This window comes from Paramormyrops kingsleyae, chromosome 20 (genome assembly GCF_048594095.1).
Source record: "Paramormyrops kingsleyae isolate MSU_618 chromosome 20, PKINGS_0.4, whole genome shotgun sequence".
Taxonomy (NCBI): Eukaryota; Metazoa; Chordata; class Actinopteri; order Osteoglossiformes; family Mormyridae; genus Paramormyrops; species Paramormyrops kingsleyae.
The window spans coordinates 19,158,457-19,228,814 of record NC_132816.1 but is presented as its reverse complement, the minus strand read 5'-3'; the positions used below and the strand labels follow the sequence as shown (position 1 = coordinate 19,228,814).

Genomic DNA, 70,358 nt, shown 5'->3' with positions numbered 1-70,358 from the left:
GCTGATGCCATTATCGGAAACGAGGGGAAATTGATTCCTTTCAATTAAGTTCAGTGACAGGTCCCGGTATACAGAATGCTGTAGCATATACTTGGATTTATTGTAATTCACAATCACACATAATGTCAGAAGTTAAAAGATGCTACTCGTGAATCAGGAGCTAGTTTGCACTGATCAAACCCTCAGTGTAAAAATAACCGTGTCGAATATCGACCAATGGTTCTGATGCCCGTTTACTCTCGATTCGGCCTGATCTGTTAGGTCAGATTCATCATGCCTTGCGATTGCCACAGAAACAAATTGTATTTCTAGATGAAATCAAAATGTCGCTTTTAACCACTGAGCCGCACTTTCAGAGCCGCGATTATGCGGAAATGCCGGTGCACGGGGCGGCACGAGGATCCGAGTTAAATGGAGCGCAGCATCGTTACTGCCGGACCCCGATGGCCATCGCCTTTGAAAATAACCACAATAAAAAGCAGCGTATCAGCACGCACGGAAAGGCCAGCTGGGAGGAGACGGACACCACATCCGCCAGTCCTCCCAGCCCAGCGCCATGCCAGCGTAGGCTTACGCTGCCCGTTTAAAGGTTTACAGGTTGTACAAATGCTTGCTTTTCTCTCCTAAGGTACCTATTATAGATATTATAGATTAGAAAATCTGTGATTAAAATACATATGCAAACGCCCGCTCCTGTTCTCATTCAGTATCACCTTGTTCGTGTTTTTAAGACTGTCCATTACACCGACTTCCGATTGCTTATCCTGAGGTAGGGGGTGGTTGGACCCTGTCCCAGGCAGCATAGGGCAGAAGGCTGGGGTACATCCTGGACGGGATGCCAGTCCATCACAGGGCACATACACAAACACTATGGGAAATTTTAGAGATGCCAATTAGCCTTACTGCAGGTCTGCTGGAGGAGACCCACACGTACCACGTAAAAGCCACACACAGAGCAGAGACGGGATCTGAGCCCCACCAACGCTGGAGGTATGAGGGAATAGTGCTTCACGCTAAGCCAGCAAACATCATGTAGTGCACATATGTGGAAGCAACATACGGACCAAGTGAATGCTTCAAGTCCGACGCTAAGCTACTGACCATCGATCCCGTGTCAGTTTAGAAGGAAACAATGGAAACGACCAAAACTGTTTTCAGGCGGGCACTGAAATGGCTGAATGTGCCCGATTAGGACAAAATCTAATTTGCCAGATAGGGATCAAATTAAGAAAGATTTTGTAGAGAAGGGATGGTGATGGTATCATTGCCTCAGATATTACATGCCAAATAATCGCCGTGGCCCAATTTCACTGGCTGCTGAGTGTTGTACAGCGACATATGAAGGCAATATACAGTATGTAAGGTTTCAAATACGAACACACAGTGATGTTTATACAAAAATATAAAATAAGTGTTGACTTGTATGAAAAATATATTTTTTACAGATTAGATTTATAATCAGCATAATCTCATCATCATCTTTTATTCTTTTATAATAGGCTATATGAATTTTATATGATACATTATTGATGTAACATACTGCTTGATTTTATTACATATATCCCTGTATATCTGCCTTATGATGTACTGGCAGTCCATTCCAAACAGGATGGTCCCTCTCACTGTAACCCTGAACTGGATAAGAAGTTGAAAGGTAGATGGATGGATGGATGGATGGATGGATGGATGGATGGATATCTTCTCATGGACATTTGTCTTGACAACCATCTTCTGCTTAGTAGTTAAACTTAGATGAGAAGGCAGTACCGCAAATCTAATGTCAGGGGAAATTCAGCCCTCAGTTTCATTTCATAACGCGCTGCCAGTTTTTACTATATGTTTACGAGAAAAATGTAACGCAAAAGGACCATTTCCACCGGAATTGTTAATGTGTTTTTAGCCTTGATTTACATTCAGCTCAGATCCCTAACGATGTAAAACGACGGTTAGGCCCTTTTAATAATTTAAAAGGAATGAAATCTCGTCAGATCTGCCCATAATGCTTTGTTATTGCATAGCCTCCTCAGAGTCAGAATGGAGAAATATAATTTCACACACAATAAATGTTTAACGAGGTTGAAGGCAGAGGTAATTCCATTTGCCCTAACCTTTCCTGAAGTCTTTTAAAGCCATTATGTTTGTGCTCCTTTGAAATAACTAAATGCAGTAACCTCCGCAGCAACGATTTATTTGATACATTACTGCGGTAAAATGCTATTTGTTTCTGCCGTTTGTATTTGCTGGTAGCCGGTAACCGGCTCGTATCAGAAAGCGTCCCATTCCCAGAAGGTTACTTAACCTTAGCCAGTGAAATGTGAACCTGCATTATCTATAAAGCTGTAAGCTGAGCCGATTGATTCTCGCCAATATATTAAAATAAATACACGTTATGAATAAATAATATATGTCGCTCTTGGTAGGAGTGTCCAATACGTATAAAACATAGAAACCAGTCAGTTCTCCTGCTTTGGCTTTCAACAGTAAATCGTTTTCAGACACGAAAGTAATGAGTTGTTTAGATTAGTTTTTTGGCAAACAGTAGCAGCAGGCTGGCGTCCGGCGGGAGGCCGTGCGATCGTCATATTAGGTAGGCTACATATTTCGCAAAAATAGCGACGATAGTATATTTTAGGTAGTGAATTTGAAAATGTACGGATGAAGGAGGACTATGAAGGACCCTCTGACAGACTTGTCTGTTTGAAAAAAGAAACCCAGGTTAATAAATCAAAATAAATATATAGGCCTATATTTTATAGGCATAATTACAGTTTTATTCAACACATAGGCTAATGAGCACCACTTCTTATACAATCATTTTGGTGACGCTGAAAGCCCCCCGGATACACATCCTTCTCATTAACATTACCATTTTCTCGAGAGTTAATTAAAATGCAAATGAATCCTACGATAACTAGTGGTTTGATGGGATTTATACACGTAATCTTTAATGCTGATGGGATCTGATGCATTACAGCTCAATTGAGATGCGAGTTGATGTTATCGCTCGCCCTGATGGGCAGACGTCCTGTTTATTGCTAAATGCCACAGCAAATAGCTCCTAATAATCTTCTCAGATTGCATGACGCGTCCTGGCGTATTATGTCTTTTCTATATCCATCGCTTATTTATTCCATGTCATTGTTTGATTGATTTAAATGCTTCTGTTATGACCTGATGTTTTGAGGTGGCCGGTTGGGCTGTGAAGAATAATATTTATGATGCAGTTAAGTAACCAGTGCCGCTTGGATTCCTGCACAATATCGAAGGAATTCAGAGAGGGTTATACCACTAGAGGGCGCTGTACTTATTTGTTATACCACTAGAGGGCGCTGTACTTCCAGCAGAGTAGTTGTGGTAGATTTCCGGTGTTTAATGTTATTTCTGCCGAAAACGCCTGGGAATAAATGCAGAAACACCGCACATCATTAAAAATTTTTAACTCGTGATAAGCAAATTTATATATGTGACACTAAAACAATGTTGCTATCAGTTTCTCTTAACAGAAAACGGACTTAATGTAATTAATAATATTAAAAATCGACGTGGCGCTGCTCCTGATAAGCGAGTCATTTTCAAAACCGATTGCATGACTAACGGGAGGTCACAGTGAAACGCATTCTGGGATAGCGAAAAGGTTCTCACGTAACGGCTGATGTGTGAGTAGTAATTAATCAACATGTTTCCGCCTTGAAATTCGTTTCAGTGGTTCTTCTTTTGTAATTAGGCAGCAACTTCTAATGCTTGTTTAGTGTGCATTTTTTATGATCAAGATCTGAATATAAAGGTAACCAGTGAAAGCTGACAGTCCTACCCACCGTATCAGGTCTGTGCCGGAGAAGAACAAAGATTTAAGGGATTTGTTTGTGACATGCGAAGTATACGGTGCAATTGTGAACTGCAGTGAAATGCAAGGCCGCCAACCCTGCCACGAGAATATTGAAAGTAATAAGACAAATTTATAGTATAATAAATTCATCATAAATAAGGAGGAGTGAAGTAATGCTGGTAATAAGAAAAAGACCAGCAAGTATGTGCAACACGGCTTCAATAAAGCACCTTGTGGGATTCAAACCTACAACCTTCTGGTCATCCCACTTGCTTCTTAAGTGCCTCACTTCACTTGCATCATGCATTGCTGACTATGTTCTGCTGTGTGCACCAACATTTTGCTTCACTGTAGAAAAACAAGATTTCTCAGGAAACGCAAGTGCTCTGACCTATTAAAACGAACAGTGCACCTGCTGTGTTTTGCTGGGGGGGGCAGGTGCAGCTTTCATATTTGATAGCAAAAAGGGAGATGAAAAGCAGACAGATTTATCAGAGGAGGAAGTTCAGAAATGTGTTTCACTTTTACTCACATCGTGCTGTAAGTTAACTCTGATGCATCACGTATTGAACTATTAAGACGGATGCCCTATTTTAGAAGCAACAACATCCCATCTAAACTGAAAAAAAGTTCTTCATTGAAAACTAACTTTTTAAAGATGAATTCTAAAGCACTCAAAAGCTTGTGCGAAATTTTTTATTAAAAGCTTGTGTAAGGCTGGTAAGCAGTGGTGGCTTAATGGTCAGGGAAGTACACCTCGTAATTGAATGATTGCAGTTTTGAATCCCTGACCAGCAAGGTACCACTGAGGTACCCTGAGCAAGGTACTGCTCACTGGGTGCTGAATTAGCTGCCCCCTGCTATGTCACATATGGGTTAAATGCAGAGAACACATTTCGCTGTGGTGTGTGAACAATGGCAATTAAATTCTAAATATTTTAATTTATTGGACCCTTCCTACAAGTTTTCACTTGGCAAAGGGATGTTTGTCTTAGGTCGAACAGGGTTCACATTCTTTCTGTTATAAATCACAAGCCAAAAGTCTTCGGTCCTTTCTTCATTCGTATAATGACTCCTGGATAGTTTATTTTTCCAAAAAGTGGCAAAGCCGCTGACTTTGTTGCACACATACAGCACTGGGGGTTTGAATCCTACCCCATGCTGTGTGCTTGGTCATGTATATATTATTACTTTGTGGGGACCATTGTTTCGACTCCCACAAGGGAAAACTCGATTGTATAAAAATCTGTGCCTGCAGTCAAAAGACTAAAAATGCCAAAAGTAATTTTTGTTTGGTTACTTGTGGTTAAGGTTAGGGCTGGGTTTAGGCCGTCATTGTTGGGATTAGGGTTTTTCCCATAGAAATGATTGGAGAGTCCCCATAAAGATAGGAATACATGGGGGGGTGTATGTATGTATATTTGTATAGTTTGCAAGATCTAACTGTCGTGTGGGCTTCCCCCTGCAGTGCAAAGACGGGCAGTGAGGCTAAGTGGCATCTCTGAAGTGCATGTATGTACCGTGCGATGGCCTGGCAGTACATCCAGTGTGTATCGCAGCTTTGTGCAGTTTGCTGCCTGGAACTGGCTCCTCATGATACTGACTGGGATAACTGGTTGGAAAATACACAAAGAACTGAGATAACAGTATGTAGTATAGCAGCTGTTATCCAGTGACACGTATAATAATCTGTTCACTGCGATAGATTCCACCCCATCCTGGGTTATTTCCTGCCTTACGGCCATAGCTTCCAGGACAGGCTCCAGACCCCCCCGTGGCCCTGAATAGGACAAGCAGTATAGAAGATGGATGGATGGATGGATGGACATATGACATTCTGTTTGCAGATTGATTCTTTAATTATAGTCACAGAGCAACACATTTATGACCTACAGAAATGATACAGTCGATTATTTTAGACACAACCTTTTTGACGTCCATGACAAAAGTAAAATTACAGTAAATATTTACATCACGAAGGCAGTATGGTGAAGACTGTAACCTTATGAATATTCCTGATTTCCACATTCTTGAGACTTTATAGAGCAGCAGCTTCTGCATCAGTGGTCAGTTTCTACAGCAACTGCAGTAAAGTTCGATCTCGGTGCTGGAATTCGGCGAGCGTGACTCTGACTCCACTCACTCCGTGTCTCCCGTTACATCGCAGGTTAAAAATTTACACGCGCGTGTCAGGCTGACGGCGGTCATTGCCGCAGCGCCTGGACTTCCTTCGCCACAGAGTTCGGCGTGAGTAGCCAAACAGAACTGCTGTGGGCGTGGCCGACACCCGACCGGAGCTGGTCTAGTCTCCCGAGCTTCTCTCGGCATTTCTGCGTGCAGGTCTCGCACAGGCCGTCCCCGTCCACCAGGTAGAAACACTCCACCCGTCGGATGGGGTCCCGGCCGCTGTCGTCGTCCGGGCTGCGGATGGGGTTGCGGCAGACGTTGAGCTTGCGCAGGTGCGGCAGCCGGCGCAGGCAGTCGGGCACCTGAGTCAGCTGGTTGTCGAAGAGACCCAGCTCGCGCAGTTCCCTGAGAGTCGCCATGGAGTATGGCAGACTTTCCAGCCGGTTCATGCCCAGGTTGAGGCTGCGCAGGCGGTCCAGCTGGCCCAGCTCCTCAGGCAGCCCGCGGCTGCACAGCTGATTGTTGCACAGATTGAGGTAGAGGAGGCCCTGCAGCTGCCCGATGCTCGCCGGGATCTCCGCCAGCCGGTTACTGTGCAGGTCCAGCCAGCGCAGGTTGTGGAACCGCTCAATGTATTCGGGCAGCTTCTGCAGCCGGTTCCTGCTCAGGTCCAGCTCCTCCACGTCCGCCAACCTCAGCAGGCACCGGGGGAACTCGGCCATCTGCATGTTGCTCAGGTCCAGGCGGCGTCGGCCGTCCACAGTCACCCGCAGCGCGTTCCTGGCCATCTTCAGTGTGATCTTCTTCCCCTGAGACTCACCCCTCATCCTGCCTGTGTTCATCTCCCTGTCCGGAGGAAAGTCACCGATTTTCTCGCCAAAATCATGAGCTGTCTGATACATCAGAATCTGTTACATGTGCGTTCAATAAGTTTAAAAATGTATTTTACCGTTTTTGACATGCATTAATAATACCTTGTAGACACAGTCTGTTAATTGCACAGTGACCTGTTCTGATTCATTTTTAATTACACTGTTTCCTGGCCTATTGCCCGACTGAATCTGAGCATCAAACCAATAAAGGAAACTGTAGCCAGCTGTGTAGGGATACTGACATCAGGGCTCGGAATTATCTGACGGAATTTTTGATATTTCAGCTCAAACGTACATCTTTCCCTTAATTATATATACCACAGATCGCTCTGACAATAAGATGAAAATATCTGCTGGTGGCGGGGTTAATAGATGAGAAGATGAATTTCATTGTGAGACCTCCCACCATTTAGCTAACATCCCTGTCGTGATCTTTGTGCTTGGAAGTTAAGGTCAGCCACGTGATGTCTGACCGTCCTGTGTGTGTAACAGTGAAAGGCACTGATGGGAGTTTTGAAAAGCTACTCGTGAAGAGGTTTTGAAATGTTGCCTTTTAGTTCATAAAAACGTTCAGCCTATGATTTATGTCATTAATTTAAAAATGACATTAGATCCGACATTATAGACTTGAAAATGACATTGAAGTGCATCAGATTTTTCATCTCCTGGTCTAAATATATATATATATAATGTATAAAAAACGAAGTATCTGTTTCTTTTATCACGACTAACATAATCAATATTTCAGTTTCCAGTGGCTCTCTTATATAAATGAATAATTTCGTTCTTACCAGTTACGGTGTTAGACCGGCGGCTTCAGTCTGCGGAACTCGGCAAACTTCAAACACTGATACTGTGCGCACGGACTGGATGCGACCGTCAGTGTTGCTGTGAATTATAAATACATGATCTTGTGACGCCTGTAAATGAATCTCATCGTCGGGCCCGGAACGGAAAGCGTCTTAATGAAGCGCTGTAGACATTGTAAATGAAACCGCGTCTTGTTTAAGTTTGTTACCAAGTAACAGAAAAGTAGTGCCGGGGGCTACTGAGATATCTGCCAAGTCTGAAATACCGCTGCTGTAATCGGTTTTGGTTTATTTCGCGACAGATTACTCATTTGCCTCAAAGGAAATTAACTATATTAAAATAAATTAATCTACCCTGTGAACATCTATTATGTTCAGTCATGTCTGCAGCGCTCTATACGGCATGATGTCGCGGGGAAGCTGCGTTCTCCTCTTCCTCGGAACGTGCTTTTTGAAATCATGTATGAAATTAAGCTTTAATGTCATGTCTTGTTAGACCCTATGACATTTTATAGACCGGATTATGAGGGATGGTTTGCATCAGATTCATAAATGTATTCTATAAAGACCAAAACAGCATAATGAAGTACAATCGTTTTATCACACCAATGAAACACTGCAGCTTTAAAAAATCCTTAATATTTTCGAATTTTTCTTATTTTATATAGTAACGTAAACACTGTAAAAAAAAATCTAAAATACACTATAAATATAGTATATTTATATAATCAAGTGACAACTACTTAATACCGTTTATAACCAGCAGATGGCACCATATGGCACGAAATAGGCATAAAACATTCGGTTAAATATAAGGTAACACAAGGTAATATACATTTATTTAACCCGTGATTAAAAATTCAAGTCTTTATCATTCCCTTTAACACTGTGACATCATGCGCTTGAAATGTCCCAAACTGTTAATTATTGTTTGTAAGCAACTAAGTATGACACAATTGCAATTGTCCTAAAACCCCAAATTTAATTTTTTTAGTTTCATAATTCACACAAAATATTTCTGTTGTCTTTAAATGTAAGGGCATCTTGTCATAACTTCCAAAACCATTATATATAAATCACATTGGTAGCACTTACAGCTGTCATCTATATATATGATGCATTGTAGATACCTTCATAAAGCATTACAGCATGTTCTCATGACATTCATAAGGCATTATAGTTTTGATTATAATACTTCAAAAGCTTCAATATAGTTCTCATCTATGGTGCACTGTGGATACCTTCATAATGCATATAATGGTAGGTAAGAGAGTTAGAGATGTTTTGTACGGCATTATGAAGGTATCTGCATTGTAGATGAGGGCTTCATAAAGCATTCTTGATACATAATAAACAAGGCTTTAATGTTATGCTTTTAAAAATATATATTTATAGCTATGCTTATAATGCCTTATGAATGCATTATAATGTGTTATGAATGTGTTCATGGGCGACACTGTGGTGCAGTGTTTAGCACTGTTGCCTCACACTAGTGAAGGACAAAATGATGCCTCGTGACCCATTTGCTATATCTTTTGACCCCACTAGATGGTGCTCTTGGTTTGTTTTGGGGGCATGCTTTGTACCCTTTTTGAACAGAGCACCATCCACTGGGGTCAAAAAATACAAAAAAATGGTTCACGAAGCGCCATTTTGTCCATCACTACCTTGCACCTTGTGGACCGGAGTATGAGTCTCCACCGTGATTCCACGTGTGGAGTTTTCATGTTCTCCCCGTGTCATTGTGAGGTTCCCTCTGGGTATTTCGGTTCCCACCCCCCAGTCCAAAAACATGGTGAGGTGAATTGGAGTTACCAAGATGTGATTGAATGGTGTGTGAGTAAATGGTGTGTGAGTGAATGGTGTGTGAGTGTGCCCTGTGATGGGTTGGCGCCCCATCTTGGGTTGTTCCCTGCCTTGTATCCATAACCTCCAGGATAGGCTCCGGACCCTCCTTACCCTACCTTGTCTTCTGCACTGTCTGGCAACCACTATAGCGTACTTATCCGACAGATAGGCTACTTATCCAGTTGCCTTCACTCTCTTCTTCAATTTCCATTTAGTTTGTGCAGCCAGGCCGACAAATCAAGATCGTGTTAAGCGGGATTGTATATCAAAGCAAAGTGCGATGGAATTAACGAGGCAAAAACGAGGGGCATTTGCCAGTTCGTTTACAAATCATTACCCGACCTTAGCGATACTATATATAGCAGACTAAATTAGGACTTACGATGATGCCTGTGGGATCCTCTCTATCAGACTCTGAAATAGGACTTATGTATACACATATAGGTCATTTCTTGATTAATGCACCTCATTCTTCTTCTAGAGCAGATAAAGTTTGGACTAACTTCTGCCGACAGTTGGTGTTGACAAATAACCATATAGCAAGCAACCAAATACCATGAATAGACTCTATCTTCGGATGTACTGCATCATTAACGGGCAGCAATGAATTGTTCATTGAGTTCACAGAGGCTCGTTTGCCCATACGTTGAATACTTCATTGGAACAGTCTTTAATTACCCAGCGTATCTAACTCTGTCTTGGGAAGATAAATTTATTCTGCTGTGCAGTGTCGATGTCTATATTTAAAGAATGCTTAGACATGGTTGATTTATAGAGCCGGAATGGAGATTTTATAAGATAGAAGAATTTTATTGTAAAAATCTTCTAAAGTGGGACGTGTTTTTGTGTCAGACTGTTCTGGGAGTTAGTACAGAGTCAGGGACTTCTGGCTGTGACGGCCCGTCCCGGAATGCCCCGGGGGCTCGCGTGGTTGTGCGCGGACCCGGTCCTCGTCAGCTTGCGGCGTTCTTTCCAAGGCAAGGCAGCCGCTTTTCACTTAACATTCACCCCATTTTATCCCGTCAGCAAAATTCAACCGAGGGTCGGTTTGTTTTCGTTCCATTTTCATGTCCCCAAGCAAAACCAATAGGGGGAAAAAACGAGGACACCGATTTAACCTTAACTGTTTGCACTTTCATTCTCAGCACAGAAGACGCGCAAAAGTTTTCATCTTTACCATTTATATATCGATGCCATTACGGAGCCTGTGGGGGGCGCTGTTTTTACGTCATTGAAACGGCATATTTGGCAGAAATACAATGCAGTACGAGTAAGGACTGCAATGTCACTCAGAATGCCTCTTTAGATTAATTTAATCCAGTAATCAGGCTACGGTTGATCGTAGGAATAGTCAATTAATCTATGACGAATATGACCTCGTGTTGAATATGACCTCAGAGGCTGAACTGAGGCGTTACTGTACCTCCCTTAAAATGAAGGCTCGTGTTTTCTGTGTGCTGTATTTCAACATTCTGAGGCATCCAGACCATCTGTTGGAGATATGACACTAATAATTTTGTCTGAGTGTACAAGCCTCCCCCATGAACCCACGAAGGCAACCTCACTCCTCCCAATGAGAGGGCGGCTCTGTCTGTTGTGATGGTCTCAGGCGACCTGTCTGCTTCCTGGCCACATCAAAGCCCCCCTCAGTGAGGCCTCTCTCCCTCCAGCTGTAAACGCACCAAGCACTCTGCTCTCTAACAAGCCTCTCATGCCACTTCCTTTCTGTTGTTTTTAACTGGTTTCGCTGGAGGGCAATTACCACAATAACCATTTTTGGAGTACAATAGCGAGCAAGGGCTAATTAGTGAAAACCCACGTTAGGAACTTGGTCTGGCAAACAGGGGAATGGGTTGTTCTTCTGCGTTGCATTGAGTCTATAGCAAAGATGAGATTTAAAAGCCAGAGGGTGCGTGGGAATGGAAACCTTAGAAAATGCTTTCAAAAAATGACGAAGGCACTTCTGTGGATGAAGATGTGCTCCCAGGGGCATAGAAATGGGGTCATCATAACATTTTAATGTGTCCCACCCAATACTTAATTTGGCTTTATTCATCGCCCCAATAAATAGACCTTCGTATTTAAATAATTAAGTTGTGTCCCACCCCAATATGTCTCCGATGCCCAAGCATGTAGCAGGTGAAAAAAACACCCTCAAAATCTACTGAGGGGGACCTATCAATACAATTTATTTCTGCTTCTTCTGGCCACAGGCCTCCCTACGCTGCTGTGCGCCCCCACTTTTGATTTGCATTGTTTACAGTGTTCGCAGCCACATACATCAACAGAATTGTGGTCTCTGCTGGAATTATTTCCATCTTCAAAGTTCCTTCTTTTGAAAAACCAGAGATGTTGCAACATCTGTAAATGGGTATCACTCAGAAAGATGTTTTTTTTTTTAAAGGGAGTCATAGTCCACCTAATGCTGGCTGTTTTTTTGACTGAATACACTTGATTGAGCTGTGAGTTAAACAAACCAGAAAATTCAAATTGTGTTAAAAAAAAAGAAAGATGTTTATTGTGTTAATTGTCTCTGTTTTGACCCATTTTTCTTTTAAAGAACAAATTCAAATCCTGATTCAGGATTTCAGCTACTGATTTGTTATCAAAGCATCTTCAAATAATTACTTATTGTTTCTTTTTATTTTGTGATTAAGACTGTTTAATGGCCTAAAGTCAGTATCATGATCACATATACAGAGAAACATCAAGACCAGCGTCCGAATGGCTCAGCATTTGAAAAAAAGCATCCGTGAGTAACGTGTTTTATTTCTCCAAAACGAGACACGGGAAATCATGAAGTGCTGAAAAGACAGATTTTAGCATTTTCAGCTTTTTTATCTGCACAATGGCCTGAAAATGCTTTGTCAGGATGGAAAAAAAGTGAGTCTCCGGTTGAAGGAGGTATATTTCAAAATATTTGGGTCAAATTCCCAGCTCCCAGAAATTTTAATTATGGTCTTATTATTAACAAGTACTTCAGGAAGTCATGCAGGTTTGTTTTTTAGATTTGAAAGATTTTTTTCGATTTAATAGATTCGTGGCCAAGCCGCTCTTTCTTAAGCTGCATCATGTGACATCATTCCATGGAAACCGTCCCCTCAGATCCCAGCATGCCGCACGTGTTGCCCGGATTGAGTACAGACCACAGAACATCAGAATAGGCAGAATTTCCTGTTTACTGCAAAACGCCTTTTTTATCTGGAGTTCGTGACAAACGCACCGGAGGGTCGGCATGTCGCTCGCTCTCTCTGTCGCAGCGGTATCTGCTTGCGGTGCTGCTCGGTCTGGGTCTGACAATGATACGTTCTCTAGATCTCTGGTATGTGCCCCAGACTCGGCGTCACCAAAAAGCCCCTTTCTGTGCCCCCTTACATTTAGGAGTTGCTGTTTTGGCAGTCAAGTATAATTGTTTATTGGAACATGGCATGGATTACTCTAGAAAACTTTTATTGGTATTTTGTTTTCTTCCTAACTCATCTTTAACGTGTTTACGTTGATGTTTCTTATGATATTATTGTTTGTAGAAAAGCGATCCCTCCTTGTCTTGACAGAGTTCTCAGTTTACGAAAGATTTATATTTACCACAAAAATTGTGGCGCTGTTGGTCTCCTCTAGGATTCCATGTGAGAAATGGAAAATGCTGGCAGGACATAATATTATTTACAGACATGAAGACATCTAATCATATGTCTGTGGCTAGTTCATACTCGGAGGATACAGGATCCTATCCAGTGATAGAGTCTTGGTACTCATGTAACACATTTTCTGTTTAATGCCTTTTTTTCTCCCATTTATTTGTTTTTGTTTCAGAGTTTGGCAGAATGTGACCAAAATCAAAGCAGAGCCTGTTTCATTATTCTCACTCGATTAATTTAGTTAGGATTAATACACAGTGACACCAGTATCAACCAGCTCTTAACGCTTCCATTTATCCATTCATCCCTGTCTCCTTCCAGTGAGACTGGAGTCGATTCCCATGCATTGGACATCCTGGATGGGATCCCAGTCCATCACAGGACACACACACCCACATAATCACACACTCTGGACAATTTAGAGACCCTGATTCATCTCTCTGTATGTGTTTGGTGCGTGGGATCCGCTCTCATTCAGCTTAAAGCATCTCACCGCAAGCTGTGATCTTTCATTCATTTTCATTATTCATTACCTCACAATGGCTATCTGACATATCTCGTTATTTGCATTAATATGCAAAGAGTCATTACACCACAGAGCTAGATGCATGCAAGGAAGCTGACAAATTCATCAATTAATCAAATCAGTATTCAATCATTAATTAAAACAGTAAAAATATGATCATCTGCAGTGACCTGCAATGCATACATGCAAACAATTAAATGCAAACCAAATTCTGGCCTGATTACAAATTAAAAAAATACATTTAAGTACGGTGTAACAAATTGCCTTTGTACAAAATGTCATAAGGATGTATTCACTGAATTCACATTCACATTCGTCCAAAAAGTCAGCTAGAAGCATGAAAATACCACATAGAATGAGACAAATATACATTTATAAATAGTGATTTGCAAACAGGAAGAGGGCGGTTCTACATCGGTCTCTCGTCAAACACTATCTGAGCGTAGACCGTGCCTGAGCACGCCGATTTGCTCTCAGGCAGCGGCTTCACCAGCTCCAGCTCAGCATACATCAGGCTCTCCTCCACGATCTTGGGCTGGGTGACATAACAGAAACGAGCCAGCAGATGGTGCTGTAGTTAAGGTAATCAAGTCATGACCCAAAAAAATTTAAGTGCCATGCTGGTGTGTCCATTACCTGAACTCTTTCAGTCAGGAATTTGGATATATAACTATTTCCATTTAAAAATCATGAAGCATTTTGGACAAAGTAACAAATTGTTGTGTTTATTTTGTCTGGCCTCTGCCTTAGACTTAAAATACTTCTGTCCAATACAATTTTCCTTAATCCCACTGTAAATTGTGCCTTTCTCCTAATGTAAAATACAGTAAGACATACTACAGATTGTTTTGTAGCTTCTGTGTGCAGCGCCATTAATATGAAACAAAATAGACATCACATTCCAACTGCTGATTGGTCAGTGGCGCTCAGATCAGTCACATGGTAAAAATGAATGGCACTGTGTACTGTGGAACTTACCAGAGCCACTTTTCTTGGCTGGGGCTTCAGAAGTTTGGAGCCCCGTGTTTTGTCTGTAAGGAGAAGCTGGAAAATTAGGGACAGTGGAACAGGCGGCGGAATGTCCCGTCACCTGACCTCGAGACCTGAGAAAGTGTTCTGTTTGATAATGACAGATACATTTCTGAGTCCCCACGAGAACGGGCCCTCCTCTGCACCTTTGGCTGGTATGGCCGGTGGAATCTCTGCGGCTTCTACACCCTTCTTGTCCAAGTGCTTTTTCTCCTTCTTGGGCATGGGAGGGGACAGGCTGATGACACTGGTGACCGTCTCCCCAGAGCTGGAAGTCGGTATGGCGCAGGGGCAAGAGGTGCAGGAGAATTTTTATAAATTTTGCAAATTTCACCAAGAGAACCATTTTTATGACAGAAAATAAGTGTCAAGTCATTGATCCTCACCTTCGGATTATCAAAACTGTTATCAAAGCATTTTGGGTTGGCTGTGTTTGGAGGGGCACCATATAGAATATATGGAACCCAAATGATCATCACTGTGATTAAACTACTGTGAGATTCTATTCCTTTCTGTGAAGAATAATAATAAAAAATGCAGTGCCAAGCACTGTGGGAGGAGCCCTACCTGTTCTGAGGACACTTCACCAGATAATAACTTGCTGTAAGAGAACAAGAGAAGCAACTCAAATCTCCGCTTCTTAGAATGTCCACAAGTACAATTCACCTCACTGTAAACTTACCTGAACATACAGGCTGTATTCAACATCACTCTATTATTCCTATAGTGCACTATGCAGGGCATCCACCATTTTATAGCGTTCACTGTCCTCATTGGCAAATCTGACTTACTGTATAATGCACTTTACAGTGTCCAAATTGCAGTGCAAATCCTAGAGTACAGATGATGCACATTAGCATGCTTCCAGTATACCATAATGCAATGTGAATGTCGTGCATTTTGTCAACTGACCAAAGAAGATTGCACAGGGGGGCAGCATTTTACACACAGGTACGTATATTTCTTTTATATTTTAAATAGAAAAATGATCTTGATTCACTGAATAAGTCTATATCGTGAACTGCATAAGTTTCCCTACATAGCGAACTGTGAATGAATGACCCATAATTTAGAAAGCAAGAAGGGGAGGGGCCATGCGTGACATTATAAATTATTAATGAGTTCACCTCTGGAGCTCCGCCTCCTCTGCAGGTACTGGCAGGTGATGACCACAGTAAACAGGCACATGCAGACGAGTCCAACGGAGCAGATGAGCACCACACACAGGTACACGTCTGCAAGGCAGGGTGTGCACACACCAGCTGGTCATAAACCCACTCACCATTATGAGCCCCCCCCCCCCTCACACACACACACGAATAGCTCACAAACATCTCTGGCTTTTTCGCAAGGTGTTGCCCTGATTGCACTTTATTTGCCACCACCCCCAAGACGAAGCGGAAATCTCTAGAAAAGAGATTAGAGTTTTTTCTGGGGCCCTGAGCTGCCTGTGCCCGTCAGCCATGGGCGTCTCACCAGCCTGTTAGCGCCGACGTTAGTCAGGACGAAGGCATGTGCCGTCAACCTGGAAGGACGTGCAGAGGAGGGGAGGGGAGAGCGGCCCTGTGTCGGGCACGTGGCGGGCACCTCAGAGGCAGCTATTGGGCCGAAATGTCGGAGGGCTGTAGGGCGGGATCTGCTCTTCGCAATAAGGTTCTCACAGCTCAGATTGGTAAATATTTTGCTTTGTAGCTGGGTAAAAAAATGGGTAAAAAATCTGGTAAAAGCTAAAAAAAGAACCCAGCAGGGATATATATATATATATATATATATATATATATATATATATATATATGTATATATATGTATATATATATATATATATATATATATATATATATATATATATATATATATATATATATGATCATATATATATAAAAAACATAAAAACAAATAAACGTGCAAAAATTGAGGATAACCACTAAGTACCAAGTGACGCCGAGTGGGTGTTTCATCTTGCGCTACGTGCCAACGCTAATGCTAGCATTGCCTCTCGGTCACCCCCTCCCAGGCCAGCCAGCAATGCAGGCCTGCTCACGCTCCACCATGTGTCACGCTCGGGATCCGCCCAGTCACACCCCTCCACCCCCATCCCTGTCGAAAGAGCCGTGACTGCTGGGGTTGGGCAGGCCGCTCATCCACGAGCAGGGGGCGGAGCTACCGAGGTCATGTGACTTACTGAGCAAAATCAGCTAATCGAAAGCTGTTCCTGACAAATTGTATGTAGCCGACCTTAAATCCACTTAACTTTACATACTGAAACAGTTCAAGACTACCTATCCACCTGTACAGTCTCAGCACAACGCTTTATAGATTAACCCTATAAATAAAAAACCCATGTCCTTCTCCATTTAGCCACTAGCTGGCGTCAGAGGTGCATGGATACCCTAGCAGGGTCAGGGGCCCCAGCACTTCATAGGGGCCCCTAAATATGAAAAATAATCCTTTATACGCTGAGGTGTGCTGCGATTTTACGGTGGGGGAACACATCCCCCCCCCCGCCTCCAGGCTTGGCAAATTCTGTCTACCATTGGGAACCTGTATTTCTTCAGATTGAAATGGCAACTCTAGCGGGGGAGGGGGGTCCAGGATTTCTTGACTGTACCCCTGCCTCGCATCACCTGACAAGAACAGTACATCTCCCCATTCCCATTGGCCCACAGTTATTCCCGGTTTTACCTTCAGTAGCGAATCAGGACCCACCTTCAAACAGTTGCCATATGGCCTCCCGATTCTGGGTGGTGGCCAGGACGCGCACTGTGGGGGGGGAGAAACAGGGGGGGTTATCCCTGAGCAGCAGCTGTAACAGAGTCGGAAAGGCACTATATTGTAGGGTGCAGTTTCTAGGATGAGAGATGTGAGGTCAGGCTTAAAAACAGGCCTCTTCCCTGCTCACACCCAGAGGTCCCTCCCGAAATACCAGAAACCGCCGAAAGCCGTGAGCTCTGCAGGGAGGCACCCCTCAGAGCCCCCCTCCCACAAAGGAGACCCGTGATCCCTGTAGGTCGGGGGATACTCCACGGATATTTCTGTACGCTGATGTAGGGCCCGGATAGCTCTTCCTGCTTTGTGGTTTTCCTTTCACCCAGAATAACACATTTAAGGAACCTATTGTTGTTTCATTATTATTATTATTCTCTTTTTTTAGCACTAATTCCACCCACACAGCACCGGCTCATTGACTCTGATAGAGAAATTTAAGCAAATATTATTTTAGTCACTGCTTACTCAAGGTTTGATATATATTTGACCGAGTGCGTAGGCTGGAAAAAATGAATAGCACTGCAGTTAAACCAGCGAGATAATTTTAGCACATTTTCTGCCAGGCCGTCTCTTTCTTTCCATCTCTCTCCTTCTTTCTTTCCATCCACATAAATATCAGTCATACTTTCGTGGACGTGATTTCCCACTGAAATTTCTCTTTTTAGACGTGAGGGTAGAACAGAGAGTAAATGGCTGTTTCTGTTAGCTTGGTTATAGCTTTATGCCACCTGGGGGCGCCACAACTTGCATAGATGTGTTTGTGACTGGGTCCCTTCTGATTGCTTGGCATTCTGTCCAGAGAGTCACCTGCATCTGAAATCATAGGTTCACCTCAATTTGCGTTGGATAACAGGTTAGAGGAGATCCACTGTGATTCCACTTATTTCTTGAATTTCATGCCCTTCTTAGCATAAAAGTGTTCGAGGAGTTTTACTGTAACAATAAATGTTTGATCGCCTGCCGATTTCACGCTCCAGTCCAGTAAGGATTAGCTATCACACGATCACACATCCAACAGATGTGTCTGACGGTTCCTCTAGGTTCCGTTCCTAGTTGGATGAGCCCCACGTATTTGAGGACTTGTGCACCAATCGCTATTGTCTCGAGGCCCCGCAGCACATGCAGCTCACCATGGCTGGCCTGACTTCCAAGCCTGAAGTCCAAGGCAGTGGGTCAGTCCAAAAACCCAACGCTGTCCAAGCAGACGGCGACGCCAAAACCAACACATGCGTGATGCCGTGTCTCGGCCTCCCGGAGCTCCGCGTGTCTGCATTCCTGCCCGTTTGCCTTGGCAGGAAACGGTACGGCTGTGTAACTCAAACACGAGATCGACACCACGGGGAGAGAAAAAAAATTACCCTCCAGGAAACAGCGTGCTTGGATTTCATAACAATCTGTGTCGCTGATGGAACACGCGGCCCTGGCTCATTCCGACGCTGCACCGAACCTCCTTCAGCGATTTGTGGTTCCCCCTTGCACAAACTCCTCTGCACACCGAGGCAATCCTTACATCCTGATGCACTGAATCAGCCTTCGACATGCAGGAGGTGCTCGAAATCATCTGGGCAGGGTTCAGCCTGATAAACACACTTTAAGAGCCACCAGGAGCAGTCTGGTAGGCCATTGCAGAAGTGCACTTTGTAATTTTTGAGAACTTGAGGTTGGCTTCTCCACCCGTGACACCTTCCAAGCTAACATCAACAGCCATTTGCTGGGTCCTCTGCCTTCTCCCGGGTCGAACATCAATGAGGTTCATCTGTTGTCCGTCACCACGGTTACCTTTCAGTTCTGCAGTTGCCGTGCCATTGGACGCTGCCCTCCAGCGGTTCTGGTGCAGCCGGATCTCCTGGACCCTGCAGACATAGTGGCCCCGGTCCTCCTTGGAGACGTTGAGGATGAGCAGGCCATAGGCCTGTTCCCGCCTCTCCTCCAAGAGGCGCATCTTGGGCCGGGCAAAGCGCTTGGTGTAGTTGCCGTAGTACTTGGCCCTCCGCATGTTCAGCTTGACGATGAGCTGCTCCTCATCGGCTGGAAAGGCGGCAAACAGCCAGCGCACCACCAGGACGCTATCGGGTCTCCTCCGCTGAGCCACCTGACAGGACAGGGTGACATTGTCGCCCTCCAGGACCCTGGCCACCGGCCCTGGGGTGACGGTGACATTGAGAGCCTCACACACGTCCGGGTGTGAAGAGCACAGTGTTCGTCGGGATTTATCCAGTCCTGCACAACCAACTAGACAAAGGCAGAGAGAGTGTCGAGTGAAAATTTGCATGAATTCTGCAGATTCACGGTGTATTTCAACTGTCAGTGTATATAAGGGCTGCCGTTGTACCGACTTCAAAAGAAGTCAAACGCTAAATGTGATTTACCATCTCCTCCAGCAAAGAGACCATCTCAACTCGTTGTTTTCAATGGTTGAGATAGACAAACAGCATGTCACGGTGCACTACTGATAGCTAAAGGTGGACCTTCAGGTCGTTTGTCTAACAGAAATTGTATCAGGGAAACACCATTTCGCTTGGGTACGATTAGAGATTACAGTTTAGCACGGAGAGGGAAGGCGTTCCGTTATCCAATCTCAGAAAATTACAAGAAAAAATGCTGCTTGAGTATTTTATCCGTCTCGTTAGCATCGCGTATTTTTCCTCAAGCCCTATAAAACGTGTTTGCCCTTTGAAAATGTATTTTCCATGCTATAACCGTATCACGGAGACAGTTTCTGGATCACTGAGTGCAAAATAAAATGCAGAGCAATATGTATGTATAGAATTACGCGTATGAGCTATCATTTCGTTCCACTCTTTGACTTTTTACAAAACCTAAGGTTTTAAAAGCAGTTATAAAAACTACAGCCGCTGCCAATCTGCTTTTAGGACTTAAAATATGATGTTTCGATAATTAATAAACATTTAATAGTGTGAATACAAAGTTACGTTGTATCTTTATGGCTTCACTCTAGGAAGGAGAACGATACACTTAATGTATATAATAACACAACAAAATCTATTTATAAAAAAATTTATTTATAAGTTGTGTAGATATTTCCACAATTCACAAGCATTGACTATAGCAATAATAGCTGTGTAATCACCCTTTTTTCTAGTACATAAGTCACTAATAACGCCTTAAATTGCATAATCCGACAGATATCGATAGTTACATTTTCAGAGATCTCAGTCAGCCTGAGTTAGTGCACTAGTAATTTTTTTTTGTCTTTCTTTCCAGCCACGGGAGTCTGGCTGAGAATGACAGATATCGGAAGTCTTTAAGAGTTTGTTTTTTTTTAAAAAGTCCCCACTTACCTCCAGCAAAACTTTTAATCAGGAGAATTGCTACCACTGACGAGATTTTCATTTTTCAGACAAACAGACTCCATAAAATCCAGTTAACAGTGAAGAAAGACGTCCCAGAATTTTCCTTTTTTTTCTTTTCCACTGTTTCTGTGAAATATGAAACGGGACCAGTCCTACTCACAGTTAGAAACACCCTCTCCCAGCCGAAACACCCCTCGCTCTGCATTGCGAGATGTGGGCAATGTCATTTCCTGCGCTCGGCTGGCATCTAGACGAGAAGCCTCCGCTTGTCGGTCTTGCACCGACCCCGTTCGCTCAAAGCCACACCAGCCCATCCCTTCCGCTGCCCTGTGCGTCGGGTTTTGGACAGGACCCACTTTGGTGCCCCGTGAGACAGAGGGGGTGCGATTTCTCTCACCCTGCTTCATACTGGCCTGTTTCTGCGTCAGGAGTGCAGTTGCAACAGTCCATAAGAACCAACTGAGTGCTGCACCTTGGGCTGGACTGGGATTAAAACTCGGCCCTAGACTTCGGGGTCCCATAAGATAAACTTTGCCGGCCGAAATATCCATTGGTTCACCCGAAAAATGTTATACCAGATGGTCACCCTGACTTAGCGCTGTTCATCATCGGTCACCCTGAAAGTAAACACTACAATTAGCAGATTAGGGTATAAAGTGCATTTCCATACAATGGAAATCATATAAACTGTATAACGGGCCGACTGGTGGTACATGTTTTGTGACTTGGTTATTGCATACTTAGTTTTGCACTGATCGAGTTATTACAGACCAAAGACACTGAACAACGCACACGGACAACACGCAACCGACCGCATCGTGACTGCATCAGCTTAAATGCGAACCACATGTACTTCAGAAACGGAGAGGAACGATGATTGCTGCAGCCAAATATCGTAGGAAAATCCCTCATTTTACTATATCCTGACAAACGCAAATCATACTGCCTGCAAAATCAAATTTGATCCACTAGGAATCAAACATAATATTCTTGCGCTTACAGTTGATATTTATGATTGACCGTGAATTTGATGAGTAATTTTCATTGGCAAATATCGAGATAAGACAACTTATTGAAAGAAAAAAACAGCACTTTGGTAAACAGACATAATGCTGAGTTTCTTCTTTACAACCTGGAACTGGAGTCGCAAAGACTGGGGGATTCTGAACAACGAGTGCGACACTGCCACCATGTGGACATACTTGGGATTAATTTATTTGCATTAGGCAGGCTTTCTTGGAACAAATTGGCGTAAATGAAAGTAAAAACAAGCTTTTAGACAGTTATTCTTAACATGCGAGGACATCAGACTGTCGAAGTTTTCACTCGATGTTGAACCCTTGAAGAAAATGTTCCGGCTCCTAATAACCTGCAAATCTTCTGTGTGACAAATCACCTCTGTATTCGTGCGTCACACGTCGGTGCTTTTAAGATATAGCGTTTCTGAAGACCTAATGACAAGTACTTAATATTTCCCATGAAATATTCCTGACAAAGTATACTGGGCTCCCCATAAACTGCACTTCTGATTCCAGGACCTTAAACGAAGATTCTGACAGCAGGGTGCGGAAAAAGGTATTCCCTTTAATTTTCTGTAGCTCCCTTCATCAAGTGTTTTTTGTAGTTTGTATTTGAGAGTGTCGTAACTAACCTGTGCAAGTCTCACAGGTGTAGCTACAGTACCCTACCGCCGCGGCAGTGGTGACCTAACAGGGAATTCTTATAATCTAAGAACTGCTGGTTTAAATCCCTGACCGGCAAAGTACCACTTGGTACCCTTACAGGGGACCGCCCCCAAGCACTGCTTGCTGGGCGCTGTTTTAGCTGCCCGCTATTATGTCACGTGGGTAAAATGTAAAGGACTCATCTCATTGTTGGTTTGTCACCAATGACAACTAATCACTTTAAAGATTAAACTGGGGATGCATTTTCTGGCAACGGGATGCTGAAAAAGACATATGTGAGGGTGTCATGACCGTGCTGCCAGATTAAACAGGGCATGCGCTTCCTGGCAAATACATGAGAAATATATCCTCACACCCCATTCCTCATTACATTTGCACTGACCCCAGAATCAAGCACGTTTTTTAATACAATATGGAGACATAGCCTAAGTAGTAGGTAACAAACTGGTTTCATAAACGCGACTTATTTTATTTCTTTGTATGTTGTATATCCCTATTTAACTAAATACAATGTCGTATTCTATGTTACATACGTTTTATAAGTTTACATAAACAGAAACGATCGTTTGCACACGTTACCAAAAACATCCTTCCTTTGGCTGTTTTCAGTGGTGCGCGCTCCCGAGACAGACTTTCATTCTACGGCGACCCGCGACCCAAAGCCCTGTTTCTTAACCACTGAACCACCCACTGTCTTGCACCAAATCAATTAGCTCTGTCACTGTGCGATTGTCCCATTTGAAATAGTTTAACGGTTTTAATGTTTACCAACAAATTATCTCCTACACATCTGCTTCACATTAGGGGAATTTAGTCCAATTAAATCTTGATTTTAAAAATGCCGGTTTCGGTTTACTTTTGCGTTTCAACGTTTTTTGGTTGTGTGTGGTCAGACGATAAATATTTTATTTCCCTAGAAACCGTAATCATGCTATTACAATGATGAGAGGTCGTTTAAATCTTCTGTTTAACAGTGGGAGAAATTGAAATCACGTGATAAAATTACGCTATAGGCTGTATTTACTCTATGAAAATGAACACATAAAGTTTTTTTAACCTACCAGTGCATATGTATATAGTTACTCTGCATGTTCTGTGCTCAAGTAAAAGAAAAAAAAAACAACGAAATCGCCCTAGATCTCGTTGCTATATGAGACTTGTAAATAGACCTACTGATAACAGCATCATGCAAGTTTGTGGCGGAATTTTTTGATCTGACCTACAGATTGTAACTTACCTTCATGTGAAGGCATTCTTAGGCTTTGTCCCATGTGGGTTTTTTTACCTCTTGGTATAAGTCATCCGCAATACCCTCATTTATCAAAGGAAGAAAATACTTAGCGCGATACTATCAGGAATATCATCTGCAAATTTATTTCTTAATAGAATAGAGTGTCCTTACGTTCAATCCGCTTTTCTCCCAATGTACTTCAGATAGCTGACCATATTGTTCACGAAGTTGGCAACCGTGTGGAATTTGATTTATATATATATATATATACACACACACACACATATACATATATACATTTCCCCCGAGTATTATGACTGTGGCAGCTCTAGCTGCAGACAGTGCTCTGATTTGTATAACATGGTGATTCATGCAATACCAGCAAACTATAGCTTCAGTTAATAATTCAGTGGCCAGTACTACGAAGCGGGGTTACTGGCTTATCGGGGTAACTTGTCGGATTTAAGGTACCACAGTTTAAATGGACTTCATATTCGCTCACTTACATTCTGCCCAGACTACCTTAAATCTACCTTAAATCTAACAAGTTACCCCGATAAGCCAGTAACCCCGCTTCGTAGTACAGGCCACAGGAGATATTAAAGAAATAGACATTATTATCAAAAATTATTCAACTGATTAAAAAAAAAAAAAAAAAAACTTGAGTCACCTACATAAAATGTATCCCAAAACTTTATTCAATCATATTTTAAAAAACATACAAATACTACTGACTCAATATTTCATAAGCAGATAATGACAAACACAATAAGGTGGATGAATTATCAACGACTTCTGTTACTGATAATAAACACTGACAGTTGTGAATCTTGACGATGATAAGCCACGCATTGAGTGACCAGATAATCCATGTCAGAGGGGACACTATGAGCTATGACAGGGTTTGTAAACTACCATGTCAATTAAAAGGACCTGGATTTCATTTTAACACTGAGTTCTTGCTGTGTGCTGATTGGCCAGTCTGCTATAATCATGCTTGTGTCACTAATGTTAATGTGAAACAGCTGGACAAGTCTTTCAATCAAGGAAACACACGAAACCACAAGAAGAATGGAAGTAATTAGCCAAGCAGAGGAGCCTTTCAGTTTTAAGGTAGTCTGTAAAACCTGAAGTAGCCCCCCCCCCCACAAGGATTATCTGATCAGCCTGACCAGACATTACAGCCAGATAATTAGCTTTCAGTCCCAGTTCTCATGTTTCCTCATATTTCTCTAATGTCCACAGACCTTCTTCTGTTGTTGCTGGCTAGTAAAATGAACAAAGTGGCTTCTCTGGAACTTCATGTCACACTTTACATTCATTCAACAACATTTGAATGTTTCTTTGACTCCATTGCATAGCTTCCGCATCTAAATAATGATAATAATAATAATTTTAGCCCAGAGAATTGTCAAAATGCAAACTGAGTTTACTGTTGTACCCCTACAAAATGAATGTTTATTAAATATCCAGCTATAAAAAAATGTGAAAATGATTTTCACCAGTAAGTGTAATGTCATGCAAGTTTTTACAATAGTAAACTTAGTTTCATTTTCTTAACAAAGATGCACGAACACTCTAACAGATACTCAAAGCACAATTACAGCATTGAAAAACAGGACACTTGCCTCATATATGGTGGTCTTTTATCTGATTCTGCCTCTGGACAAGAAGAAGATAATTTGATGATTGCGTTGCAAAAACAAGGCATTTTTCTTTGCAAGCACACAAGGAAAACACAAAGAATGGAGCATATAGAGATGTCTTACCTGATAATTCATTGTCTAGCATGTGTTTTCTAAGCATGTACAACTTCAAGGCAACAAAGCATAAGGAAAAGAATAGTCCGATCCCAATTCCGATGGCTGCATACTTAACATCTGAGTATTAGGGGAGAAAATAATGTACATCACGTGGTAAAACAGAAACGAAGCACAATAATCCGCGAGTGCATTTGGTCAAATTTGTCAACGAACATCATAGAAAACCAACGTACCTGGTTCATCAGATTTGTTAGGGTCATTTCCATGCGCCTTCGATAACAAAAAATCTGCAAATTATGAACGATTATTAGTAAACGTGTCCGTCAGATAGCTTTCAAAGAAATGCAATACGCCCTTTATATGAAGATAGTACATTCTAAAATTGTTTCACCCAATCTGTACACTTAATGGTGCGAAAGATGTAGGCCTACTGATCTGTAAGCTGTAGCCTAAGTGTTACAGTGTAAGTAGTGTTAGTTTTATCATTTGCAAGTTGCAAAGTTTGAGATCAGACGAAAAAAGGAGAAAGATCTAACGAAAGCAGGAAACGTAATGCTGCATAAACACCTAAAGAAATGTAACCCTTAAGAGCCATGTTTACCCCAGATCTCTTCACTGGAATTACATTTTCTAACAAATTGAGAATTTTGAGGGAAAAAACACCATACATGAAGTCCCGTAAGCAGATATGGGTGTTAATTAGTAATCTTCCCTCTTACATCACTTTCAGTTTACGTGTTAACTGTAACGTGTAGTAGTAGCAGTCCTGATAGTGGAAGTGCTAATAATTTTTATAATAATAGGCATTAATGACAATATATTCATTACAATATATTGCAAGTGGCATATTCATATAAAGGAACCGCCGTCTTGCAGTCTAAATCGATCGAGAACGATTTGTTAATCTACTTCAGGGTGGCCGTAATTTAGAATATATTACAGATGTAAAATGTACGTGTGCAGAATACTCACAGTCAAGTCCGAAATAATCATTGCACATTGTTCCTTGTGTATTTCCTATCACGCTTCGTACACCAGTGCGATAGACATGTACGAACGCGATATTTCTTTCAGTACTTACCAATGAGCCACACGCTGATCCAAGTGGAACAAAATCCCGAATGACTAAACATCATTTAAACAGCTACGCCAGCTTCTCCACCATTATGCACATTCTCTTGAAGGAAGATAATGAAATCTCTTTCTGCTCATCAGCTCAAGAGACTTCCTGTGGCTGTGCAGCAAAGAAACTAGGTCGAAGATAAGATCGCAAAACAGCGACCAACAAATATAATGCGTAGCAGCTCTTATGTTTTTGTTTAAATAGGACTCTGTGCTCCATTTGTGACATCATAATCATTTACAGAGCAATTTATATGACTTTAAACAGTTTAAACAGCCTTTCATCTATTCTGTTGATTTTTCATAGAACCCACTCAGTTTAACTTACTATAATACTCGCGTTGCATTCCAAAACATCATTTATTGTACGGGGTCATCAGGAAGAAGAGGCGCTGGTGGGGGGTCTAAGGACGATTCCAAGCGTCCCTTGCTGACAGGGGCCCTAAAATTTGGAGCCTAATTGGATTGGTCTGAGTCGGGGGGCCAGTATGGCTTGCTCTCATGGTGTCCAAAATCTCTAGCGGCTCCCTCTGGCAAGAAGTGTCATTGTTCAGCACATTAAGCCGTAACCCATAATTTATCAGTTCAATTGTTATATCAAAGTGTGGGAATTTCTCCAGTAAAATACAGTTGCGTAAATAAGTAAAACGCCATGTCCGAATATATAGGTCTAAACAAAGATTAGAGTGATTTATTTATTGTTGGCTAGTGTACTATATGCGCAATTGCTTTTTTTTTTAACGTAAATGTAAATAACAGACCTAAGACACTTACAGGACACTCTACATATGACGCATGCTCATTTTAAAGAGCACAGTAAGACCCATTCAGCATTAAAGCTCGCAGAAAGCGCAGCCTATTTAGGGGTACATGAGGAGCAAAGGGAGGTGTCCTTACTTTACCCTAGATGGTTTGCGAGGATGTCACGGCGTTCACGCACGCTGGCTGGCACGCGGTGTGATATAAATATTAGCACTTAAGGTGGCGATTTAGCAAAGTTATAAAACTGGAGTCACCCACAAAGCGCCAGCAAGAAAACATCGGCGTTTCATTTGTTTCTGTTGCCAGCAAAACCCATACATTGTTATGTTTGAAACGGGAGTTTGGCAGATGTGTGGCAGTGGGCGTGATCTGAGAAGCGCTTGTCGGACTCACAGCTGTCGCCTTCTCCAGATACTCAAGCCTGCATTGTTTTGACCTTGTAAAGCCTCGGCGGTAAATTAATAGCCGGCGGGATTATTTCAGGCGGCCCATCGACGTGTTTTGGAGAGTCGAAGCGCCCTGGGCTGCAGCTGCAAGAAGCGCCGCTGCCGACGCGCTCAGCCCGAAATAGCACTAGAGTGGGGTCTGCGGGGGAGATAGGTAGTGGGGGTAAACATTAGCACATGATTTGCCATTTGACACACTGTTGTCAACAGCACGAAACGCTTGAGAAGATATGCATGAAAGGAGCCGGGTTCAGTCCGCTTGTCCTTCAATACTCGTGGGTGCAACTTTAGTGTGCATAACATAAGAAATTAAGTTTATTGTGTCTTTCAAAGGCTAAAAGACCCGGTTTCCACAACTTGACTAAAGATGGCGAAACTCAAACACATGTTATGAAATTTCAGTGTCTAGTAAAAGAAAACTGCAGCGTCAGTTGTTTGTTTTCTAACGTTGGGTAATGATGTATTAGATGATCTGAGGTTAATGCATAGTCACCGTGATCGCTTAATACTGGGCTTAGCACTGTGATGTGGGGTAATGTGACGAGGTGTGATGTGCTGGAAGAGACCGTGTCCTTATGTAACATCAGGCTTTGCACAACTTTTGTTGTCGCCGGTCAGTTCCGCAAATGATTCGACTTGCAAATTTAATCTTCGGGTGTGGCTTAGGTCTGCGTAGTCAATGTAATGTCATTATTTCGCAAGACCAAAATAACATTCAGTGGGTTCTCCAGTCAGAAGAAAATACTGAGAAATTCGTTTGTACGCAATATGGCGCATATTAAACTTAGTCGTACAAATGATAACATTTCAAGACTCTGTTTTTAATACTGCTTACCACTGCAGACCTGTAGACCTAATCAAGCACATTTTATGTTCTGGGTAGCATGGAGTCATACAATCCCTTTACAAAACACGGCCCCTCTCCCTAGATATCACACATATGTTGAAATGACATCGATTCCATATCAGACAAAAAGGTTGAAACAACGTTCATCTTCAATGTTTCACATTATATATCAACATTGAATCAAGGTTTTGCCGTCATCAATTTTCCAATATTGAAAATCTGACCAAAAATCAATTCAGTTTCAACGTAGATAATTTAACACTGACCATAATGCAACGCATTTAACTATAATTCAACGCTGAAACAATGACGTAGTGCTATCTGGGTGACGTTCTCAGTTTAAGCACGTAAAAAGTCAGAAGGATTGATGAAAACAGTCGGGTTACAGGTAAATGCGACACAAAAAATGCAGTAGGCTACTTTGTGGTCTAATGTAGCCATTAATAAAACAGAAAATGAACTGAATCCGGCTGCATTGTTTAACATGGCACTCAAACATTGCGTCATTGGGTTGTGATTTTAGCATGTGTGTTCTTAAGATGACACCCGCGGTCCGCTGAAGTTACTGCACCCCCAGTATGACAACATGAGTGAAACCGTGCGACAGACACATGACGGAAATTTAGATTTCAATGAAGTGTTAAGATATTGTAATATTGCATCAACTTGTGAGACAATATAAAAGACATCGGTGGATGAATCCATAAATTATTTTACGTTTGAACTATGTGACTTTGTTGACTCTGTTTGTGGCAAAACCATGCTTAGGGTATGTAAAAATGTGGTGTCCTCGAGTGAAGAAGGCGATAATGGTAAATTAGAATGCAAACTCGTGATACACAGAATTGCAAGAAGCCCCCCCCCCCCCCCCCCATCTTCTTAAAATAACCCTGGTCTGGCGAGGTTGGAGCTCTCCCGTGACACTGTTGCCTGGACCTCAAACTGGGTCGTGTGATACCAACGACTGGGTTGTGCGGTAAGACTATCTTTCGCCGCGCACAAACAGGTCCCCAACCGAAAACGTGCCCCGTGCTTCCATAAACTCTACCCTGCATGCAATATTTTTCAGGCCCTCTATGAAGTTGAAGATATGTGGTCCAAATGTCAGCCTTACAATCCAAGTATTAAAACAGAACATACAAGAACTTAGTTTTTATTGTTCGATTCTAGTGGGTAGATAATGGAACACTAATGAAAATGCTGAGACGCCCAGACACTTAGTGTAAGGAAGGCACACTTTGAGTCTTCTGTCCTTAAGTCACCCGTGTTGAGTGTCTGGGTGCAGCTGGTGGATGCGGCTGGGTAATTCATCTCTGCTGGCTTCCAGCGCTGAAACAACAGGGAGGGAAGGGGGGAGGGGGGGTCACTTAGGAACGGTCAGTTTAAGTCGAATCCCAGCTGTGCCAAGAGCAGTCAGGAACAGACTCGCCTGCCCTCACTAAGAGGCGGCAGCAAGCAGCGCTGAGTCGGTCCGCGGCCGTGAATGATGGCCAGCCCTCCTGCCATCTCCTAGTGCAGGTGTGGGTGTCCATCACCAACGACAGCCTTGGGTCCACGGAAGTCAGGACTCCTGAGAAACTGCTGCGAGGCCAATGTCCTATTATAGCGCAGCCTTCTCCCAGAATAAGGCAATGAGGTGGCGGCCAACAGGAAAGCCATTTCTGCCGTCGGGTCACTGGAGTGATCCTCTCCGAGGTAAGTGATCTCAGAGAGCAAGCAAGAACAATTCCACCAAATTCTATTGATCTTCAAATTGCTTCGAATTCTGACGCTTAACATACTCAACCACTGCTACAAGAATGACATATCAGTGATAAAGGTTATTCTATTGGTAGACACCGCATCTCTTATCGACGTACCAGGCCGGTGAGAGAAATGTAGAAAAAAAAAATGCGCCTCGACATTGCATTTAGGCGAGACAATATCAATCAATATCAATATCAAGAAAACATAAATGAATTTAATTTTGGTATCTTAAATCAAAATACAAATTAACTTTAAAAATACACATTAAACAGTCCTCTTTTGGGACAAGAGATTAACGAACTCCTATTCCGTCCAGCTCAGCACAGGTGCTCCGCTAATAAATTCTATTTGTAGACCCGTAATTCATATGGTAATGACCTTTCTTTCTGTCACAGCCGGCGTATGTCACGCGTAGGAAAGACAAATTTCAATAATTCCCATTTGGAATCATTAAAACATACTTATCTCTGGAGTTTTCATTGGTGGCAAAAAAAACAAAGGCCGGGTTTATGAGAATAACAAGCGTAAACTCAAAATGCTGAATTGCTGCAAATCTCGCTATAATTTTCGTATATAATAAACGATGTATGAACTCCTGATTATGATTATAAGTTTTCAGGTTTTCGAACTCTAATACTCCAAATATGGATGCATGGGTACTAAACTTTTGTATTGGCACTGTAACGAAAAATATTGAGTTATAATTCATTATGATGGTCCAGGCAACCTCACCTTCTCTCCGATGTCCGCGCCGGTTTGCGCACTCTCCGCAGTAGTAAAACGCCGAGAGTCTTTCCTTCATAATCAGCGCCGGTATTTACATGCCATTGGTTAACACAGAGTAACTCTTTTCCTATAACGAGTGGATGACACAGGGGCGGATGATGCAATTGGTTATTTTTAAGGCTGGACACCTGTTTGCCGAAACACAAATGAGCTCATGGGCGCAGGCTTAGCAACTAGCGAGTCGGGAAAGGCAGTTCGCTCCGGTAGCCTGTCTACTTCCAGGGAGACATTATACATACATTATACCCTCCGCTGGTCGTAAAGGTGAGGACTGTTGTGTATTTGGTCCTATTTATTACCGGATCCGGTAATATTAGGCTACTTGATGACAAACGCACTTTGACGTATAAAAGTGGGTTCTTATAGAGTTGGTTTAACTGTTTCTCAGGGTTTTCATGCCTGTTCATTTTTGTGTCACTTCTTCAAGACTGTCTCTGCTAAATTTTGCTTTATTTTTCATTTCTCTAAAACCATACAGTTTAACTACACGTCTTTTCAGCAACTGCCTTATCCATATGGTCTTGAAAGTCCGTCGAGGGTGACCAGCGCTACAGAATGGATCACACCGGTAAAAGGTAAAGAAGCTTTTCAGTGTTTAATTAAAGGCCCTGTGAAAGAGGAACTAATCAGTTCCTGCAACTTTTTAGTGTTGCCAAAGGGATAAACGATGGGGAATCTGTAGTGCATTTAAGTCTTATCCCAAAGGAATGCTGCACAATTATCGAGCAATATAAAGGTGAAATAAGAACAAGAAAGTAGGCATATTGTGTGGATATATTGTTTTTTTTCGGGATTGTAAACTGAATGTAGCCTATTAGTTTGTCATTGTTCCAGTCCAATCTAGATTCTTTGGTGCCATTACGGTGTTTTTGGACGGTAGACCTTCAGTATCAGTAATTGTGCTATTTGTTTTCATGCTAGACTCTTTCATTGCTTGACTGAGACTTAGATTCACCTTCTGCTGTGAAGCGACGTATCAGACTGGGGACTACTGTACTGCTGAGCCGGTGGGGTAAAAATAAACCTTGCATGCGACCAGGCGCGGGGAAATCACCCAAAATGCAACGGGTGTCAAATGGTAATCGCTGGAACCTTTTTTTAAATGGCGGTCAGATTTTCTTGGATGGAGAGCAGATTTTTTTTATTCATGCGCATAATTTTATCTGACAGTTGTGTCAGGTGTGTCAGCAAATGTCAAATCTTGAAAGAGCATTTGCTAAAGAATGTTTGTAGTAGGAAAAACATTCATAAAATTAACTAATTTCAAAGAGAGAGAGATATTGTTCTATATACGTACTCTTTACAAATGTCCTCTATAATTTCTGAATGTTTTATGTGCATCAAGATTTAAAATTTTCAAGCACTATATTTGACAAAAAAATTGGCATAAAACTGTAAGAGAAATACTGAATTACTGTATGATTGTTAAAGTTCTCACAGATGAAGAATATGGGCCCCTTGGCTATCTGTCATGGCCCTTAAGGAGAAAGTTGGGGAGCCGTGGTAAAAATACCCGCACATGGTGCTATATTTTGCAGGCATTCTTGAAGGTAACAAGAACTGATAGTGAAGTCCATACTGTACTTCGTCACAACGCCTTCCCTCTGCTTCAGCCTCTGCTTCAGCTGCTCAGTAGGTAGATGGGCATTCCATAACGATGTGTTGTGGGACATTACTTCCCGCAGGGGTAGTTTGAGATGGACCTCTTTATTCCTGAAGTCATTATTTCAGGAACCCGACATTTTGCGCATTAGCCTGGGTGACACAAAAGATGAGAATGTGACGTTTCGCGAGTCATTTTTCCTCATTTAAGCTTTAGTGACGTTTCATTTGCATTCAAGGGTGCTGGATGATTGCCGACTGCTGTCCGCCAAAATAAACAACCGGGCAAATATAGAACCACTGCTTTTACGTTCTCCTGACTTCATCGGGTTGCTACTTTCTGAGTGATAAGTACCAATAATCCAAAAGGGTTTCTACTTTCTGAGTGGCAATGACTGATTATCCATCTGGCTCTCACATTTCTCCACCTGTTTATTATTAAGCTCCTACCCTATCGGGATTATAGGAGACTCCAGCTACTCTGGTGCAGACACACAAGTACTCAGTTTTAATTAATCTAAACTGCCCTCAGCTCTGCATACAGAAAGCAGGGGGGAGAGTTTGAACCCTGATAATTAGATGCCACAGCTGAAATTTGTAAGCATAATTTTGTAAATACTTGGCACCAGTGCCCTTAATAATAATAATAATAATAATAATAATAATAATAATAATAATAAATATTTATGAAATATCTATAAAAATAGAGTTACTATTATTGTTGTTTTGTTGTGGTTGTCGTTGTCGTTATAATTACTAATAGGATACATAGATGTGAAAAAACTTCAGCTGTGATAGAAATAGTTTGATTTTCTGACCCATTCTTACCTTGCAGTTCTTCCAGATTTAAAAACCCACCGAACGATTCCAGATAATATTCGTGGAATACATTTATGGTCTGGAAAATCGTCCCGCTTCTGGCCAGATTGATATCCGCCGCCAGGATGGTCTGGGGTGGTGCCTGTCAGCGGTGGCCAAGTTCAAAAGTGGAAACTCTTAGACTCCCCCTTGCGATGTGTTTTAAATTACGAGCCAGCGGCAGGCTGGACGCTCGCTGCTGCCCTGCGCCATCAACATTTTAGGTCTAAGGGCTGGCAGCCAAAAACATGGGTATTTCCAAGGGCACATTGGTGCCCATCACGTCGGGATCGTAGGGTCACCAGCGCTCAGGCTGCGATACTCGCCACACGAATATGCCCAGGGATTAGCGTCGGAAGGCGGAGCATCATTCTCGCCTAAAATTAGCCCCTGTATGCAAAAATTCTTGTCTATATGCCTCCAAAATGAATAAGGTAACAAAGTGAATCACAGAATGGGCAGTAGGAGAGACAATAGAGATTGGAGGGGGGGGGGAATCGATTGTTATATATCGTGAATCTTTTGTGTGGCAATTCATGTATCGCACACTAACTCCGCAATCGATTTTTAAAAATTAATTTCTAATTTATATGTGTTTGGATTTGAGGTGGAGAAACGTTGCTGTTCCTCTATAATCCTATAGGTGGTGCACTGTAAACTATTCCCGCATCATACTGTGTAGTAGCAGGCAATTTCGTTCTGACTTTGTTTAGCAATAACAGAAATGGCGGATGACATAGCAGAGTCTTGTGTTGCTCCTCCACGGTTTAAATTCAGTGTAAGGAGAAAAGGGCAGCACTGTGCCACGGGGCCCTCGGGTCAGACGTAGGACCTTTCCGTGTGGAGTTCACACGCTCTCCCTGTGTTCATGGGGGCTCCAGTTTCCTCCCACAGTCCAAAGGTGTGTATGATAGGTTTATTGACGACTCTAAGTTGGCCCCGTGAGTGTGTGCACCCTTAATCCCAATCCCAGTTGGGATTAAGTGGTTACAGTGATCAGTGGATGGACAGTAAACAGTAAAGAGGAGTTGAACATGAGCCATGCTGTATTCAGGCTTTGTCCTGTAAAAATTAAGTATTAAGTATTAAGTAATATGATGAACATACAGCGACATTTTGCTAGACATCATCCTGAGATAGACAAGTTAGGAGAAGCACAAACGCTCAGTGCAGGTTATGCCAGGACAGCAACAAATGTAGCTTTTTGTTAACTTCTAATTTAACGCTGCCTAAATGCTGCCTTTGGTTTTTTGAGGAGGGAAATTATTTGGAGTATACCATGGAGTATGCTACATTTACTCATGTTCAGTTCAGCTGTGCAGCTATTGAATAAAACTTCAGCGATATGACTCAACATTTTTTTTTGCATGGTCAAGGTTTTTAAATTATAAAAAAGAGAAAAAAATTGGGAAAAAATCGTATTGAGACTCGGGATATTCATTGAATCACAATACTTACAGAATCGCAATGCATATCGAATCAGCACCATGGTATTGTGATAATATCGTATCAGGAGGTCACTGATCATTCCGATCCCTAGGAGAGAGTGTAATGATTCATTTTTAAAATGCCTATGGTATTCTTAGAGTGTTTACCTGGTTTTATCAATGCCATGTTTATAAGAATCGATGGACACATTCATAATTTCTATAAATATTATTATGTATTATGAATGTATATCATCTACAATGCAGATACCTTCATAATGCAATTCAAGACATCTTTAACTCTTATACGGACCATTATAATGCATGTGGTTGACTTGAATGGATGAAAATGTAAATTATTGCTCCTTTCTCACATGCTTTATATTTAGAACGCATAAATTAATCTTGAGAATTGTTGGAAAATTTATAATATTTATACAAAATAACAGCAGCTCTGATTAATGTAATTTATTTATACTGACCTTTAAGGGCAATATATGCATTAAATTTTACTGTATATTTTAATGCATTTTAGCATGCATATAAAATATATTTCTGTGAGTATTACTGTTCTGTTGATTTTTAAAAAACAATATTCTTAAACAAGATTATGGGTTTCCATTATAGCATTGCTATATTCATGTCACCCTGTTTTTTGTGCCTTTCCTTGCAGGAAAGAAATGAAATCATATCGCCTTTTGAGAGACGATCTGGTTAAATTCAGTCCGATGTAAGGCAGAACGTCCTGGAGACCGACTGAATCAGGTAGCAGTAAGTGTTGGAAATGAGCTGCCTGGAAAGAAAACAGCGGGTTCGCCACAAAACCAGGATGCACAGGTCCTGCAAGCACCCGGATGGTTTTGGTAAAGCGTCCTGCGCCGGCAGCGTTATGGACGAGACGGACCGTGAAGTGAGCAGCCTCACCGACCGTGCCTTTAAGAGCCTTTGCGTTGGCGACGAGGCTGCCTACATTGAGCCGGTGCTCACATCCTTTCCCACTGAACGCCAGCGGGCATTCATGGAGGACGTCAATGGCACAGAACAGAAAACCATGCAAGGTATACTCCAGCTAGGCAGAAAAGGGGAGGTGGGCAATACGTCCAAGACAGCGACAACATTCCAGCATCCGGTTGGGGATTTGGTCAAGCCCCGGAACGAACGTGTCCCTCAGATGAACAACGGTGCTATCGAAACCATGTGGGTGCAGAACAACAGCAAATCAAAGGTGTCATCTCAGATTAAGGCATTCGCTACAGCCAGGAATGACGGTCATGTGGCTGGAGATGGCGTTAGGCCAACAGACTCTAAACAAGTGGAAGTAACCTGTCAGTCATGGGACAGGTCAGCCCTCATGAGCATCCAGAGGGAACTGTCTGAATTCTCCACAGCAGTTTGTCCACAGAACTTTACGATGGGCCGTATTGCACCAGGAAAAAAACCCTCCAGTAATAAAACCTCAAATATGGATATGGCCGCCACCTCTACAAAATCCTCAAAGGGCAAAGGTCGCAAGTCCAGCAAGCACAAGAAGCTCGTTGCCACAAATTTCTTTCTACATAGTGAATTCAGCCCATTTCAAATTTGGAGGGAGTGCAAACAGGTCCCATTTGAAAACTCGGACATCTTGTCCACAAGTAATTTTCCAAAGTGGTATGACTCCTCACTCTACAAGGAGTTAAAGGCAGTGCATGAAGACGCCCATCTCAAGGAGCGTGTTCAGCGCAGGAAACCGACGGAGAACGCTATAGCTGCCTTAATGTCTTCAACCAAAAAGCCATCCAAAGCCCAGGAGGTCAGGGAGCAACATCATTCTTTTAAAGACCAACAAAGAGCTGAGGATATTGAAAGGCAGAATCTTTCCCTTGAATACCTAAACAAAGATTTGGCTGTTGGGAAAGGATGCCCATCTCCTAAAGTCGTACAAAATGGCAAAGCTATTGACAAGATAAGCAACCTGGAAATGGCGACGGCTTGTGTCCCCTGGAGAAAGAACAGGAGCCTGGTTAAAAAAGCACATGCTGCCAATCGGCCCTGCACCATGCCCCCTCCTCAAGAACAGCAAAGGGAGGGCACACAGAGTGCAGTGTTGGTCATGTCAGGCAGTATAGCCCCACTCGGCATCGCCAAACTCCTGACTCCCACTTTATGTGACAGACGGGAGATGAAAACTTTGGTATCCTTGAAGGACACATTTCCCTTGGCGAAACCTCCCCCCGCCCCCTCGCTGGAGACTGAGGCCAAGCCGAACGAGGTCCGGCTGCGTGACAGCTATAAGGCCATGGCCTCCAGCTTGCTTTTCAACATCAAGGACAACAGGAAACGTGTGAAGAGCACATACAACCCACCGAAGTTTAAAAGTCCAGACTCCTCTGGCCCCAAGAGCGTCCCGACTATTTTGGAACTGTCGGGTACAGGGGCTGCAACTGTGGCCCAACCCAAAGCCAGAGACGGCAAGCCTGTTAGCAGCCCCGCTCTGGAACCGAGTGAGGTGCGGACCAGCCATCGCAAAGAACTCGCTGAAGTCTGCATATCAGATGACTACTTGACATTAAGCTCACCCCCAGCTGTAAAAGAAGCTTGTAGCTTTAAAAGCTTTCCTGGTGCCACGCGCAAAAGCACAGGCCAAGCCCAGCCCGTGGACCACGCTGTCAGCTCTCCTTTAACATCAAGAGACACTCCACAGAAATGTCTGGCACCAGACCCATACAGGCCAGCTGGCCTGATAGGGAAAGAGATTGTAAATGGGCCATTGATGGCGAATGCTTCTCACCGGTCCACTGAAAAAGAGGAAGAGAGTCCAGAAAAGGAACCACCTCTCCCAAATGCAGTAGATTTCTTTGTAGACTCCGAAGCTTTTGGCAAAGAAGCGAAACAGACAAGCAACCACACAATCAAAAAAGGGCTCAGCGAGGGGCAGGACTTGTACCTGGATGGATGTGTAGTCAGAGGAAGTAGGCTGAATGCCGTGACAGGAAGTGGGAACCCCGAGGGGCCATCAGCAGAAGATAGGACTGTAAACCCCGTGACCACTGGGGAAAAAGAAAATGCTCAACCGGGGATTCATGATCGGAAAGAGAGGGATTCTAGAAAGGAAGTTAGACTAAAACATGTCTTTTCAGCAAAACAGAACCAATATATAAAGAATGAGAGGTATGCAATGAAAGTAGACAATGGAGAAGAAGAGGGAGGTACAGAAGTGCTCATACAGAGAGCAGACATTGGTGTTATAAGTCACCAGTCAATAACTCAGAAAAGGCGGAACACCAAAGTAGGCGAAGAGAAAAGAGGCTCTGAAAATGATGTGACTCTAGTTATAGACCAGCCAGAAGTTGGAGAGCATATGATAGCTGTAAATGGGGACATGCTTAATCAAAATGTTCAGGCTAACACAGACACGGTGTGGGTTAAACCACATGCACTGTCGTCAGGGGAGGGTGAACTTATTCTAAATAAAGAAAATGAGGTAAGGAGAGAGGAGAACATGGCAAACACAAGACATGCTCAGAATGACTGGGAGGAACAGGTTAGAGACAAAGAAAACAGTAATCTGAAACAGACCTTTTCCAAGTCTAGTATAGTCTACGATAAAAACAGCAAAGCTCAAGCCCTTCTCCCTCCCAAGAGTGTCAAAAAGGAGAGAAATTTGGTCAGTGGGAAAGATGAGGCTGATGTAGTTACTGAAAGAAGAAGACGTCCTACTGGAAAGGATAACTTTGCCATCGACAGCAGGGGCCGAGATGGAGAGCAAAAGCAAGGAAGGCGGGGTGCAATGGATAAAGGCAACGTCAGACAGAAAGTACTCTCTTACATGAGTATGAAAGAGCATGTTGATGGTCTCCAAACCGAAGGGGCAGGGTCGGCGACTAGGGTACAGTCATCAAGAGAAGGGTTTACCGGGACAGACGAAGGAAGTGTGAGTCAGAGGGAAAATGCAGGTATAGTTGGGGGATATGGGAGGAGGTGGGAAGTAGCATCTATAGGTGAAAAAGATGAGGATCTTTCAGGAGAATGGACAGCAAAGGAACATGCAAGCAGGAGTCAAGGCAGAACTTATAGAAAGGCAAATGGCAAGTCGAATGGGGAAAGAGAGGTGCCCGCTATGCCAGTGCAGGACAGCTGGGCAGAAGGGCAGTTGGCTCATGCCAGAGAGGCCAAAAAAGCTCCAAGGGACTTGTACTTATTGCCAATGGTTGATTCACAGAATAAGGATTTCAAAGCACAACCATCACAGCTGTCAGAGGATTTGCACACTAAAGGGGACAAGAATACATCAGGGAAGGATTCGCAAATGATGGAGTCGCAATATTTCAGTGTAACCGATCACAAGAGTGAAGTGATAGCTAAAGACAGTCATGCAGTCTTGCTACAGAGTGATGGGAGAGCCTCATGGACAGGAGAAAGCACACTATCGCCCAACGAGATGGAAGAAGGTGGCTGGATACGCTGCTTAATTGAAAGTGCCAAAGCCCAATCGCAAGCACCTTTGTCGCCTATGGGGAAGCCCACTTTGTTTAAAGTGAAAGACAACACTTTCCGGAATTCCCCGATCATCAGGACAGTGAAGCTGCCCTTTCACCTTCCATGTCCAGAGGAATTCTGCTTGGGGTCACCTAAGGAAAGCCTGAGTGGGTCCGAGAGGGGTGATGATGAACAGGACCACTTGCAGGATGCATCATTTCCGCGTAGCACTGGGTTAACCTCACGCTCATATGGAGCGTCCGCTCGTAGTGCAACACCCCATACTGCTAAATCCCCTGAGGTATCTGGAGAGCCAAGGAGGAGCCATCAGAGACATGTTCCAATCCCAGAAGAGGAAGAAGGTGCTTCAGAGCAGGTGGAGAGTTGCGCTGTGATTGTGGTAGGCATGGAGGAAAAGCCAGACAGCACTGTGCCCACAGAGGATACCACGTGCTCAGAGGAACCCAGCGAAAGGTCGGAGTCCGCCTGCAGCGCCGCCGAATCTCGGCCACAGAGCCGCCTGCCAGTTGTGCCCCCCAAGTCAGAAAAAGCCCTCCGTCGTGCTCAAAAGCTGAACACCAGGAGAAACAGAAAAGTGGACTCCCATAGAAAGTCACAAAGGCAGAGCCAAGCAAATCAAACTGCTCCAAAACTCAGCCAACCTGCCTCAAGTACATGGTTGCCACCCGCTGAGCCACCGGTACCTCAGCAACCAGTGCCAGACTCTTTGCCAGCTTCCTCGTCCTGCAATGCGCCTAAGCTCAGCCCACCCCCTGCTGTCGATGCCATAGTGCCACCCTGCTCGATGACCCAGAGGAAGGTCCTGCAAGACCCAGATTCCGGGCAGTACTTTGTGGTTGACATGCCTGTGCAAGTCAAGACAAAGACCTTCTTTGATCCAGAGACTGGAATGTATCTCCAGTTGCCAGTAAAGCAATCTGAGGAGGCCTCGTCGCCTGTGACCTCCAGCTCACCCCCTACTTCAGTGGAAGCCCCCTACATGCTCTACCATGGATTTGTGCCTATGCCTGTCAGTCTGTTACCATCACAGGGGCTTGCCTGCAATATGTCAGTAAGAGTCACAAACGGTCAGAAGAATCTGGAGGATAGCACCTTCTATAGGCAGATGTGGGACAAGCAGAACAGCAATAAAAATACTGGGCCTGATGGGATACGTGGCACCCTGTATGATGGATCCTTGTATAGTGACGATAGGGACAGTATCAGTTCTAGGAACATGGATATCATGTCACTGGGTGAAGTGGATGACTTAGCAATAGAAAATTAGCTGAAACCAGTTATTTGTTTGAAATGCACTGTATTTTTTTTGGGATTAGTACAACACTGAGACAAGTGAGCACAGTTTATATATATAGCCATATAAGTGATCAAATATCAGTATTGTTCTTTAGTATTTATAGCCATAAGAGAAAGAGTATTTTAAAATGTAAAGAATGACAATGTAGCATTTTATTAAAGAATGTTAAGAATTGCAAACTTCTATTATAGCATCTGTAAAGTAGAAATGTTGAAGATGTAATTATTTAAATAAAGTGTAATGCAGGTCTTTGACTAACAGATAAAGCAGGGATATTTATTGAAACAAAGTTTTATGCATAAGAATATTTTGAAAAATAAAACAGTCATCCATTCTTCCATCCATCTTCTAACTGGAGCCTGTCATGTAAAAACCATTCCAATAAAATAATTCATAATACCCCTTCATATAGGAGCTGCTTTATTAACTTATCCTCAACGGCACCGATGTTCTGTCTTCATTTTCCATCAGCGGCTGAATTATACTGTAGTCATTGGATTGGCGCCCACTAGTGGAAATATCTGTTTGTATCATTTTTACTAAATTTCGCAAGCATCGGGAAATTAGCAGAAAGTGTAAACATTATGTCTCGGCGATTTGACAAGATCGGAGAAAGCCCAAATAAGGTAAGCAACGCCTGAAACATTTACACATTTAATTTTTAATTTGTTGATTTTATGAACCCATCGTAATAGGTTCCAGCTGATAACATACGGTTTGACTTTAATAGGCTGACTTGCTATTTATGCATTCTTGTAGCCGGACTTGGCAATGAATGCTTAAAATTATGTGTGCCCATTAATGAATATGTCACAGGGAAATAATTATTCATGACATTTTGTATTGTATCCTTACCGTCTTTTGACTTTTAATATTGTTGGATTAACACCTACATCTGGCTGCACGTGTGAGTAGTTTAGGGGAGCGCAGGACCGCCCAGTTTGGAAGGTATAGAAGGGAACTTCGGTTGCTTCGAGGTAGGATGTATGAAAGGCGAGAGATCTAACTAAGCAATTTGTACAGCGATTTTTACAGAGATTTATTTATTTTATTGGCGAGATGTGAGGGTGCCGCTCGCAACTGTTTATGGTTGTGGTCCAGAAGTCGCTATTAGGCAGAGGTTTTGTTGTTTGTAAAAGCGCAAATGCGTACTTATTGTATATGCATTTGCGCTGCTGTGACAAGGAAAAAACCTTGCACTTTAACCTGTATACCGCAAATGAAGTAGAGTTAGCATATACAGATTAAAATGCATTATATTTTGTTTTCATATCAGCGCAAATGCAAGTACTTGCGCACTAGTTATGTTCATCCTTGGTTATATATTAGGTTTGTCTTTAATTCCTCCCAATTGTATGGGGAGAGATCTCATCATATTTTCCTTTTCAAGTCTGATTTGTACCTCTCTCTTTAATTTAAAGCGACCCAGGTGGTTCTCGCAGGATGAGCGACCAGCTTCAAACCAGGAGGCGTTAGGGTGTTTTGAGGGCATATTGTAGTATCAGTTTTACCCTTAACATTAAGCTCATCGCAGCTGAGTGTGTGTGATTGCAGAATGACTGGTGTGCGCTCTTCATGGTAACGTCGGTATTGATGTTGCTTGTCAGAAGCAGCGCCAGGGAGGGGTTTGGAATGTTTTAGGCTGACCAGGGTAGAGCCCCCCCGTGTGCCATTTCCTTTATTTTTGGAGGAGAGGAACTGAAAAACGACGACGCATCAATAATATGCTAATCATTATTGCGCTGGCGGATTGACCGGCCAAATTTTAAGATGGATTATAACGCTTTAATGAATGGGGTGGAAATTTTGATCAGCACCCCCCCCCCCCCCCCCCCCTCTAGTGCGGGGCCCAAAGTTGTTCGTCCCCCCCTCCCCCCAATTCCGTCCATGGGTGCAGCGTATGATGCAGAACATTTGAGGCTGTTTTGTACTGACCCACAGTATATCTCAAGCGGAAGAATTTATTCCACAAAAATAGGGCAATTTACATATACAGTGTGTGACTATTCATATAGGGTGTGGTTCTACTCAAAGGTTGTTTAAAATAGCTCTTTAGATAGCGATTCACATTGCAAGACTCGCCCTCCTGGTTAGTGGCAGCCACAGCTGACCACCACCATGTCGTCGTACTGCTTGAGAACCACATTCTCCTCGTCGTCGAAATACAGCAGGCTGATCGAATGGAGTTTGTCGGGCACGCAGCACGGTGCGTGCACGTCCGGGGACAGCTTCAGCGCGTTCACGATGGACTGCACAGTGGCGTGGTTCGTGGCTCTGAGACTCTCGCCTAGCGGAAACGGGCACGACCCCTTGCAGTGGTATGCGTCGTAACCCCGAGGAGAAATGATCCAACCCGACCAGCCGATTTTCTCGAAGTCCACGTACAAAGGCTGCCTTTGACACGTCATCGACTGCCATTTGGTGTAGTATGGCGCTGCCCGCGTCTTCCGCCTCTTGTTCTCTGGAGGCTTCTCGTCGCTGAATTCCTCCGCTGCTGGTGACTTTCCAGGCCCTAAAAAGACAAAAAAGAAATCACACCCATGTCTAGGTTGCGGCTGGTCGAGTCGAAATTACCAAAATCCAGGCCACTGCTTTCAGAATGATGGCCCACCCTGTTCACCAAACACATTGCAACAGTTTTCTACAATCTGTCGTTAAATGAATCATCAGTCCCCTGCACATTAACTTCTGCTTTGTGTTTAAGTTTATCAACATTTGAAAAAGGTTTGGCATTCTATTTATGAACAAAAAACTTCAGATGTTTGACAGTCATGACCACGGTCTCTGGCTGTTACCGACGGTTTACCGTGAGGGGGCGCCTGATTCACGTTTGACCCTCTTCTGCCGTCATCCGAGAAAATGACCAAATAAGATTTTTTGCCCTCGCTGCCACTGCGCACTTGGGATTCGATAAGTTTTCCGGATGGTAAAGTTATAACCACTAAAAATCCTTTATTTGTGTCATTGTTGTGAATCCACTTTGAAACCTGTAGTGGGTCAAAAAAACGAAGAAATTAAACTGGTTCGCGACTCGGCATACAGAACATGTTTTGACGCAGAAACACAATAAAATGTTTCGATGGTCGGGCCCTATGGAGAAATCACTATGACATCATTTGATGTTGATCAGCAATTAGTAAGCAATTAGTAAGTAATTAGTGGCTACCAGTCACATCCATCCATATTTTGTAACCACTCGTCCTGTTTATGGTCGCGGGGGGTCCATAGTCTATCGGGAAACTACGAGTCCAAGGCAGGGAACAACCCAGGATGGCAGGGTGCGCGCGCGCACACACACACCCAGTTCACTCACACGTGCGGGCAATTTGATAACTCTACTTAACCTCGTGGAAACACCACGACAAGACGGGGACAACATGCAAACTCCACACACATGCAGCCATGGTGGAGACTTGAACCTTGGTCCCAGAAGCAACAGTGCTAACCGCTGCGTCAGCCCGACTGCTAACTGTATGGTGTAGTAGCCTACTGACAATCATACTAAGCCAAACTCGGCAGTAATACACAGAATGTGGTCTTACAGTTTTTGTAACGTTGAACACTTCCCATCCTTGGTTGTATAGAGGCAAAAACCGTGAATTTATCAGGTCTCCCTGCCAAGGTGACATCCTGTTTTCTGGGACTTCATAAACGTCGACCTAATTAATGAATCAATTAAACAACAAATTAAGTAATAAAGCAGAACTATTCAAAGATGTCAGTGATTTAAACACATGATGTCTACTTACTTTATAAAAATGTGCACTATATGACTTTCCAGTAAAAAAATTCCGCTTGCACCTGAACATGCGGAATTCCGCTTTAATCATTCTCTCGCTCTTGCTGAACGACGACAAGTTGAAGAAATGAAATTTCCGATCGAAGTAAACTGCGAATAAAAAAATTGACCTTTTAAAAACGTGTAACCGGTTATCTCTAAAGGACGTATAAAGTGCTGAAGCCTGGTTCGAATCTTATCGAACGCACCTCTGTCTTCGAAACTTCGAACCACGTTTCCCTCCAAAATCCTCGGGTTCCTTGTCACGCCATTGTGATCCGCCACTGCGTTGAATAAATCCACCATAAACTGAGGCGGCTTTTTGTGCGGCAGGTAGTTCTGCGGCTTGTCTCCAATATTAAATATTTTGTGCAACCTCTTCAACGCCTGCGAGACCATGGCCCGTTCTGGCTCCGGGGGGAGCGCCAGTAAGGACACCCTGGGGCAGAACGCCGGTCTCATTAACAGTGACAGGACGGAGCAGAGCCGCAGTAACATCCTAGCGGCGGGTGGCCTCTGGTCTTCGGGAGTCTGTGGTGCGTCTATCTCTTAATCCTGCGCTGACACCGACCGGAACAATGGGGACTTTTAAAGCTCCATAAATTTGCCACGTTTTGCATATAGGCCTATAGCGCTCTAATAAAACCAATGCAAAAAGGGCAATCCCTCCGTTTGACAAGATAACAACACATTTTGCGTTGATCGCGGTACTTAAAAGCAAAGCGGGAGTTACCCTATATTCAGAAATTCAGCTTTTGTCATCCAAGGGAACATGCACAGCCGTTTTCAAACATGTTTCCATTATTTGTAATATTATCAATTGTTCGTTGAAAGAGCCGTTATTTAGACATTTTATTAACGTATTGTTTAAAAGACTGCTTTGTGGTAAAAAGGTTATTCAAGGACTGTAAAATTTATTCGGTGTTTCTCTTAAGTCATCTATCCAAAATCAAATACTGTTTATGAAAATTACACCGGAGAAGCACAGAGAAGGTGCTTCAGAATTGAACGTTACAAGGTAGATCAGCTGTCTGTCCTTCCCCATGACGACATCAGCTGGACATTTATAAGGACACTGAGTACTGATTTCTGCAGAATTCCATGTCTGTTATCAGTATGCCACCAGTCCCCTTACCGAAAAAGCAAAGTAAACAAAAAAACTACATCTCTGACGCAAATGAAAACAAAGATATACTCATTATTACCCGTCTAAAGCATGTATTTTCTCGTCTCCATGATACCACAGCTGCCTCTGGCAATCCTTGAGAAGATTAATGGCTAAATGATATCAAGGTAGTGATCTATTCAGTCTCTTTTAAACAAGCGACGGATTATCGTCAATCATGCCCGTCAGGGGTGTGAACAAAATGTTGATGGACAGGATTAGTGAGATCGCTGCCCTGTTCAAAAGGGGGATTTTCCACTTGAGGGCGACATCAATTGGCACATTTACCACGACAAACAAGAGCAAACTATTCTCAGTGATGACCTGCTTTGGGTTTCAGAACCGTGGACAGAGCTCGGCGTGACCGCGAACCTGGCTGCGAGATAAAGGGGTTATGCAAAATCCTGATCACTGTTGACAAAACCGATGGCCCTCTAAATGATACATTTACTGCACGGAATGTGATTTATCTTAATTTACACTTATCTGATTAACGGCGACGTTTTACCAGGACATTGCGCTAGGCGACGTTCACCTGTTTAAGGTACACCCGACCACAATTACTACACGTTATCAAGAGTCCACGTTCCTTAAATATAGGAGCCATAGATTTCTGTCTGTAGCCTATTTATCCATCCATCCATTCATCCATCTTCCGCTTATTTTGGCTAATCCCACAATTACACGCGCATGATAGATATTTTCATGGAGAATCCTAGACAGTTACACTGGAAAAAGATTCATGTGTGAAATAATAATAATATTTGAAAATATGCCAATATACCACCCTATTGTGTAAATTTGATCATACATCAGTGCATTCAAATTTTATTCATATTAATATCTAACAACAATATTCTTTGTCCACTGCTCTAAAAATTGATTCACCTAGGCCTAAAAGTCTTTTTACGGATATTTTCATTTTCTGTAATCAACCTAAAGGTCTCTCGAACACAGAGGAGCAGACGACGGTTTATGTAAAGCGGATGCTGGATAAACGTCAGCCGCGTTCGGAGGGGGGCAAATGGCTCCCCGTACTGGGGCAAAAGAAGTGTTTGGGCGCAACATGTGCCGATTGCTGATAAAGCGGAGGATAAACAGCGCGAGTACATATGTGTGCTTTTCTTGAGGATCAATGACATCCCCGCAGAGGTGTCCTTTGCGCCAGAGGGCCAGAGCGCTTTGAGTGACGAATGCCAAAAACAAATGGTCATTTTTAGGTTTTATTGTGAGCCGTGAAGAGGGGTTTAGATTTTCCATGAGGCCAAAATGTAGACCTATACAGTGGAGATATAATGAGTGTACACCCCTGTTAATATTCCATGTTTTTGTGATGTAAATAAAATGAGACCACGATAAATCATTTCAAAACTTTCCCACCTTTAATGTGACACAATTCAATTGAAAAACAAACAAATCTGTTAGGGGGGAATATATATAAAATATATATATATATATATAATTAAAATCGTTCAATAAGTTGGTTGCATAAGTGTGCACACCCTTAAATGAAAACTACTATCGATTTTAAGCATTTTGCGTCTTGAGTGAGGGGTTTCTTACAGAAAAACCGAGGTGTTCTGAAATGTATCTACGGCTGCTTTACTGGACATCATAATTATGTCATTAAAACATCCTACCTCACTTCCATTAAAAGGAATTAAAGCCTGAAAACTGAATATCGAATATGAGGCTAATTTAACCGCGGTCAGCTTTTAAAGATCATGGTGCGATTCCCGATAAAGGGACAATTAACGAGGAAGTGTCGAGTAAACTTTGTTGCGCCAACAAATGATACTGAGATCATACCAAAATGTTTAACTTTTTTTATTTATATATTTTTTCTATAGGCTTACACAATGCATATGCCTAGGTACATTTTCAATAGGCCTTTTATAATTTTCCCACAATGAAATACAATGTGACTTAGCCGGGAGGAAATGTCTTCTGTCGCCTTGTACGCTGTTCATTGTCCGATTTGTTCTGGAAAAACTACACAAAAGAGAAGCAACGACAATGTATGGCTATGTGTTCAGCAAAAATTCCCGCTTCGTTTCCATCCCCTTTTCACTGTTGTAAAAATCACTTGCACTTTTCCCAATCGTGTTCTTGCGTTATGTATAAATAAAATACGATTTATAAACCACACCAATATATAAATACCTTTTAGAGGTATTTATAGAGGTATTTATAGAGGTCTTGTGTCTGGAAAGACCCATATAATACATTTTTTTTTACATTTTTCTACGTAACTTTTTGTGCCAGAATAAGTATAGATTTAGGCTCTTACCAGTCCTAGCTCATTATTTGGGCTTTGCAGACATTTGAACTCACCAAAGCAATATACAGCATACATAGAGGGGCACTGTTTTGTTTTTTTTTCTTAATTTAGTCCAAAAGTACCACAGCGATTTATTTGATTGAATACGAACTTTCTGACACAGCATATATTTAAAACGTGACGTGTATCTTAGTTCTTAGGTAGAGTCCCTGGCAGTTATAATAAATCCACACTAGGTGGCGCACACGGTCTTCTTAAGCATTCGTCCGATTTGTTTGCAGTCAATATTAGGACTGAAGAAGCATGAAATGGTTTAAAAGAAACGCCCAGAGAATAGCTCAAATTCATAGTACAGTAATTAAACGTTTTTATACAGACATATGTGAGACGCTTCTGCGGCATGTGGGGGATCATGAGACGTACGATAATATTTAAGCACGTTTATTCAAAAGGTGACAGATGCAATAAACTTTCGTTTAGCTGGTGTAACGCGACACTGACTAGGAGATGGATGGATGGGTGGATGCATATTTGTGAATCGTGTAATACAATAGACGTTTTTCTCCAGCAGCAGGGTGGAAGTGTTTCATGCCATCAAAATAGAAAATACGTCGTACCTCTCTCATTAACTCACTGGAATTTACATTCATTCGTTACTGAAATAGATTTATACATCACTGGCTTATTAACAAACAACATCATCCAGTTTTTTCCGCCTTTCCTGTCATTCAGTTTATCCACATTGCACGGGCCGTCACAGATGTGTCGCATGCACGTCTCGCCGGGGTAACCCCCCCCCCCCTCCCCTTTTGTCCTTTCCTCGCATTCAAACCGCCGTGAATCACAGACAGTCCTAGGCGCAGAAAACACACCTGCCAAAAGCCACACAGCAAGCCAACAAAGGCTGGGGGAAGGAAGCGTGGAGCCCGATCGCTGGCCAGGCTGCGACAGTCCCATGAGAAACGCCAGCGGAGCGCCGGGAGGTGACAGCGCCGGACAGGAATGCGCCGCGGCCCCGTCACAGCCTCCATCGGAGACGGACTCAGAAACGTGGCATTTGTCCCCGTCTCCCCGCCCTCTCTTTGTTTGTCGTGTGCCAGACATAATCAACTCCGGCTTCTTCCTGCAATACACTACAAGGTGAAAAATGCTCCTATTTTCAGAGGTGATGTCACTGCAATAAGTTATGAACTACCAAGTCACAAACACTTACAAAGCTGTGGACCTTGAAGGCAGGCACACAGGAAAGCCGGAAGTTTACTTCATGCGTCCCTTCAAAGGTATTTTATTTAGCAGCATGCTTGGCCGCTTTACATCATGACATATTTACGGCGCGCGCTCTGCCTTAATGCGCCTATAGCGGATTTGTTCAGTGATTTAACCCGACGCTTTCTTAAATAATTCATAATAACATTAATCAAGGGTATATAACGACTTCTCTTCATGTTATGTGTCATGTATAGTGTTTGGGGTTTTAATAATACACCAGATTCCTTGTTCTGCTGGGGGGGGCATGATAGGCAGATCCGGACTCCGATTTCGCGGGTCTTGCGTCCGCGTCGGTCAAGTTGCATTTCGTGCTCCAAGGCTGACCCCGCAGCGCAACCCCAGCGGGTATAAATAAACTCCAGCCCGCAGCAATTTCCTTTGACACGTTTATAACGATAAGCAAGAGGTCGTTAGGTTCAAGGAGCGATGACGATGCTGGAGGTAAGGCCTGCGGAGTGAACTGTCCCGCCAAAACATGGTATTTTCACTTCGAGTCCTATTCAGGCTTCGCTGTAGTTTGGCATCTGACAAAGTTTAATTTTTTAATAGTTATTTTCGTTATTGTTATATTTAGCTCAACATTAAAAGCATTTTAGGCTATAGCTATGATTTATGGACACTGATTAACAAAGCTCTAGTGAAATATGGATAAGTAGGTTTAGATGGCTGCTCATTTGGGTTTGTTTTCTATCTAATCAGTCATACCCTCCTGTGCTGCATTCTGTTGCAGTTTTATCTTGCTGGTCTATCACGTATGTACTTTTCATAAAGGGAAATAAGTTTCAGCTCTTTCATCTCTTCATATCCAGAGAAGTCACGTCTAGACCGAAGAAGCAGTCGTATGACTCATTTTAAATTTGGAAAGTGGTGTGTCCCATTGGCTGCATGACTTTGTCATACTGGTATGTGAAGGTGCCCCCACACCTGTGAAAACCAGACATTTTTGCAGCTCTGGAAGCAATTTCTGGCTCAAGCAGCCGCCGTGAGACATGGATGTGTACCCAGGTGCGAGCTCCCTACCTCTTTCCTTAGTCTTCCTCCGGACCCAATCCGTATCCCCGGTCTAACTCGGGACTCTGGTTTTCCGATTCGCTCGGACAAGCCCACTGACAGCCCAGCGGTGGAAAGTCCAGGGTCTGGGACGCAAAGGCGAGCGAATTGGCTTTGCAGGACAGAACATGTGAGACAAAACAAACCTTGTTGTTCTTCTCAATGGGCCATCATCTGAGGAGCCTCGGGGGGCCGGGCTGGGCTGGGCCTGTGCGTACCAGCTGCTCCATTGGAATCCCATTAGGAACCCTTCTTCTTGGAAAAGCTTCCCTTATTTCCACACCCTTCCATCTCCCGCCATTTTGTAACCGTGACGACCACTTCCAGAATAACTCTGCTTCCTGTTGTTCTCCAGCCGCAATCCTGTTTTCGTGAGGAGCTCCGATTCAGAAGGGGTACCTGTCCAACTCACGGGCTGGTCTTCAAGCGGCAGAACTTCCACTGGGAAGCTGGAGCTGCAGGAGAAGGCACGGCTTGTCCCGCCTTTCGTCATCTCTGTGGGGGGGGGTCGCGGGGGTCACAGCTCTGGTGTCAGACTCTGTATCTCCCAGCCCGCTCTTTGGGGTGACTTTCAACAGCATCATCCATTAAAGCGACAGGCCTTCCTGAAGCCTTGCAATCCGTCTCGGTTCTTTGGCTCATTGGACACCTGTGAAGCACCCCGGACAGCTTCTGGACCTCAGCCCATCCAGAACGCACACAAATCCCATGATGAAGAATCAGATTTGTCAAGTGTTTCGTTTTTCCAGAACTGAACAGGTTCAGCAATAATATACCAGAAAAGTCCCCAGGAAACAGCTGGGGCTTGTTAGAGAAGGAGAAGGCCTTATACCAGCATCCATGCAGGATGGCCTGCATTCATCTTTAATCCCTTCTTTCTTTTATTCTCTTTTTACTCGTTGAAGAATTCGCAGACGCCAAAGCAAACCTTCTTGGATGTAATTTAGAAACGGCGTCCACAACGAGCCGATAGGCTTAGCAGCCAAGGACGCTGCAGGGATAATTGCGTCAGAAACCCAGACTCGGCGAGAGTCAGGCCCGGCCTCGGTGGTTAGCGGGCGCTGCCGGGCATGCCGGGTCACGGTGCGGCAGTGCCGACACAACAGACGCCATTGACCTCGACCTTGTCAGTGGGGGGGAGGGATGCTGATGATGGCTGTCATGTCTGAAATAAGTAATGCCATGTGGCATGACTGGCGGTTGGAAATGGGGGGGGGGGGGCTACAATGCGCTTTAGTCAAAACAAGACTGTGCTCGTCATTGCTCTGGGCATCCCCGTCTCATTCACGCATGGGCCCCGTCCATGATGCAGCCTACCGCTCATCCGAATCCATGCCCAGCCCCGTGCCGCTCGAACCCCGGTCTCATGCGGGCACGTCTGCCTGTTCCTCCTCAGGCAACGTCAGGGAGGTCTATGGATCAAATTTTACCGATACACAGTGTTTGTATGTCTTAAAATGCTTTTTGAGTCCATCTTTGGCGAGGAGATTCACACTTTAGTAAAGTTTTAAGTTTAAGTTTATTTTTTTCTTTCAAACATCTCCAGTAATCACACATTCTCCCTGATTTATCTTGAAAATTGATGGATTCAGTCTGGAAAAACCCACCAATACGATCCATCTATTCATCCATCCATCCTCCTTAACCACTAATTCAGTACAGTTGGGGTGACATACAGTATATTTATACATTTCATTGTATTCATAAATGAAGACCAATATTCAGTTCTTTAATTTCCCTGAACTGAAATGTGTTTCCTTTTATTGTATTTAACCTCCAAACATTGTTATTTGTTCAACAGCCCTAATGAAAGCGCAGTTAGTTGGACGATGGCGCTGGAGCAGAGCCATAAAGCAGTTTCTGGAGGACACCCCCGATCTAGCAATGAATGTATAGCGTGATCTTCCAAATTCATGCTGTCTTCACTGCGGCAGTAAGCCAGTTGCAGTAACACTTTGATGAACTGCACAGAATTTGCCGTGGGTTCCCACCACAAGGACGAAGAGGGTGTGTTTTTGCGTGTGTGTGTTTGTGTGTGACCTTATCTGGCCTTCCATGAAGTTCTCCCTCAAAGAAACCAGCACCATGATCACAGAAACAAGCAAATCCCTGAATTTAACCCACATTTCCAGTATTCCGGGGCACTGAATGAACTATGATATTGTTATGGACGTTGGGTATATAAGATGACTGCACCTCCCAAGAGCGTCCGGATTTGAATCAGGGAGACGATGATTCACTCCACGCCAAGCTGTGATCACAGACGCTGAACGCAGACGGGCTGGGTTCTCTCCCTCACCCTCCTCTCGTTTTCTTTTATCTTGATCTTTTGAGGAATCTAAATCTCATCTCGTTTCGTGCTGTTTATTAATGCCTGTGTTATGAAGTGCGTATGGGTAATAGTGTCCTCAGTCTGACTGAGATGAATTCACAGCGTTCTCGTGAGAGACTCCAGGATATCTTAAACAACATTCGCCCCGTGCCTGACAAAGCGTGATTGATGCGATACCCCAGACTGACAATGTTTACGTAATCGGCCATGGCAAATTCTGGCCGAAGTGTTTTGTGTGCTTTTTTCTCTGGATTTTTTTTTTTGGAAACTATTTTGCAGTGCGTATGGTACATTAGCAATTACAACACACAGTATTTATTTTCAAAAGTATTTATATTCTAAAAAAAGTTAATATGGTGAAAGAATGGTACTGCTGTAGAAAGTATATGGCTAGTGGCTTCTTTCTTTTTGCAGTCTAAATTATTCCGTTAACACTATAAGCCGGTTCTTATCGGCCAGGCAGGTGAGAACAGATGGCAGTTGTCCCGTCATTCGTCCACACGCCTGTCAATCTGCTGTCACTTAGCCCTTGCAAACCAATGGGGGGGTCAGTAATTTATGGAGTGTGCTTGGTGGGTCTGCACAGTGTCCGCCTTGCCCGCCATCCTCCTACACTTTGGAGGGGGCAGCATCTGACCCATAGAAGCTGGGGGGGGGGGGGCATGATCAGCACAGGACAGGGCCCACTGGCTGTTTTGTTGTCATTTTGATATATACAGGTGGGGGGCAGAGCAAGGGCATGTGAAAAACACAGAAACCAACCGCCCCCCCCCCCCCCCCCCCCCCAGCAAAGAGAACCAGAGTATGAAGTAGTAGAAGAGTAGATTTCTCAGATGCCCATAAGGTAGAATACCCTAAAGAATGTTCTGGAAAATACTGGTACTGGACTCTGTTTGGCACTTGTTAGCTGGATCTGGGCTCTGATCTGAGCCCCCCCCATTGGGTATTTGAGTATTTGGGGTTTTTTTTTGGCGGGCCTCGTCAGCAGCACCTAATTGCTCGTGGGGCCGTGCCGCCGGGGGGGTTGTGTGCCGCTGGGGGGGCTGTCACCACTCCTGTGTGAGGAACCCGGGATTTATTGACTGCTGGGGGGCCCAGCAGCAGCACGGAGCTCCGGGTGGTGCCCACACAAGGAAAACACGGGAATCTGGTTGGGGGGGTGGTGTAACGAAAGGCCATCGCTCTGCATGGACGGGCGGAGAGGGACACGGCTGTGCTCCCCGATGGTTCCGGACAGGTGCATCAATCTGTGAACGGGGAACAAAAACCCGGAGAGAGCTGAAACTGCACAGACCCCAGCGAGCACTTTGGCTGCTGAGCCGGTGGAATCCCTTCTTAATCCCGGCTGCCCTCAGCTCAAACCCCGTAATGAGGTAACAGCGAGACCCGTGGCATCCATAGGTCACCTCCGAGTAGTGGAAAGTTCTCCCCTTGCTGTCCTTGAGAAGGTCACTTAACCTAAATTACGCTGGCAAATTAAACAGGGATTTTTTAGAAGGGAGGGCCTGGGTTTCCCCTGCCCCCCGCCCCATGTCCTGTGCATCCTGGGATCATTGTGATCACCCGTACTGGATGGATGGATGGATGGATGGAGCGCCAGTCAACTCATCTGGCAACGTAGACGACCACTTACTGTCTCATTCCTGAGATTATCTGTCTTGGTCCTAAGTTGCTTCTGGGTTTATCTTTCCACAACCAAACCCAGTCACTCCTCAGTGAAATACTCCTGCCCCCCCCCCTCTATTCAGCCACGGAGGATAGCTCCTGATTAATGGGAGAAGGTCATCGACTTCCTCAACTCTCTGTCTCACTGGCCAAACTCCACAACGAGAATCATCATCTCTTTTCAATACACGACTGTAGAAAGCTGTGCTACAATGAAAGGGCTGCATGGTTGTTAGTTTAGTATTTGGAGTCTGCAGGTGCTGACAGTGACGAATGTCTGAGAGAGGAGCAGAAGCTCCCAGGGTTTGTGGGTCACTGATGTTCCCACCCCTGTCCCAGGCGGTCCGGGGGCAGACGTGGCTGCGGTGTCGGACCTGGGGTGGACAGCACCATCAGCGCCTCGCACAATGAGTGTCCCGGGCCTGAATCGCAGAGTGTAAATGTTTAAGTTGGATGATGGTACCACCCTTACACCACCGGCCTCCACCCTGCATCTGCTAGCAATCTGCAGAAAGGGGAAAGGGGAAGCCCTCGCTGTGGGCGGCCCGTATCCGACGGTGCCCACGCGTAACAGAGCCCGCTGCCTCTGCAGAGCAGCTTGCTGGGCCCTGCACGGGCTCCGGGAGCTGGTTGTGGCGCCCCCTAGGGGCCAGTACATGTGTTGTGTAAGATTTCAGTTCAATGTCCAGTCAAGCCTGACTGGTTGGATTGATGCCATGAACCTCAGGAATTTGAGCCTAAAGCTGAAGTGTCTGTGGGTTAGTGGCAGCCCTCATTAAACCTCATGATGGTAATATCATCCACAGGATTCCAGGAAGGAGTTTAATTAATCGTCTAGTAGCACTAACCATAAATGCAATACACGTTATTAATGGAGTACCATGTATGTAAGTCGTGATCAGGTACTTTGTTCAGTGGCTACCCTGAGTGATTTGTTATGATCAATGTAAGTGGGAGGGGGGGGGGGGGAAACAAACCTTTCTGAGCACCGGAATGATCTTCCTTCCCAGACACCACTGTAATCAGTCTGTGACCCAACTTCCCCCCCCACGCCAAACCCCAGGTGAGTTTGCTATGAATAACAGTGCTCTGTGTTCAGGGGCTGAGATTCCTCTGTAGGGGGCATCTCGGTGTCTCACCTAGAAGAGATCCAGCCGACCATGTCCTCGTGGTCCTGAATCCACCCGAAGCTCCCCAGAACATCTGCAGGCACTGACCATGAACCCAGCGGCAGACTGAGGTGTGACTGCAGTGGACAGGGAGCATCAACGCGCTGCAGGAGGCCTGGACTGATAAACGGCAGCTTGACGTTCAGTGTGTCACTATTTTTGGAAAAAAATGAGCATTAAACTAAACCCCCTGAACACATTTAGATGGATATCGCTGGATGGAGAAGTGGCTCCCCACCCATTTTCTATAAGGGACTTCCAGTCTCATTAGGGCCTTAGATAAATCACATTCAGGGGCACTGACTACATAACAATAGCCTTGTGTCTTTTTGTTTGCATCACCCCCCCCGGCCCCCCTCCATAATATGTCCGCTTATTGAAAATTGTTCTGCCAGTTTTACAGCCTTTTATGTCGCGAGTGGCTTTGTCAGAGCCCCCCTGAAGGAAGCCCACTCTAATGCCCCTTTTCAATTTGTTTGGTCATTTCTCCCCAGTCCCTTGGTACACAGAGACACACACACACACACACACACACACACACACACACGTACCTTTCATTTCCGGCAGAGAGCATGAATACTACCTGTTTTAATGAATCACTGTAACTGGTTTTATGCTACAGGAATCCCGAAAGTCATAGTCTGATAACTGGACGGAATGTATCTTTTCAGGCTGGGCAACATTTCAAATAGTAATTTATTCAAGGTTTTTTTTTTTCTGCCATTGTTTATAGTTTGATTATTTTTGGCTCCATATTAAGTGTCTTATTTTACAAGATGAAAATCTCAGGTCTTCTGAGGATTTCCTGTTATTTTCACTGAATTAACTGGCAAAAGTAACCTGAGTATACATTTTATTTGTGGTTTTAGTTGGATTATGACTTCACATCGCTTACGTGACAGTACAGCATCCTCTGGAGGTCTGGTCTACAGTATCCTCCTGAGATCCCACCCATTCATTTATGTCCATTGCAGTGGACATTTTGTTTTTGCATCTATCTTTTCACTGATGTAAGGAAACATATTTATTCCTGTTGTACACTAAAGAGGACATGCTGTGAAATTAAAAATAAAAATAGATTTGAAAAAAATCTAAATTGTAAGATGTCTTATTTCCTCTAAAGACAAAAAACCTAAAATTGAAGGACACTTTCTTCCTTGGGTCTCAGGAGGTTAACCTAAGCTCTGTCTAATTGTTCTCTAAATTTACACAGTTTACAAGTTTAAATTTTATTCAGTATTTACTAAGAATTGAAGTTTAGTAGGTTTATTAATATAATATTGATATCGGCTGTCTGCAGTGGCTATAGTGTGTACTCCCTGAACTCCCCTGAACTCCCATGTCTCTGTAAGACTTCCCAGCATGCACTGCAGCCACCCAAGTCTGTCGTCTCTTTACCCTAGTTACCTTACAGCAGTGTTCTCCGTAACGTTTCACTCATTTCTGAGGCAGTTGAAGTGATCCAGAAGCTGTCACGTGGTATTAAAATTCACATGGCCTCGCCAAAATCTGTAAGGTTTTATTTTGTCACGGGCGTCCAGTACGGAGCTGAGGATTTTATAAAATGCAGATGCCGAGACCTGACAGCCACGAGCTGTTTAAGGGCTGCAGACAGGGGCACTGTGGGAGGGGCCAGGAATACCTACCACCCTGTTTGTTTACCGACTTCCCCTCCAGTCACGACAAATGCAGGCAGAATGAATTTTAAAAAAGCACATCGCATTTCACCCAGGAATAGCCATATACAGCCATCGTAATTCTCTTTCTTTATTGACAATTTCAGCAAAGTATACACGTTTAGCTTATCTGTGCTGCTGCTATATATCTATGTTATCATGTAGGCGGATGGCTGTGCTGCGTTTCCTGTGGCGACAGTGCGCCCCCCGCCCAGTAGCCCCCGCCGGGTCGCCATGTTAGGCGAGACTTCAGCTTTTATAGGGCAGGGTAATTACTGATTCAGCACGGTGCCGGGCATGTGGGGTGTCGCTCGGCCCCGCAAGGCACCCCTCAATTCTGCGGCCTTTTTATTTTATTTTTATTTGTGGGGGGTGTCATTTCAGGTATAGGATATAAGCTGCCTCCAATGCCGACAACCTGTAACCCTGATTTTATTTGTTGAAATTCCAAGACTCTGGTAAGACTTCCCAGCATGCACTGCGGCCTCCATTGGCCTCTCTCATTCCTTCATCCTAGGTACCTTACGTCAGTTCCTTCTTTAAGATTTCAGCAATTTCTGACCCAGTAAAAGTGAGTGGGGGGGGGGGGGGGGCGAGCTGGCAGGAAACATGCGGATGTCGGCGATTCCTCGGGCGCCGTAAACGTGTCAGGGCACGCCGTCCGCCGTCTGATTTAGGCTGCCGTAGCGCCCAGCCAGACGTGTTATGTAAGAGCCTGAGGGCCAGGGGGGTGAAATACCGCTTCAGGTGACCTAGGGCCGTAAAATATCAAGGGGGGGGTGGCATTTCAGACAGACTGACAGTCAGCTCCCCCTGTCCCAGGGCGTAAAACCGCCACCAAATGGCCAGAGGCGCGACCCTGTGCTGCCGGACAAGCCGATTACCCAAGACAGAGTCGATAAGGATTCCGCTGCGCATCCTTATTAGAGTGAAAACCGCAAATTTGAGGACGACGATTAAAATTCCTGATTAGCAAAAAGGTTTTTGGCTCTGAGGTGTCCAGGTCTTGCTAACTCTGCTCGGAGGGTTTGGCCTGTCACACCCCAGCCTGTGCTTATGGGGCCCGCGGGACAGACCCCTGTTTTAATAAGCCCGCCTTTAGATGCTTGTGCGCACATATGGAAAGTTACTCAGGCGCATTCGTGTCTCTGCTGTCAGACGGGGCTCCAGCCTAATTTACCCTCTGACCCCATTCGGAACTGGGGGGCATCACTTAACTGTAGCCTGTAGCCCCCCCGAGCACAACTAAGGTGACCAACAAGACCTGCAAGGGGAGCTGGGGACCATCAAAGAGCTGACCCCCTGTGACATGGTGGCAGGGGTGTTGTCGGTTGGGCAGGGTTAGTGGATTCAGGGGTGGGGGTATCTATAGTTTGGATTTAATTAGTATCCCTTAGGTGAGCAGATTGCCCCAAAGCAGGAAGTGAGGGCAACTATCAGGGAGTAGAGGGGCACAGCGATGGATGAGAGCAACACAGACAGGAAGGTGGATCCCTGCATACAAGGAATCATGGGAAGGAAAGACTACGGCGGCCTCACACAGACAAAAAGGACATGCTAGCGGCCACAGCAGTAAAGCTCTCACACATTTTTTGCTTAATATCCTAAGGCTTCCATTCTGGCCCATAGAAAAGTCCTCTTTCATCATCAGATTGTAGGAGCTGGGAATCCACACATTGCAGGGCTTAGAACTGATTATCCATCTGCCCCACCGTGTTTAATCTTGTGGTATCCAAAGAAAGCTCCCATGATGCATTGCAGCAAATGTCTATTATAACAAAAGATTCCAATACGGGGCATTATGTCTTATGGTTATATTATGCTTGCTTTATGAAACAGGCCCAGGTACATGAACGTCATCTGTACAGATACTACTCCCTGTAACACACACACTCAGGCTTCAGGTAGCCTGTTGACACCAGGCCCGACTCCCCGGGGGGGGCAGCATGGACCTAACAAACTTAATCACAAGCCTGGCCCACCCAGTCTTACGCTTGGGCCACCTGCCCTGCCTCAGGAAAAACAGAACAGTTAAACTTATAAAATCTTGTCTACAGATTGATCCGCTGGCATCCCCACTTGGCAAGACCCCCCACCCCCCTCACTCGGCAAACTCTGTCACTGGCGACCGCCAGCTTGGCAAGCTTTCCCCCCGGCCCCCCAACAAATGAGAGTTGGAGTCGGTGCTGACTGACACGTGACCACGTCCTGCTCCCCGAAGCCAGATCTATGCACGTTCAACCGATAAACCTGTTCATTTCTCCTACCTGATCTGCAAGGTATTTAATAAACCAATGGCCTTTCTTAATGGTAATACTATGACCTTCCTTTTACCACTGCTCCCCCTGGTGGCAAGTGGCAAAATCACTTGATCAAGTTACTACAGTGCAGCTATGCCAGGTATCACCACCAGCCTCCACTGAGATCAAAACCTGGCATGTTGGCTGCAGGCTATTTGGGTCCGAATCCATGGCCTTTCAAGGGCAAACTGCCCGCTGAGTTCCTCGCTTGCCGCGTTCCTCCCCTGCCGCATTGGCTCACATTTATAATTAGAAGCATGCGCCGTTGGGCTCTCAGGAAGCATGCATTCCTTGCGAGCTGGTGAAAAACAAAGGAAGGAAGACCGGTGCAGCTGGCAGGCGTGGGCTGCGATCGCAGGTCGCATGTTATAGTGTAGACTCACTCACTTATTTGGCATGCAGCTCCTGCAAAGAGGATTTAATGTTCCCAGTCACGTGATGGACTGCCGTTCCCCCATGCACCTCACTGCAGTTCATGGCAGCGCCCCCCCCAGGGAAGGATCTGGTTCCGCAGAATGTGGCGTGGTGGAATCCAGCTGCCGTGTTCTAATTGCGCCAGACGGCCCTCGGCTTTAATTGCCTCATCTTATGAAACTGGCATTCAAAGGAATGAGATCTGGGCTTCTGATGTGTGGCCTCTGTGTGGCCACCGTTTCCTGGGGCCCAATCACCCCCACGGGGGACACGCCCACCTCGGCCTTGCGTGCTGCCCCCGGGATTGGGTGACGTTTATCTCCCGGGGAGACGCATCCTATTGACCAATCAGACAAAGCCTTGGGGAGACAGAGATTGGCAGTGAAATGCAACCCAAATAAAGAGGTCGGGGGGTGAAATGCTCAGGGGCATGGTAACCATAGAAACAGGTGGTGTGGGGGGTGTGGATGCACAGGAGCCAAATCGACCAGTAAGAGCAGAAAATTCTTAAAGGAAATGTTTAATGGTTCAAGGAGAAGCCCAAGCATTAAATATAAGCTGCCTAAGCGTCGGGTGACGAACCGTAAAAGTCCTTTGCAGTTTAGGTTTGTGGGCTGAGAACAGCTCTCAGAAACCCAGGAGCGCTGTCAGTGTCCAGACCACATTCTTCACGTCGAGGTTCAGCCTCGGTCCAAAAGCACCACCTGAACTCAGATTGCTGTCCAACTTTGCTGGGTCGGAATACTGAGGGCATTGGTTAATTAAAATTATTCATTGCTGAATTCTCAAATCTAATTGGTCAGAAGGCTGTTGAGTAATTCTCTATAACCACACATATAGTGCCAGCCAGGTGAATCTTTAATTGTAAGTAACTTTGCTTAAAATTCCAGACGCAGAACACAAATAAGTATAAAAATAAGTATAAAAACAAAGAAATTGCTATAAAGAACAAACACCAAGTGGAGCTGCACGTTGGGCCGTTCTTTGTCTCCGCAGCCGTGCATTTAAAAACGCATAATGCTTGACTTGTCGTGCATTAGCTCTCACTTGTTGACCTCTGCAAGTGAACTGAAACAGGAAAATCGCACTGATGGGCTTGCAGTTGTTCAGATGCATGACCCGGTGGTTTGACTAATTAGCGGGGACTCAGCCAGCTAACCCGGTTTGTCCTCAGTCCGTCCCTGATGTACGGGATCCTAGCGCTTCGCTTCCTGCATATTCAAAGGAGGCCCAAATGCTGCTCAGCTCTGTTTGATCAAAAGTTCACTGAAAAGGAAAATGGGCAGGAAGGAAGTGTGGTAAGAGTGTTGCGCTCTGGCATGGCAGAGCAACAACGCCGGCTGCATCCACTTCATACGGGACAACGTCTCCGTCGGCTCTGCACAGAGCCATGAGGGATGCTGGGTATGCAGCAGATGCCCCATATGAGGACTGTAGGCTAAGACTCCTTAGTGTACCAAATTACACATCCCAGCATGCACTGCAGCCTTCAGTTTGCAGACGATTTGTTGTTGAAAGTTTTAGACCATCTTGTAAGTCTTTGGAGGGAAGGATGTGGAGGTACATCAAGCGGGCTACACATTTCCTATTTTTGCACAAGTTGCAAACGAATGATTGAGACCCTCTTTGTCCCACAGAACCAAGAACCAAGGTCACCAAGGTCTTTGTCCACGTGTAGGTAATGTGACGGGAACGGGAACACGTAGGAGGGCTGTAAACCGCGCTGGGGTACGCCCCCCCCCCAGACCCCACGTCGCTTCCCAGCCATCCTGATGGTCAGCAGGACGAGGAGTGCCCGGGCGTCGGAGGCAAGCGCAGGAGCTCTGCGGGGGGGCCACGGACAGGAGATCGCAGATAACCACAGCGGAGGCGGACAATAATAGAGGGACTGTACATTCCTGTCCCCGAGTGCCACTCCCCTCAGCGGGGGACCTGCATGAATAGGTCCAGCCGGCATGTGAACGGGGCGGGGGGTGGGGTGGGAGGCGTTACAGTGAGGGGGGGGTCGTGGCATACGGACCTTCCAAACTGGGGCAGTAGATACTGAGCTGTTTGCTTTGGCTCCGCTCAGTAGAATACGGGTCCCTGTGGGGATTTCCTGAGAACACCCCTGTGAATGCTAAGGTACAGTAACAACCGCCCCCCCCCCCCCCCACGCCCAGGAGCGCATACCTGGTGTACAATGTGCTGGAAATCATTCCTCATCGTTACACGGCCCTGCGCGGCTCGTCGCGGAGCCGTACTCGCAGTGGGGCTTTCAGTAGCATTTAACGTTTTATTCTTGGGAAACACTAAAGAAAATGCTAACAAAATGTTTTTCTTTCAGAAGCTTTTACACAGATAATTGCACTTTTGGACTGATCTTGGAAATTTCTAAAGGCTGAAAAGCAGGCACGTGCGGGGGTGTAGCGACCGATCTGTAGTCCCCCCCCCTTTGAGGTACTGAGCCCCCTTTTTCTATCACCGACAATCACACAAAACTTGCCGTGGGGAAACCCCGCCTCCCTGGTCGGTCGGCAAAACGTACCGAGGGAGTCTCTCCCAGCTGGCAAATTTCAGCGAAATCTTCACAAAATTTATGGTCGCGCGCCCATCCCTTTTACATATTTATGTTCATACATTTATATATGCATCCTGAAAAGCAGACCGCACACGCTAGCTTCTGTTAGCCCAATAGCATACGTACACCGAAGCGCTGCTGTTTAGCGCCCTTATAAAAGAAAGGTGGCGTTTGAAGCTGTTTTTCCTGCATCTGCTTCTCGTTTAGACGTTTGCAGGCAGACCTCCCCGAATGGCTGCTTCTGCTGCGCGGCTTTGCCACGAACGTGAAGGGACGCGTGCTGTCAGCGCGCGCCTGTGAGCGCATTTCTGCACATACGTCGCCTTCACTCCCGGAATATCACGTGGCATTTTCGTCCCAGTGAGAGTCCTCATGGATGCTGTTAAGAGAATAAGATTTTCATGGAAAATTCTGTCGTCTGGGGACTTTAAAGTCCATAATATTAAATTAAATTCTCCCTGTTGGTTTTTTGAAGGGTTTTCATGTCTGCATGTACTCCTTTCTCTATAAATGTAGGACTGGTTTCCGGGTCTGTTGCTGAAGTGTTACTGGGGTTTTTCTACCAGTTTTTTTCTTTTGGCTCAAATGCTTGGTCAGGCCAGATGTTTACACGATTAAATCACCTTAACCACTCACCCCCACAAGTGTTGTTTACTAGTAAAGCGAGGGATTGAAAACTCCTGAAATACAGTATGAGTCCTGCACTTTAGAGGAGTCCCAAATTGGCGAATAATTTCTTTAATGAACTTCAATCCTTCTTATTCTGTGCAGGGTTATATAGACTAAATAAACTTGTTTTAAAACAAAAACAAATATGACTCCTAAGTACTCGTGCGTTGTGTACATCTTGAAAACAGAAATGTGTTATTGTAGTGGTACACCCAGTAAGAATAGATCAAATGCAACACACAATACTGTTTGTATACAGTTTTGGTGCTAAAGGCCGTTGTGACAACACACCCCCGTCTCTCCAGTATTGGGTTACATTGGGCCTGGATTCTATCCCATAATGCAGAGGCCACAAGACAGGGGACGTTCTGCTGGGATACCAGGGTGCTGCAGGGAACACACTCAGAAATATGGGACACCAGTTCACCTAGCTGCATGTTTTTGGGCTAAGGGGGAAAAGCTACATAACCAAAAAATATCCATGCAGACACAGTTGGAATATGTAAACTCCATATACACAGAACCACATGTGGGACCCAAACCCTAACCCCCCTACCCTGGAGGTGTGATGCTGTAGTACTCACCATGGAGACATGCTTTGCTCTTATACACTTCATAAATAAAAGTGTGCATATGGGAACTGGAGCAGTTGCATCATAACTGATATATTTGCAATTTCCTTTCTCCTTAAAGAAGCCAAGCTACTTACGCCCCATAAGCAGCAGTTAAGGATGAAGACGGATAACGCATTACTGAGCGGGAAACAGAGGCACCAGCTCTGGGCAATGTAGTGTTTTATAATGCGCTAAAATAAATCGGGAGCGCATTAGAGACGATTACGGTGATTAATAAGAGTTATGATTTCTGAGATAAAAGGGGCCGTTTCTCGAAGAACAGCAAGAGGTCAGTCTGCAGAGTACTACGCACTCCTGGAAAAATAAATCAGAACACACATGACTTTAAGACCGCAGTGAATTAGCACGTCTCCAAAACTCCTCCTGTCCCCGTTGGCTATGTTACTGTCCAACAAGCTCCTTGTGACCGAAAGTGCAGCGCGTGGGTTTTTTGGGTAGCTGGTGTTCCGCCCCCCCCCCCCCCTGGACTGGGACGCCGCATCCACATCACCACCCAAGGGTCACGGCAAAAGTTCACCTCGCCTCCACAGGTCCGCACTCCAGTCGTTAGTATGAAGAGGTCGTTAGCGCTTGGAAGACGTTGGGGCCGAGCCCCATTTTGCCAGGATCTGCAGCTTTGAGGATTTACTGTTTACGTACAGAGGGGGAGGGGTCCGTCAGAGTCACGCGTGACACATTGCCACAGTGTTTCGTTGACTCAGATTCGGAGAGCATCTGAGACCAAAACAAACGTGGGCACACGGGCAAACATCTGCCAAACAGTTCAGAGGAGTTTACTTCAGCAAACGATTCATGTCAGCCTAATTATTCCAGCCAACATACTAACACTGATTTTAAAGCATTCCACGGACTCCACAGCCTAACCTCTATAAATGCGGGCCCAAAACACGGCGTTAATCCCAATGTGTTGCGATTTAAGGATGGATTTAGGGTCAGGATAGAGTCGAACTCCCGAGAGGAGATGTTTCCCTCAAAGATGAAGGCATCTCTCATCTATGCTACTCGTAAAATCCAAGTCAGGACCGCGAGCTGTGTAGAGGGGAGACCAGGGAACGGGGGGTCACAAGCCACGAGCCAAAACGAGTCACGCGCTGTGAAATTTTTATGCCTGGAGACTTTGTGTGTAAAATTAGATGCTACAGTTTTTACAGATGGGAGGTACATTTTATGGTGCAATATAGACGTCTGTACATCTCCACAGCCAGGGCCACGAAATATTTATTGATTCTCAGAGCGCATTTATTTGATTTTAACTGGCAATTGTGACTTTTAACTTGCACATTAGTTAATTGTAAAACTGCATGAAATTAAATAGGGAAATTATTATGGCCCTATATATCCTGTGCAGACCTTACTTTTGGAGTTTACTATGGATGGTTTTCACAGGGGCCGAAATGCTGAGAGTCTGGACTGCTGTGTTTACCAGGGCTGTGAATTCCTTTGTGTCTTATTAAGAAAAGGCTTTGCAGTGCCGAGTGCACAGTCTGTCTCCTGCTCCAGTGGAGGTTCCTGTGTTTGTACTGGTTCCTGTCTCCCCGCTGTCACCGAGCCGCCCGTCGCCACTGTTTTTCCTACGAGCCTCTGGTGCGCCAACCTTGTGTCGGTGGGACAGCCGACACACACCCACCGCTGTTTACCACTCTCGTCCTCCCCACCAGCGACCCGCCACCGGTCCGGTCCCTGGGGGAGAGCTTTCCCAGATAAACATTAATCACAGCAATCGGGAGCGCCAAGGCTCCTTTCCCATGCCGAAAGCCCGCGTCCGCGACTCTCTTTTTTGGGAAAGAAAAGCCTGCCAGTCTGGCTTTAACAATACGGAGCCGGGACATCTGCTAAAGAGGCCAAGGCGAGAATTACTCCCAATATTTTAATTGTTAATGCAAAAAAATTAATAAATAATACTTAAGATTTCTTGGAGGAAATGTTTAGCACGAACATAATTGGCGGAAGGGAAGGTGAAGCAGCCCTGTTTACCTGCCCTTCGCAGAAACGTCACACCCAGGCTTTCACAGAGGCGGCCCCGGGGCCCGGCTGCGGGGATTTTAGGGTAGATCTCCTACTAAACGCACTGCGACTTCATCGCTCAGCCGTAAGACGTGCTGTTTAAAATAAAGGATGACTTAAAACTGTCATTATGGTAAATGTAACCTGTGCGATGGTCCAGCGTCCGGTACTCCCATGTCCCCGGATCAGTGCCACACAGCTGGTTAAGGGATAACTGGAGATAATCCTCACCAGACATTAAGGGAGGTGTCTGATTAAGGGAGGTGTTTAACCTCTGAGTCTACATGCATTTTAGGGCTACTGATGAAGTCTGTGGCCTTTTTATTTAGAATAAATCATGGTGCTAAATTCACTTATCTGGGACAGCAAACTAGTACTATTCAAAAAGTGACCCATTCAAAAAATGCATGCAGTTAAGCCAAACATCTGATTCTGTCTTACAGATCGATAAAAAAAACAGCAACGCCATTCCTGGGGGCTTAGTAGGATATCTAGGTAAGAACTTGAAGATTTAAACTTGTACTTAAAAAAAAAAGTCAGTATTATTCTTGAGTGTTGTGGCTCATTAACTGTTAAATACAGTTTATCGCTGCTGGAATAGCGGGTAGAAATATGGGAAAATTATTACACCGGCTGAAGCGTTTTAGGGTTGTATATTATTTACATTCTCACTTGTCAAAACATAGAAATATAAAGTTACTTATAGGGCACACAGAGCTGGTTACACTTCATGTTATATGTAGGCTTACTTCAGCTGCAAGGAAATCCATTTAGATGGCTTGGTAGCTTTGAAGGCCGATCGTGTGGGACAAAGCTGCTTAAATGTATATGTTTTAAACGGTAGTTTAATATTTTAGACTGTAATCGTGTGTACAGAATAAAGTATGTCATTATTGTCAGCGGTGAACGTAACTCTTTCGGCATCTGTCTTGTATTATCATCCAGCCTGGTCTGAAACTTTTCATAACGCTGAAAAAGTAATTGTTTTAAAAGCAGTAAGACCTTTTACTCAAATATGAGATATTTGTATTGTGTTTTATTATATGTTTGGGTGGGGGTAGATGGGGAAGCTGTCATCAGAGAGTATTATTAGCTAATAAATGATAGGCATGTAGGGGTGGAGTCTTGGGGCATTAAACCCCCCAGATATCAACCTGACGTCTACATACATTAACAGAGGTGACTACCAGTGTGATGCAGGTTAGCTGGGTGACGTAGGTCACGCTGCGCATTAATGGACATAAGTCAGGAAGGCGGTGATGCCATGATGCCCGTTGTTAAAAATCAGGGTTAAATACGAGGGTTCGTAATAACAAATGCGCGCGCTATACTCACGCTGATCGTGAAAACATTGCGTGGCTTTAGTAAACCATTAAGTAAAACATTGTGTGGCTTTACTCAAGGTGCAGTAAGGAACTATATGTAACTACATTCATTATTACTATATTATATAAATTATTATTATCTACTGTATTATCTTTCTGACTTACCTACAAATTCGACTTAAATACCGACTTAGCGAATGGATCCTGTTGGTAACCTGGGGACCTGCCAGTATTTATTAAACTGAGCCGCCTGAGGTTTGCTGGCGACTTGCCTTAAACTGCTCTGCCATAGGCCTCGAGGCATATATGTTTATAACTTTTTTGCGCTTATATAACACGGGAATAAATTCAAAATTGTTCATGTGTTTTCAATCACACACAGCATTGCTAAAATTGGAGACAGTGATACAGAAAAGTAACTCCGCTATTCTGAGAGAGAGCTGTTTAAATCAGCACAGAGACGTCGGATCATGCTGTTCTGAAAAGCAGCGAGTGTTTTTTTTTTGTTAAATTGGTTAAATTTGGGGCGTCATGCGGAAATTATTAAAACTCTTGCTGAAGCGGCATGCTGGGTAAATGGCCGAGCATTAAAAACGCTTCACGCTCCCGATTCTGTCGGCCATGATGGATGGCGTTTGTGCCGTTCCATTTTAGCAGGTGGTAGAAGTTCATTTAGTTGAAGGATTGCAGAGATCCTGAAAGCCAGGGCTTCTCGTTTGCTGCACGGCCGTTCCTGCACGAGAAAGGGAGGCGGAGGTGGTAGATATCCATCAATCACTTTCGCTAAGAGAGACCAGTGGAGAGAGACCCGGGGATCGGGGAGTCTGGCAGACGTGTGTGATTCATCTCCCTTGTGGAACACATCAGACCTCATCAGATAACGTTATGCCCAGCCTGTGATCTGCACTATCCCCAGAGTTTGATCCCAGTCAAATAACTCACACGGCATGAGATGTACACACCACCCAGCCCCTCTCCTCCTCTCCCCAGCAGATGGCCTCGTCCTGCTCACCGGAGGAGACGCATCAGGACCCTGAAGAGGATATGCCACTTTCGGTGGCCGTTTATCACGATCGAGCTCCGTTTTGGTAATTGGGATGAGAAATGCACTCTCCCCGTACTCTCGTGAGTTCTGTAGGGGGTGGTGTCCAGTCACACGCGTAAATTTGTCTTCCCCAGATGCATACCTACATGCATGAAGATATACAGCCCCTGGATGAACTTCTTTGGGTCTGCAGATTCAGTCCAAGGAGAGCTAACATTTTTTTTTATGGATAAATGCTCTTTTGTTACATTTTATTTCTGTATTTTTATATGTAGGACACATATTTCAAGGGTGGCGGGTGGTCCGTAAGGATTCACCTTGCTGGTTCAACTTCACAGGTCTGCGGTTGTACTATTACTTAATAAGGTAGTTGAGTTGCTTTCCAAAAAAACTAATAATTTCATTAGTAAACTTGTATCCCCATTCAGATCAAGGCGCTCATTGAGTCGATAAACATTAATTATTGTACGTCCATTATATTTTTTGATGAAATAGCATGCATTCCTTTAGCCAGTGGTCCCCTGACCTCCAAAGCCACCCTCGTTGTGCTTCCATTTCTTTCTATCTGATGAACATTCGGATTTGTGTGATTCCTACTGGTTCTATTTACCCAGCTGGTTTGGTTAAACTGCTCCTTCAAAGCCGCCTTTGAGTCTATAAGCTGCAATTTGTTACGCTCTTTAGAGGGGGTGAGTTGTCCCTCATCCCTCCAGTTAAGTCGAGTTTTATTATCTCTTGCACCTCTAAAGCGCCCATGACCACTTCAGTAAATGTTGCCTCCCAAGGCCTCAGCTCACGCTAACACTCTGGTGGAGCCGTTGTCTGGAAGGGCTTTTTCTGGTAACCTTACCCAGGGCAGGGGGCCAAGGCTGGCCGGGTCAGATCGCTCATTCACCAGCGTGCCCTGGAGATATTTGGGATCTTGTCAGCAAATGCCTGAGCTCCTTTTAATCCAGAACGCCGTAAACAGACACCGGGGGAGTCGTGGGTTCTGTTCGGGCAGCCCGACACGCTCGAATGCGGGGGGTCTGGCTGTCTCCTCTGCGTATTTCCCACAATGCACGGTGACTCATTTTGTTACCGTGGTGATCACTGGTAAAGGGAGTCCCCTGTTCACTTCAGGATGGATTTAGGATTGCCATAGACTCCAGCCATCTGCTAAACGCATTTGCTATGCTGGCAGCGGCTCAGTCGATTCCTTTAGCGGGGAAGATGGATAGCAAACGGGAGAATTGTTTTACGTACATTTTTAAAATGAATCTTCCTGCCCCCCCCCCTCTCCATAGCACGCCAAGCACTGGAGATGCATGATACAATTAACACTCTCTATGACCTGCAGAGTGTCTAGTCCTGCACCCCCTTCGAGGGAATCTGTGTTTCCTTTTTGTCTCGTTCCAGAAGGTCATGGAAGGCATGTTACTTTAAAGAAGTGAGGTTACGCTAATTTGAAGCACAAGGACCTCCGTAAGGCGCTGCTAACGATTCTAGGGCACAGCAGATACAAATAGCACAATGGGAATTCAGTCGTTACATGTTTCAATTACATGGACTTAGATTAAATTACATCGCAGCTGTTTAACGGATGAGGATTAGCACCCTATTTTATCCAAAGAGGTCTGCACAGTTTAGATACAGAGTTCAGTGCCTGTGGTGGACTGGGTTACAGTGCCATGTCAGTCACTGATTTGTTTAATGCACTTCCAGTTGTCACATTCTTGGTTGTCATTGGTTTAAATCAAAGGACTGATTGACAGCACAGTGTAGCCCCGCCCACCATGGGTTTTCGTTCACTGGTTTTATAGCTTTACTCATTTTTACACCTGGACACTGCAACCTCGTCCAGTGAAGAAGCTCGGTCCAATTTCTGTCAGTCCTCTGGACCAGTTCCCAGGGTGCAGTGCGGCTGTCCGCCCCGCGATAGCTGGCTTTCAGGACTCGCATCTCCCCCAATTTTTTCCCCGTATCTCCAGTAACAAGTTCTCAAAGCCAGCGCCTTACAAGCAGCCAGTAATCAGAGCCAGATGCTCGATGAGATCGTTCCTTCCTTTCTTTTCCGTTCGTTTTTTCTGGAAATGCTGCCATCCGACAGAGTTAAACTTATGAGGAATGGAAGCACATGTCTTCGCCTGACCTGCAGTCTGTGAGCCTTCATGATGGATCACAGATAGCATGATGGATCACAGATAGCATGATGGATCACAGATAGCCCATAGGA

At 44.4% G+C, this 70,358-nt stretch overlaps 4 protein-coding genes and 2 long non-coding RNA genes across 13 annotated transcripts; 1 reads left to right on the top strand and 5 right to left on the bottom strand.

The window, feature by feature from the left end:
• Window positions 1-5,661: 5,661 nt before the first annotated feature.
• lrrc18b (leucine rich repeat containing 18b) lies at window positions 5,662-7,787 on the bottom strand. 2 transcript variants are annotated; one of them, XM_023820528.2, is made up of 2 exons: window positions 7,617-7,787; window positions 5,662-6,799 (listed from the first exon to the last, which is right to left on the bottom strand). In XM_023820528.2, the coding sequence occupies exon 2, from the start codon at window positions 6,793-6,795 to the stop codon at window positions 6,031-6,033; it is 765 nt and encodes a 254-aa protein (XP_023676296.1). In that variant the 5' UTR covers window positions 6,796-6,799; window positions 7,617-7,787; the 3' UTR covers window positions 5,662-6,030. The 2 variants fall into 2 exon arrangements, with proteins under 2 accessions (XP_023676296.1, XP_023676297.1); XM_023820529.2 differs by lacking the exon at window positions 7,617-7,787 and adding an exon at window positions 6,903-7,143.
• Window positions 7,788-13,624: 5,837 nt separating this feature from the next.
• vstm4b (V-set and transmembrane domain containing 4b) lies at window positions 13,625-21,205 on the bottom strand. The gene is made up of 8 exons (XM_023820266.2): window positions 20,744-21,205; window positions 19,221-19,673; window positions 17,382-17,435; window positions 15,803-15,910; window positions 15,243-15,276; window positions 14,822-14,943; window positions 14,625-14,677; window positions 13,625-14,181 (listed from the first exon to the last, which is right to left on the bottom strand). Exons 1-8 carry the CDS (start codon window positions 20,793-20,795, stop codon window positions 14,056-14,058), a joined length of 1,002 nt encoding a protein of 333 aa, XP_023676034.2. The 5' UTR covers window positions 20,796-21,205; the 3' UTR covers window positions 13,625-14,055.
• Window positions 21,206-29,748: 8,543 nt separating this feature from the next.
• Window positions 29,749-31,245, bottom strand: LOC111848438 (uncharacterized). The gene is made up of 2 exons (XR_002839306.2): window positions 31,090-31,245; window positions 29,749-29,940 (listed from the first exon to the last, which is right to left on the bottom strand). It is a non-coding gene; the product is annotated as an uncharacterized lncRNA (long non-coding RNA).
• LOC111848436 (uncharacterized) lies at window positions 30,006-41,213 on the top strand. Of its 7 annotated transcripts, none has more exons than XM_072703338.1 (5): window positions 30,006-30,306; window positions 31,643-31,718; window positions 32,065-32,221; window positions 32,682-32,775; window positions 35,704-41,213. In XM_072703338.1, the coding sequence occupies exon 5, from the start codon at window positions 35,815-35,817 to the stop codon at window positions 40,774-40,776; it is 4,962 nt and encodes a 1,653-aa protein (XP_072559439.1). In that variant the 5' UTR covers window positions 30,006-30,306; window positions 31,643-31,718; window positions 32,065-32,221; window positions 32,682-32,775; window positions 35,704-35,814; the 3' UTR covers window positions 40,777-41,213. The 7 variants fall into 7 exon arrangements, with proteins under 7 accessions (XP_072559439.1, XP_072559438.1, XP_023676223.2 ...); XM_072703337.1 differs by having other exon boundaries at window positions 31,622-31,718; XM_072703336.1 differs by lacking the exon at window positions 30,006-30,306 and adding an exon at window positions 31,288-31,407 and having other exon boundaries at window positions 31,622-31,718.
• Window positions 41,214-42,832: 1,619 nt separating this feature from the next.
• Window positions 42,833-45,113, bottom strand: LOC111848437 (bone morphogenetic protein 7-like). The gene is made up of 5 exons (XM_023820458.2): window positions 44,794-45,113; window positions 44,556-44,695; window positions 44,349-44,465; window positions 43,613-43,793; window positions 42,833-43,318 (listed from the first exon to the last, which is right to left on the bottom strand). The coding sequence occupies exons 1-5, from the start codon at window positions 45,080-45,082 to the stop codon at window positions 42,897-42,899; spliced, it is 1,149 nt and encodes a 382-aa protein (XP_023676226.2). The 5' UTR covers window positions 45,083-45,113; the 3' UTR covers window positions 42,833-42,896.
• Window positions 45,114-47,621: 2,508 nt separating this feature from the next.
• On the bottom strand, window positions 47,622-49,428 carry LOC111848439 (uncharacterized). Its single transcript, XR_002839307.2, has 3 exons — window positions 49,244-49,428; window positions 48,903-49,153; window positions 47,622-47,741 (listed from the first exon to the last, which is right to left on the bottom strand). It is a non-coding gene; the product is annotated as an uncharacterized lncRNA (long non-coding RNA).
• Between the last annotated feature and the right edge of the window lie 20,930 nt (window positions 49,429-70,358).

Coding starts and splice junctions, on each gene's coding strand:
- lrrc18b (XM_023820528.2), bottom strand. CDS start 6,795: ATGAACACAGGCAGGATGAGGGGTGAGTCTCAGGGGAAGAAGATCACA.
- vstm4b (XM_023820266.2), bottom strand. CDS start 20,795: ATGAAAATCTCGTCAGTGGTAGCAATTCTCCTGATTAAAAGTTTTGCT. Junction 15,911..17,381: donor CATATGGCAACTGTTTGAAG/GTGGGTCCTGAT, acceptor CCTGCCTTGCAG/ACGTGTACCTGTGTGTGGTG. Junction 14,182..14,624: donor AGCCAAGAAAAGTGGCTCTG/GTAAGTTCCACA, acceptor TATGTCACCCAG/CCCAAGATCGTGGAGGAGAG.
- LOC111848436 (XM_023820455.2), top strand. CDS start 35,815: ATGAGCTGCCTGGAAAGAAAACAGCGGGTTCGCCACAAAACCAGGATG.
- LOC111848437 (XM_023820458.2), bottom strand. CDS start 45,082: ATGTTACTGCGGCTCTGCTCCGTCCTGTCACTGTTAATGAGACCGGCG. Junction 44,466..44,555: donor ATAGTGCACATTTTTATAAA/GTAAGTAGACAT, acceptor TTCATTAATTAG/GTCGACGTTTATGAAGTCCC. Junction 43,319..43,612: donor GAATCAGGCGCCCCCTCACG/GTAAACCGTCGG, acceptor TTGTCTTTTTAG/GGCCTGGAAAGTCACCAGCA.